The sequence below is a fragment of the Setaria italica genome, chromosome III, assembly GCF_000263155.2.
Source record: "Setaria italica strain Yugu1 chromosome III, Setaria_italica_v2.0, whole genome shotgun sequence".
Lineage (NCBI taxonomy): Eukaryota > Viridiplantae > Streptophyta > Magnoliopsida > Poales > Poaceae > Setaria > Setaria italica.
Window position 1 is genome coordinate 43,288,984 of NC_028452.1, and position 70,611 is coordinate 43,359,594.

Below are 70,611 nucleotides of genomic sequence, written 5' to 3' on the forward strand. Positions count from 1 at the left end.
CCAAATTACTATTACAGTACTGTAGCACACTGTAGCGTTTCGTTTGTATTTCTGAATTATTGTCCAAACATTGACTAATTAGGCTCAAAAGATTCGTCTCGCAAAGTACAACAAAACTGTGCGATTAGTTTTTAATTTCATCTATATTTAGTACTCCATGCATGTACCGCAAGTTTGATGTGATGAGGAATGTTCTTTTTGCATAGTGTCAAAGTTGGGAGTTAAGGGGTGAAGTAAACAAGAGCTTAGTGAGAGACAGGAGAGCAAGAACAGCTAGCTGCTCACCATACCATCCCATGTCACATCTCACCAGCAGGCCCTGCACATGCAAGATTAGGCTGGAGGATGAGGCCGGCGCCAATGCATGTCATATCACAGCGACATCTTGACGTGAACTCCAACATTCCATGCACACACAGAGTAGTCGGAGAAGCAATCTTGTACTGTGGGAGCAGGAAGAAACCGCGTGCCCTTCCCTTCGAGCCGAAGACATGGCATCCTGAAGATTCAACTCGTACAGCACCATTTTCCACCAACCATGAACTACACAAAACGGGCAGCAACTGTCAATCCTACTAAAGTACATGCGTGTCTACTTGCGGCATGAATCTTCCGCTGACATGGACGCCGAAAGTGCGCAAAGAACGTCGCCGACACAAGTTTCAATCTGAACGTTCTGGTTCTTCACCCTTTCTGATTCATCAGAGCATCTTTTTTTCTCTCAACAAGAACGTCTGGATCAGGGCATCAAATTGCAATCTGGTGATCTTTCCGCATCTCTTATCTTGAGAAGAATAGCATCTTTCCCTTCTGGCCTTGCCAGATTCCTGATGACTTTATTGACACCAGAACAATACAGTAGCTCAACAGGCCAGTCAAACAGAGGTTGTTGCCGTGACAACATCCGAAGGTACCTTATCAGCAGGCGGCGAGCCGGCGGCTACCTTTCTCTGCACTTGTATGGTCGCCACCGCTCCTCTGAATTTTGATCCTTCACCTAGTCCATCTTCTAGAATCAGAATCTTCAGGGGCCATGCGTAGTAAACTCGGAATTCCTACAACCTCCCTCTAAGCAGTTAAAATCAGATAAAGGTGCAGTTTTTTAACGTCGATGATAACCCAAAAAAAAAAGATCAACAAGAAAGACTTTGGTGTAGGACACAGTTAACAGTACGTGCAGCGGTGTTCTTGCTCATGCTGCCATGATGATCACGGCGTTCCCATCTCTTCACGCATGAGAAAGAACGCGGCCAGCCAGCATGTGGTCAAATCGCGCAGGGGCGCCAACACCAAGAAGAGGAGGAAGAGAACGAAGGCGTTGTGGTCAGCACGCGGCAGCCGATGGAGACGATCGGTCGGTCCATCCACCGACACCGGCCGGTCAGCACCAGCGTCATCATCACTGGATTCCCTCGAGGATGGTCATGTTTAGTTCCTAAAACTCCCAATTTAACACTACGCAAAAAGAAGATTCCCTATCACATCAAACTTGCAGTACATGTATGGAGTACTAAATGTAGACGAAATCAAAAACTAATTGCACAGTTTTGTTGTACTTTGCGAGACGAATCTTTTGAACCTAATTAGTCAATATTTGGACAATAATTCACAAATACAAACGAAACGCTACAGTGTGCTGCAGTGCTATAATAATAATTTTGCACCTCCAAACTTTGGGCAACTAAACAAGGCGGAAATAGGCTGCTTCTTCGCTCTCTGCACGCCTGCGGCTGCTCACCTCGGCATTACCAAGTTTCTGATCCTCTGGTTATTTCTTATTCATGTCAAACATGTACTTGATACTTTTGGTTAACTTGATCAAACCATGAGCTGGTACCGAATATCAAAGAAATATATAGCTACATGCAGCATGTATTCCAAAGAGAAGTCTTGAAGAAAGTAGCAATTTGAATTTATTATACTATAAAATTTGTATTCCTATAATAATCACTAATACAAAGCTCATAGGAGCGCGGTCTCCAGCGTAGCGGATCCAGGACCGGCTGCAGCCGGTAGCCCTGATCCATGGTCAAAAAATCAATAAAGATCCTTTTGTGAGGACTTGTACTGGATTTGACTTTATCTATTTTCGAGCATAAAGCTATATTTTGTAATACCGATACCCAAATGAATTAGAAATTGGGTGTACGACCATGAATTGCAGTAGGTCACCTATTGTTTTTTTGTTTTCATAAGAAATATTGGGTGTATGATAAGGAATCTAAAGATGAGCAGTTCCACCAGCTATGCTCCCACATATTGTACTGGTACGACTACTTTGTTCAAAGCGCGCCATGAATGAAGCAGCGAAGGTTGTACTGCAAGCCATCATTCGGACGGGTGCAGATGTACGATGGTCGGGGGAGCATATCACTCCAACAGCTTCAGACGCTGGTCATTCTTCAGTAGTGTTCATCAACATTGTGTACCAGGGGTGTTTGGATATCACCCGCTAAAGTTTAGCACATGTTACATCGGATGTTTGATACTAATTAAGAGCATTAAATATAGGCTAATTACAAAACTAATTGCACAGATGAAGGCTAATTACCAAACTAATTGTACAGATGGAGTCTAATTTGCGAGACGAATCTATTAAGCCTAATTAGTTCATGATTTGACAATGTGGTGCTATAGTAACCATTTGCTAATGATGGATTAATTAGGCTTAATAGATTCGTCTCGCGAATTAGCTCAGGAGTTCTGCAATTAGTTTTATAATTAACTCATATTTAGTCCTCCTAATTAGCATCTGAACATCCGATATGATACTGCTAAAGTTTAACCCCCACAAATATGAATATGGTTGCCCCCCATATAAGTGCGGTGGTTTGGCTCATGTGCTTGCAACGGTAATCTCCCGAGAGTCCCAGTAGGCCAGTACTACCTCGACTTCATGCATGGCACAAGGAAAGAATTTGCATAATAAAAAATACACTACTGGGAGGTGATCTTTAGTACCGGTCCGCAACCCTTTTAGTACCGGGTCAAATAATCGGTACTAAAGAGTTACCAACCGGTACTAATACGTTTTTATCAAAAAATAAAGAAAAAAATCTATTGACTACCGGGAGGTCCCCGCACACACACATCGTCACAAGTCACACGATTTTCACTGCACGTGCATGGTTCGTGACATTCGAATCCACGACCTCCATACTCATACGAGCTTTCCTTACCATCTCACCTACATTACACATGTGATAGAGTTAGATATGCTTTCCTTTTGAAGTAATCCGTGGAGAGGCCTTTAGTATCTGATCCTTTAGTACCGGGTAGTGTTATGACCCGGTACTAAAGCCACGAGAACTTTTAGTACTAGGCGGTGTTATGACCCGGTACTAAAAGGCCTCTAGGTTTCCAAATTAGGACCCAGTACTAATGCTAATATTAATACTGGATTAAAAAATAACCGGTACTAAGACTGAGGACGAATGCTCATATTTAATATATATGAGCTAATCAATGGGTACTACACTAGTGCTCTGCTGTGAGAGGACGTTCACATAGTATATATACTTACACTCACCCTGTATACTCACATACACCTTCGAGAAACTGAACCGGCGTATCTTAATTAACAAAGTCACTAAATGTTTCTCCGCTGGTTAATTTTTTAAAATAAATCTAGAAAAATATGAACTCTAAATCTAGAAAAATATGAACACTCTCGAGTTGAGAGTCAGAACCCGAGTGAATAGATTCCAACCCAAGTAACCTCTCTGCGCTCTTGGCTTACACATTTGCACGATCTTTTTTCTGAAGGAAAAAAATACACGTTTGGTCCATTACAAAACAGAGGCCAAGTCAGGGACTCAGAGTGCCCAACGGTCGGTCCCCGAGGCGGACCGGCAGATGGTCGCCGGCGTCACTCCATAGGCCGGCCAGCCGGTGCTGGCACGTACGGCGGCGCAGGAGTTTGGCTTGAGCCCGACGGCCGACCGGGATTCCAGGTCCCGAGCAGAGAGCCACCGGCTGCAGGGAATCGATGGGCCGGAGGGGAAGAATATGTGCGCCGTACGTGCTGGCAGGACAGGCCGGGGGCCGGCCACCGGCGTCCCTTTCCACGACACGAGCACGGAGCACCGGCCGGCGGGCGTGCGGGTGCGCCGTTGCGAGCGAGCGTACGTGCGCGCACTCGATCGAGAACGACATACTGGACTACCGCGCTGCCGTGCACTGCCGCATCGGTCTCATCGCTAGCATAGCTCCGTCTCCACTCCGCAGGCTCCGATCCTCCAACGGTTGGAAGCCCTGCAATCTTCCCTGCAAAAATGGAAGTATCGTTAGCTTAGGGTCCGTTTGTAAATGGAGCGGCTTTTATACTGTTTTCGGCTTCACCATATTTTCATAAATGGATCGGAGATGTCAAATGTCCCATATGCCCTGATATATGATTTGGTTGTTAAGCTTAATTGCATGTTTCCCTTCAGTTTATAATTTTAGTTCATGTAAAATAACAAATAAATAGAAATATTTCTTACTAGTGATCAAGTTTTAGAAGTAGAGTGGTTTTTTAAAAAAAAGAGTCATATGATCCTCACACAGTGAACATATAGGAGTAATCAAGATAGAATAGCGTATTTTATTTCTTACACATGGGACCCCACACAACGTTTTTTTTTCAACAAACACACGGCGTGGACAGTGGACCTCATCTCTTTGCTCTCCAGCATCTTCATCTTCATCCCCATCCGCATGCTGTTCATTTGTGCTATGCTCTCTCTCTCGGTCAAAAGCAATGGATGGTAGATCGGTGGTGTGAGCAGAGCGGAGCGGGCTTGCAGGGTCAGGCTAGCCAGTCAACTGCCGTGGAAGGCGACGGCGATGGCTGACGGGCGGCCGTTCGAGAGGTGCCGACGGCCGCTGCTCTCCAACCGCCACTGCTCCCCTCACCCTGCTTTGTGCCCACGGCCCACCGCTCCCCCACCGGTCTAGGTCCCGCGTGGCTCCCCCACTGGTCTTGGCGCCCGCAGCCACGACTGAATGGCGCGCTCGCGCAGAGGCAAAGGCAGTGAGCGCTACGCCCGCGCCATCTTGAGGGGTAGTTTGGTAGTAGCATGTGCAGGGACGGTGAAGGAGCCGAAGGAGGAGCCACTATTTTGGCTCCTTCCACCCAGTGCAAAAACGGCTCTGGCTCCATAAGTGCTTCTTGCTTGAAGCCATTTTGAAATTGGGTATTTGGTAGAGCTCCTAGTGAAGCTGCTTGCGAAGCCGTTTTTGAAGCCTTACCAAGAGGCCCTTAAGGCCCCTTTGCCTAGACTGCCGAAGCAACACTATAGCAAGGAGCTAGAATGACAAACCGAGATCCAAAATGAACTACAAAAGTGAAGGAGTTGGAGGAGCCAGAAAAAGTAGCTCCACCGGTTCCGGCTCCGCCTTGCTACAGTAGCACTACAGCAAGAGCTCCTTAGCTTGTAGTGTTACAAATGGTTGAAAGATGTCACGGCTTTAGCGGACCCTAAGGCGGGAGGGGGGGAGTGATCAGGGAGGGCCGAACGATGGAATGAGGTGCTAGCCGTGGTGCTAGAGCGATGGCGGGCTGTGAACCATGTGGCCTTGACACACTTCGTGAGAACCATTCCAACCACCCGATCATAATCACACGTGCGAGAAATAGGAGCGACGTGGCCGAATGAGCGTCCGATTTTGGGCCCGATTTCAAAATCAACTTTCGTCTTATAGAGATTCGCACACACCTTTTTCAGAATTAAAGGACCCATAGTTTCCGATTTATTTAAGAATCCTTGAAACCTTAGGAGGCGGCCCTAGCCAGATGCTTGTGGTGGTCGTGGGCGGTTGGGCAGGTAAAGGAGGGGACGAGAGTATCATGACGATGAGGTTAGCATTTAGAGCGGTTACGGTACATGATACATTATTTGTAAAATTTCCAAATGCTAATTATTGTTCCCACCACGGTCCATAGACCACAGAGCACCAAGAATAACCTAGCTGGCAGATAAACGCCCCCGGCCCTCCACACGAGAGAGAGAGAAAAAAAAACAGAGCAGACACGACGGTGACTCTCATAGTACCAAGCATACCAACGGGAGCTCACAATTGGCCGGCGCAAGGAATCAATCATCATCATCATCGTCATGGCCATCGCCGTCGCCAGCTTCATCTAAACATTCCAAGACGTGATGTCATGTCACGCCAGGCCAGTAGGCGTGCACGCTCGCACGCCTTCGTGTCTGCTAACGTCTGTCCCCGGCTTTGCTTTAACTTTGCATTGCATTATTAGTTAGCCAGATAAAAAAGATGATCACACAAATGATTATTTGGGGTACGATTCGATTAAAGAGGGGATGAAGGCATTATTGCCACCACTGCAGCTGCCACCGGTATACTGGTACGTGGGCCCTCACGCCCCCTGTGTCCGTTCCCCCACTCGTGCGCAGCAGGCAGGCAGGCCTGCGAACGTTGACCTGGCAGGGCCCGCGAACCGGCAGCGGCGGGGCCCACTGGTCAGTTGGCACGGCACGAGCACGGCTGGCTGGCTGCTTGAGGGGGCCTGGATGATACTTTGTGCGCCCAACGGTGGGGCTGGAATAGATTGTCCGGTATCTCAATTTTCATGCCTATTATCCAAAAAAAGAAAGAAAAAACCATGCCGGGATCTTCTGCGGTCTTTCACCCGTCAAGCTATTTTTATGTCGTGTTTATCCCCGGCCATAGCGTTATCCAATTCGTAAGCTAAGTCACGCTTGAACCCACGTACCATGTTGCGGTCATCGGATTGTGGAGGAATTAAAGGGGATTTTATCGAACACGCGCTGAAGAACCATATTCTACTTGAACATAGAATGTTTCTTTTAGTTAATAAGAGTCTTTTGCACACAAGGCACGTAGTGATGGCGACGCGAAGAACTCAGCATTGGGGAGGGTACTATGCTAATCACGGACTCTGAACCAGCTTGACTGGTCCATGCAAAATGCTTTTTTTTTGGCGCGAAACCGAATGATTGTGGGAGCTCAAAATCAGAGCATACAAGCATGGAATATCCAGGCATAAAAGCGCGAAGGTACTTGAAGAATAAACATGATTCCTTCGAGTTATTCCTCTCCATCTCCATCTTGGATGAAGAAGCTGCATGCAGCAACCGTTTCTTTCACACAATCTCAGTTTTGAATTTTTTTTTATCCCACCTGGTTTGCTCGCTTGGAGTAGGAGAGTTTCTTACGTTTAAATAAAAAAAAAACAGGCCTTCCCGGGATGTGGGGCCCACGATGGTGAGGGGAGCTTTCATGCATATGCCCTCCCATATTCTCCCTCACCAATGGCAGATTCCAGCTTCACAGAGGCAGCTGCTGCTCCGTCCTGCCATTTGGAGTTGGGATTGACCAGAATAGCCTCGCCCAAATATTTAAAACGGAATTAAAAAACAAGGTAACATTGTGTTTGGTGGGCATTTGGAAGGGGGACGACTAAGTCCAAGGTCCAAATAGTCCAACTAAACCTAGAAGGCAGCTAAGGAAGGCTATAATTTTCTTTGCTTAGAGCTAATGTATATAAATGGGTCATAAATCATACATTATTAATCATCAAAGTAAAAAAAACCCAAAAAAATGAATATAAGTAATATACATGGGAATTGAGTCGTAGCTATTAATGTATATAAATATCTACAGAAAATAATAATATGTCTATGAATATAAATAATATAAATCTAGGTTGAAATCACTTTAATAAAAAAAATCAATTTAGTTTTAAATATGAGTTCGTGCTTTTGACCTAACAATGACGTGCTTCTCAGAACTGTGGGATCGCATCATCACAACCATTGTTTAACTGGCATCATGCACGACCGCATGATTGTCTTTGTGGCGGCTTGCATGATTAGCAATATCATGAGCAAAAGCTTATCCATATCCTGAGTATTTTCCTTCTCCTTCCTCGCAAAAGATCAAAAACCCCTAACAATTGAAGATAAATTCAAGAATCACTGAATTTTTCTCTCGAACGTCCGAGTCGGCACCTACGAAGTACTTAAAATTTAACCGGAAGCCGATCACAATTGACTGACGGTGGGCCCTGAGCGTGGAGAAAAGAGCATGTATGCCGAAGTGTAGGCCATGTTTAGTTCCCTCCAAACTCCCAACTTTAACACTATGCAAAAAAAAGATTCTCATCACATCAAATTTGTGGTACATGCATGGAGTACTAAATGTAGACGAAATCAAAAACTAATTGCACGGTTTTGTTGTACTTTACGAGACGAATCTTTTAAGCCTAATTAGTCAATATTTGGACAATAATTCACAAATACAAACGAAACGCTACAGTTGTGCATTTATGGCAAAATGTCAATTTTGCTACTTCCAGATTAGGAACTAAACAGGGCCGTAGTCAAACATAACGTTAAACCCCCAGGGGCAAACCCGTCTTTTCGTCCCTGATCTCCCTCCAATATAGCCGACCCCCGCAGCCGTCCCGACCCGACGACTCCCCCTCTCCCCCTCCTCTTCGCTTCGACACCTACACACCTACACGCACAAAACCCGCGCGCTCGCGCTCTTGCCGTGCAGCGCCGCGATGGGCGCGACGGGGATGGCGACGGCGGCGGGGACGGCGGTGCTGGTGTACCTCGTCCTGTCGGGTCGGCTCTGCGGGGACGCCGCCGGAGACGGCCGGGAGGACCAGCTGATATCCTCCGCGGTGTCGGCGGCCGCGGCGGCGCGGCGCCGGCGCAAGGAGGAGGCCCGGGAGCGGGCGCGGCGGCAGCGGCGGAGGGAGCGGCGGTGGCCCGAGCGCGCCCCGGACGGGTGGGGCGAGGCCGTCGCCGTGGCGACGCGCACCGTGCGTTTGACCTGGGCGGAGACGCTCGGCAAGTGGGCCCTCGGAGAGGTCGCCTTCGGGATCAAGTACTACATGCGGCAGCAGGTGCGTGCGCCGCCCTCGCCGATCGCCTGCCGGTTTCGTACTAATAGCAGCGGCGGCACCCGCGCTCTCGAGTCCCCATTGCGCCGTGGAATGTTCAATTTGTTCTTGGCGTGTTCTTGCGCGAGTTTGTTTTTTTTTTGAAAAAAAGATTTTCTACCTTTTGGGGTGCTTGGTTACCCTTGGAAGTGATTGGTTGCTTCCTCGGTAGTAGTAGTTTTCTGGGTCAGGCAGGCTTAGCTTGTCGCTTTTTTCCATTTTTCTTTATGCCGTTTGAAAACCGCGAAAAGGGACAACATCTCATTGGAAGGATCTTGCGTGCAAGAAAAGATGGAGAAGAAACGCCCAATCTGTGCCAGGATTCCTTTTCTCCTGCTCCGATTTTTCGTCGCCATTTAACTGTGCCGTAGAGTAGGCTTGTCCTTGTTTATTTGTTTCCCCTTCTTGATTGACAGCTTTTTTTTTATTAAAGGAAATAGCGTAGGTTAGTAATTTGATCCCATATTGCTCTGTTCTGAGAAACTAACAGTCACAGGCCGTTAGCTGCTTGTTGGCTAGTTAGCGATACTTTTTTTATGTTGTTGATGAAACTTTTTTAGGTTCAGTTTCCCGGCAAGTCCGTCCGTTTGGCTAGTTAGCGATACTTTTTTTATGTTGTTGATGAAAATTTTTTAGGTTCAGTTTCGCGGCAAGTCCGTCCGTGTAGCTGCTTCCATTTTTGGACCAAGTCATACCTCGACGCTTATGTGGCAACATGTTATCCTAGCTAGCAACTAGCATATCCAAGGTCTCGTGACTACATGTGCCTAGTTTGCAGTTTGCTACCAATCTGGGAATGGGGTACATGTCTACATGCTGTCTTGGTTTTGGAGAACTCTTGCATGATGCATAATTCAACTAACAATTTAATGGATGATGGATAACTTCAATTATTTTCTCCTACTGACATCTGTTTTGACGGATATACATGTATAGTATTGGTTCATATATTTGGTGCTATGGTTCATCATGAAGTGGGACTACTTTAGCATACCTATTGAATTTGATTCCTTGTGATTTTAAATAAGAAGACTGTTTTATATATAACAGACCCTACTTTCCTTCCCAAAAACTGACTCCACTTTCGTTTATTTAGGCTGCAGAAATGTTAAAGTTAAGCGATCGTTAGATTTGAACCTGATACCTAACTTTAGGATAAGAATATAGGATGCTACTTGGCTTTAGCCTTTAGGTGCTCAAAGTATTGTACAGTCCAGAATCACAAGTGCTGATAGATTTCTTCCAGAATTTGATGACCTCATCACCTTACCTTTTTGTAATTTCTCATTTTTATCAGCCATGATGTCGACAGACTACATTTTGATATGGATATGACATCTCAGTTTACTGTTTCAGGGTAATCTGCAGCATGAGTATGCTGGAAGCGATTCTGTACTACTGGATGGGCCTGAGGTAAGGCAGGAGTTGATTTCGCTACTCAGATACCTGAATCAATGTATGTATTTCTCGAAGAAGCCATACAAGGTGTTTTTGGAGTTTGGTGGATATGACCAGAATGATGTTCTTATAAAGAAATCTAAGGCGAGGGTGCGTAAGTATCAGTCAATTCTTTTGTCAATTATGTGTTGAGACTTGAGACTCAACGTTCCATAACTGTGCTGAGCCAATAATTTTCTGTTCATACCAGTACTGAACTACTGATAACGAATGAAGACTAACCAGCTGAAATTCTCTGCTATCATGCAGCTCTTGAAGCCTGCTTTCACAGTTGTTTGCGATAGAAGTAGCAAATGCTTTCTCCTTTTCATTCGGGGGGCTATCAGTGTTAAGGAGCGGCTGACAGCGGCAACTGGTGCAGAGGTTCCATTTCATCATGTAGTGGTCCAAGAAGGTCGTGTTTCCAACCTAGTGTTGGGGTATGCCCATTGTGGAATGGTTGCAGGAGCTCGATGGATTGCAAAACGAGTCATTCCTTGCCTAAGCAAAGCAGTCGAGCAATTCCCAGACTACGAGGTTAAGGTAATTTCTTTCAGTTCTAGCGAGGTGATCTTTTGATGTTTAACCACTCTGAATTGTCAAATACTCATGCCATTGAATATTGATAGTCTAGCGCTTTTAATTTGTAATGTGGACATATTTCCTCACTATCTACTCCATGGAATTGGTATAGATTGCGAAACTAGTGAACTACAATTCTCTGATTCTGTTTTAATTTCACTTCTTCATAAATTTATAATAGATGTTTACCTGTGCACCAAACAAATTTAACAAAAAAATCAACCTAAGTTGTGAACCTAAAGCAAGTGCAACTGCAAGTTGTAACCAAGTGAAATATTTTCCCTTGAAATCAAAGTAAAAGAACTTTGAGGTGCTCTTGCAGTGTCAATGGATTTTGTATGATTCTCTAGTGCTGAGACAGAATGTTGAGAAAATAGATTGCCAAACTACTAATGTGTGAACTTAAAGTTATGACTACCATGAGTAGAGAGAATAAGAGGCCAGCACTCAGAAATATAAGAATTTTTAGCAAATTTGTATGGAATTAATGCTGAACAGCTTAATAGTGTTGTATCTGTTTTCTTCATTCACTTTTATTTTTGTTTATGTGTGATTTCAGTGTCACTACAATTTTGTTAACTAACCCGGTGCTACTCAAATCTCGTTCATGTAGAGAATCTAAAAAGAATTTATTGATTTTTTTTCTATTAGTTTCTTTCATCCTAATGACTACTTTGCTTCAGAAAGGAATTTCTATCTATTCCTGCATTTCTTTGTATTCAAGTTTTATCACAAACAGTATGTGATGTTGAATATGTGTCTTGCATCCAACCCTTTCTTCGTTTTACTAACTCAATGGCAGCCTTTTTGTTTTATCTAGATCATTGGACATTCAATGGGAGCTGGGATTGCAACAATACTGACATACATCCTACGTGAGAACGAGAAGTTGTCATCATCCACTTGTATTGCATTTGGGCCAGGTACTGCATTTTTAGCTCAACAAACTATAGTTTTAACATTGGACACCATTTATCCTTCACTAAAATTCCATATTGGCATCATCCCGTAACACTTTAATGACTGGTTGCTTAGGTTCACCTGCCAGCATTTGGAATCATGCTTATCATTTTTTAGAAAAAGATCTGGCCGTAGTCATATAAAAACAAAAGGATGGCAAAAAAAAGGAATAATGATGTCATATTTATACTGAACCAATGTTTTAAGATGGCTGAGCTGAGCTGTGCATTAGCGGAGCATATTCCTCTGAATTATATCCAGAAGCCTAGATCATTACTAGAATCTAACATCTGTGAATTACTCTTCAGCTGCTTGCATGACGTGGGACTTGGCTGAGTCGGGTAAAGACTTTGTTACCACCATTGTTAACAGAAATGACCTAGTGCCATCCTTGGGCCTAGTTTCTGCTGCCAAGCTTCGTACAGAGGTACCTGTCAGCCAATTTATTATTTGATATTTGAGTATCTGAGCAAAGCGGAATAAGGAATAATATTGAATAGTTAAGCAGTTGTTTAGAAGGAAGGAAAATTACTTTCCTCAAAAAGTTTCTGCCCTTAAAGGAAAAACATATATTTACCGTTGCTGTCAATGCTGGCAGGTTATGGCATCATCTTGGGCACATGACCTTCGCAAACAAATTCAGCAGACTAGGTTCTTAGGTTTTGTGAACCGTTCTGTGAGTTTCATCAGATCTCATGTGCCCTTCGTCTCTGATCCAAGATCTAAGGTTGTAGATGTTGATATGCTGCAATCTCAGAGTTCTGAGGTATAATAAATATGTTATTCCAAACACTAGTTCTTAAAACAGATGATCAGTTATGCCTAATACTTATGAGTCGATTCCTCATGGCTTCTGGCAGGCTGGGAGCAAGCCTTCAGCAGATACGCTTGCTATGGTAAAGAAACGCCCTGCGCTGGTTTTCTGGTCATGTGTTGCTGCACAGAAACAGACTGTTGAATCTTTTAAACAAACTCAGGACATGGAAAATCAAACTGACACTAATGTCAAAACTGTGAAAGTTACTAACGAAGCTGCTGCTGAGCTAGTCGCAATTGATCTTCGTGAGCTAAACCTTGAAGAATCAGATGAGGATAATGCTGACAGGGAGGAAAAGGGATCAGCACTGAAAGAAACATACGAAGAAGAGGCCAGGGAGCTCCTAGATTCCTTGACCGACGAGAAGCAGGAGCTATTGCCGTCAACCTCTGCTCAAGAGCGACACCAGCTATACCCCCCAGGGAGAATATTACACATGGTTGGATTGCAAGAAGCAGAAGTAACCACAGGTGAGCAAGGAGCCCAGGAGGAGGTTCTCACACTGTACGAGACACCACGACATTTGTACAGTAAGATTCGACTAGCGGGGTCCATGATAAGCGAACATTACATGCCCAAATACATTAAGACAATGGAGCAGTTAATCGAAAAGCTTGCAGAGGAGGACATTGACAACCAGCTGGACTCATTGTAGCATCAAAAGTGTGTACAGGATAGTTATTGTACAGATCATGGAAAGGAAAGCCATTGTTTCAGGTTGCTAGTGCTTCGCTCTGATTGGTTAAAAGGTTTGTGGTAGCAATCTAGAAGCTGTACAGCACTACCAATTTGACTTTGGCCTGTTGATTTGTTGTCATTTCACTTTGATAGACATCTCAGGAGGAGCTCAAAGAGCTGAACCTGGTGACGGTTTCAGTATTTCAGTACTTTCAGCAGCAGCAATTGTTTCTAGCTGTGGATATTATTTTAACTTTTAACCATTGAGTGACGCAGCCATGTGGGGAATTCACCTCAAAAGACACGTTACCACTCTGCTTATCAATTAGGCATTTAGTTTCTAAGTAGTATCAATTCTGGTTTCCGTGATTGGTTTACTCAGATGTGTACAGCTTACGGCAGCTATTTTCTTTGCCATGTTTTAAATTGCTAAGACAGTTTACTCACTGTTTGTAGAATCTGAGCAGCTGTTTCTTTAACTGAATTTATGTGTACAGTATCTGGCACGTTACAGATCAATTTTTACGAATTTTTCTATCAATTTTGTGATGTTTTCACTTGTACGACGTTTTGGTCTAATGCAGAGCTGCTCAGTCATGCTTTCGGAAGGCATCAAATTGGTTTATTGCTGTCAATTCGTGATGCTTTTTTTTGGAAAAAGTTTAAATTACTGCCCTGAAGTATGAGCAACGTCCGGATAACCCCCTAAACTAACAAACTGATTATTTAACCCCTCCGGTTTCCAAAATCAGTGCACAATACACCTTTTACTCCAAATCAAAAATGGTTTTGCTTATGTGGCGGTGGTTTAATTTTTTTTCGAGAATACGCAGGAGAGCTGCGTACCTTTGTATTAAGAAGAATGAGTAGAATTGTTACAACGCGGGCCTATCAGGCTCACGCACACGGTTTTGAAATATAGCTTGAGCTTACATGGCAACTTCTTTACATCCGTTTAAACACAAAGGTCAGGGTAAAAAAAACCACTAAGGTACCGTTGCTTCAACGTCGTCATGCTGTTGTCGCGGCCACTGGAACATTGCTAAGTATTTGGCTCTTGCTGCGCACCAATCAGCAGCTTGTTCTCGGATTAGCTCAGTCAGTTGCAGAGGATTTCTTTTTGGGGCTCTATCAAAGGTTCTGTCGTTGCGCTGTTTTCAAATTGTCCAGGAGATCAACATAAACAAGGAGTCCATCCCTTTTCTTAGTGATCTGCTCATGGCTCGCCGAGTGGCGGTGGTTTAATGCCAAATGGACTGATCAATGGGTCCACGTCAATGGTCGGCTCACTCTTTAGACGGGGCGAGATCGCGGCCAGAGGCTCTCACGGCGGCGGGAACGCGAATCGGGGTATCAGGCAAGCGGATCAAGCGGCAACAGCACGATTTTGGCGGACAGGACCGTGCGCTCACGACGCTTGTGATGCTGGGCAGCAAGCTGCAGCTGGTGATCGCGTTGCTGGTGCTGCTGGGCGGGAGATATGCATCCGGCCAGGAATGCCTCGACAATGACGATAATGGCATTCAACCTCCTAGTCCCTTGATAGCAAGCGTGGCCAGTGATCCTCCGGGTGCTGATTCTCAGCCTGTAGAGAGATGCATCATTGAGACATTGACAGACCAAAGTGGCTGAGCTTGGATGCCGTTTCGAGCTACTTGAAGTTCCTTTTCCATTGCGCCAGCTCGAAGACTTCCTACTTGTTCTGCAGGATGAGCAAACGGCACTAAGGGTCTACGGTGGGGGCAAGAGGAGGGAGGAACTTGGAGAAGCAGAACCACTGACATGGACCCATTAATCAGTCCATGTGGCATTAAACAGCTGCCACATAAGCAAAACCGGTTTTGATTAGGCGCAAAAGGTATATTGCGCACTGGTTTTGGAAATTGGAGGGGTTAAAGAAACAGTTTCTTAATTTAGAGGTTATCTGAACTTTGCTCATACTTTAGGGTAGTAATTCGGATTTTTTTCTTTTTTTGAATAAAGCTGAGCTTTATATTGCACACTTGTACAGCGTATAGCTCTGTTTGGAACAGGTTAAGTACTGCTTATGGCCAAAATAAGCTGAGAAGTAGCTGGACTAGATCTGAAGCTGGACTAGATCTGCTTCTTAGAGAAGCGTTTTTTGCATATTAGTGCAGTTTATTTAAGAAACACTTCCCCCACTCCCCACCTCTTGGCCATAGTAGTTGGTAGCCCATACCTTCCACGGTGCAACGCTGGTGACTGACCGGTATTGTTAGTTGTTATCGTGCATATCAATAGGCGACAGGGGTGTGACTAAGGTTGTCATATAATGTTGCATTAATGTCCAATGTGCTGTCTATCCCAGAGTGTCAAAATACACAAGCTCGGTGTCCACGTGATCATGCCTGACGATCTTTTTACATAACCCAAGGATTCCACGTAACAGAGAAGCTTGTTGCATATGTTTTGTTCGAGATTTATTTCACTGTAGATCAACTAACCGTGTTTCAAATATCGAAGAACGATGTCTGCAACATTAACATTATCATATATGTTTACTGTTCCAGTCATCTAAACCATCAAAGAGCAAATCTTCAACATCGGAGAACAATCGTCTCGAACATCAGGAAACAACATTTGCAGCATTGAAAACAACACTTGCAATAGAAAACTTCAGGCGCCTAAAACATATGAGGTGTTGACAAATAAGGTAAAAGAAAAATCATTGCTCTTCATTAATTGCAAACAAAATGCACTAAGGTTATGTGAGTGGTGAACTGCTGAACTAGATGACCATAAAAACATGGGTGTACTAGACGGAGAAGCAGAACTTCTATAACAAATTGATGCTAGGTAGCAAGAGTTGGATACATTTAAGGGACATACACAAGAATCAGCAATGGCAAAAGAGTCATATGAGATTGAGATTGAATACCCGAAAAAAAAGATTGGGATTGAAGAAGACATCATAAGAAACTAATACCCTCCTTCATCAACTCCTAAGCTTAAGTGTAGCTCTGCTGTGCGACCTGAAGCTATTTTGGTTTACATTGTGGCAGTTGGAGGTGCTCATAGAGGTAGCTGGTAGGATGGCACGCGTGTATTCATAAGGTTGCGTGTGCGTGCATCTATATGAGCGTCTGCACTGTGTTTCGAAAAAAGGGAAAACATGGTGCAGTGGCCAGTGTATTTTGGCCAGTGGGATATATATTTTGCGGCAGTGAACATTATTGTCGGATTTTGGTCTGTGAACATTCTGCCAATTGTATGATATAATATGCATCTGTATGAGATCTGTGAACATTTGAGAACCATAGTATTCACTCCACGTGTATGAAATGGGCTTGATTGTTAGAATGGGCTCCATAGTAAATTGGGCCAAAATTAACATGTGTAGAATGGACTAGACCTACAAACATTGTTCTACAAAATGGGATTAGTAAAAAAAAAGAACGAACTAGGCCTCAAAACGGATTCTGCCATAACTGAATTTCCTCAAAGTGGGCCAAAGCCCACATTACTTGGGCTTAGAACTCAACCTAGACTCAGCAATCACATATGCCATTCGGATGAATTATGACGACAAAATTCATCACAACATCTTGCCTAGTCAGATCCACAATCCGTCACAACCTTTTTGTCACGTCAAATCCATGTCACTAGGTTGCAGAAATTTAAGACGGATCGATTGTGCTCCGATGATGATGTAAAATGAACTTTCGTTCTTCTGAAGTTACAACGTGGAAGAACAATTTTGAGACCTAAACTGAGGATAGGGATCCGCGAGTTTTTTTTAAGGGAGATCCCTGTAGAGACCTTTGATGTTAAAGTAGTGGCCTGATTTACATCTCTTATTATCACGCAGAGGGATCTGAACCGCCTTCCAGATCTTGCAAACAGCACTGCAGCCATCGACTCGTGACATTTTCATGTTTCAAAAGTAACGATGCATAATGTCATAAAAGTAACGACGATACCATATTGTCATACTTTCTAAAAAAAAACTCTCAATCGTCACTGAATTAGATTAGACCCACAAGATAGGAGGCAAACTTATAATAATTGGTGACAAAAGCTTATGGTCACATCATATTTTTTTTTGGTAGTGTATGAGTTGTTTGTACATATGAATTTAATGTTCTACTAGTGACATAATGATACAAAAAGCATTAGGATTGAATTAGTCTTACAAACCAAAGTGGCCAAGAAGGCTCAAAAGGAAAAGAAGCACAACACAAGACAAGAAACCTTTATTTTCTCGACTAGCTTAAAACTCCCTAATCCCATCTCGTGCGCGTATCATTTGTTCAATTGGTCATCCGACGAGTCGTAGGCATCGCTATGTTCTCTTTTGACCACAAGGGTGAGATGGTTGGGATGGGTGCCTGATGTACCCCTGATATCATCCTCCGAACCCTGCACCTCCTCTTCAGCAGCTTTGAAGCAGTTGATACTCGCGTTGACATGTTTGAGAGCTGCAAGATTCTGCAGCCCGACAACTAGGCCACCTTGCCCATACTTGAACTGGCACCGTGCCTGCAGTTCTACTTTCAGGCTTTGGACCTTTGGCATGGCTCCTGGCTCAAACTCCAATGCAGCCTCTTGATCACCACCAAAACTGAACTTAAGCAAGCTCTGGAACCCTTGTTTACGGATGGAATGCCTTGGGTGGAGGTTGTCACCATCGTACCGTAAGCGTACGGTAAGAGAGGCCAACATGGGTAAACTTGCAAGAATCTCTATACCTTTCTTGGTCACCTTACCCTGAACTGAAATGCGGAGGCGGACCAGGTTGACGAATGACCTCATTTGGCTTGGTATGGCACTCAAAGGGTAGGGAAGGTAAAGTCTCTGAAGTGGCGGTGTAGAGCGACAAGATGCCATCAGTGCAGTTGCTACGACAGAATCATGCGCGAGATACAGTGTTCGAAGGCCCATGAGCAGTTTGGAGAGAGTCGAGACTGATGCTTTCTTGTGGCCTTCCACATCACATGCTTCGGTTGTATAATAGGAAAAAACTATAAGGAACCTCAGCTTGGTCAGATCGCCGAGCTCTTGGATAACCTTTGCAGATGATATACCGAGTTCGATCGTTGATAGCTCCTCCAAGGCTTGCATATTTCCAATTCCTTCCGGCAGCTGCACACCCGCTGGGACAAAAAGACGCACCAATTTCTTCAGTTGAACAATACTTGCGGGTAGTTTATTAATGCCACTCCTTTTCACATCTAGCGTCTCCAGATGTTGCAGCTTTCCTATTTGTTCTGGAAGCTCGCTGCACCGACCAGTTATTACAAGGTACTTCAATGGAGTGAAACTTTCAATATGCACATTGCGATCTCCAAAAAGGCATCTTCCTTGGATATTCAGCACACGCAGGGCGTGGCTACTAAAAAACTGAGGGATATAATCACCCAGCTGATCAGAATCATTAAAGATATGAACTGATCGAAGATGAGATGTATTCTTCAGTGCTTTTGCCATCTCTTCTGCTTCGGAAAAATCTGTTTGGATGGATAACCGGCGCATCTTGTTTGAAAAATTCCCAGAAAAACCTTTACCATTCCATATAACAACAAAATTGTCTTCCACAGCTTGTGATACAATAAAGTCGAATATGACATCGTGAACTCTGCAAAACTTCACTGCTCCACCTGCCCTGATCTTTGTAGGCTGGACCATGCTTCTATTGATCAACTCATTCAAGTAACTTTCGCCTACCTGCTCCATACTCTCTCTGTTTTGTCCCGGAATTAGTCCTTCAGCTACCCATGTCCGGATCAAGCGTCGACAATCAATAGAATAATCCTCTGGAAACACACTCAGATACAGCAAACAACTCTTTAGATGGAGAGGAAGATCAAAGTAACTAAGGAACAGAATTCTTTTCATTTTCTGAATCTGAGAAGCTGTCCCAACTGCAGAAGAAATAGAGTTCGATATGTTTTCCCATTCTTCCACCCTGTGGCATCTGTTTGCTAACAAACCAGAAATACTTATTATGGCTAATGGCAAGCCACCACACTTCCTCAAAACTTCAGTGGCTACTGCCCTCAAAACTTGGGGACAATCTTCACTGGAGAGAAATATTCTTCTAAAGAATAGTGTATGAGCGTCGTCTTCACAAAGTGGCTGTGCTTCATACATATACCCATCAATGCCGGTGCAACATGATTGAGCTACTTCTTTACTGCGTGTTGTAGTAATTATTCTACTTCGACTATTGTTGACAGGTAAGGCACATTTCACTTGCTCCCATGCTGATATGCTCCAGATATCGTCAATCACAATGAGGTACCTATATGCATTTGTTGGCACAACAAATTAGGAAAGCAAATATTACTTTTCAATATATAGACTATATATCTTGTTGAAAACTGAGATGTCCCGAGCAATTTCAATATAAATATGGTTTAAAAAAAGAAAAGAAAAAAAAGGAAGACTCGAACTTAGATGGATAAATTTAGTATGGGATAATAAATATCCTAGAGAACCCTAGACTGAAAAGCATCATCATCATCATCATTATTACTTCATTCATCTTGGAACTGAGCTCAGTTCGTAATAACAGCAGCATTTATATGTGTAGAGAATGTGAAACTGTGAAAGAAAAATACTACATCCGTCCTTAAATATATGATGTTTAGAGAGTACTTTAGACCCATAAGCCGAGTCAAAGCTACCTAACAAGTCATGATTCACCCGTGCAGCTCATAGGATTGAATCCTGGGTTTTCTTGCTCCATGCAAGGTTACCTTACTATCTCATCTGACAATGGTCAGTCTCACAAAGGAATTTTTTTTTTCATTTTGACCTTTGTTGTCAGAAAACTCTGATGATGGTTTAGGCACCTGACTTCAAATGCGAAAAACTTTCCAACTACAAATTTATAGATATATTTGGAGCTATAATTTCATATAAATATTTTCCTTCATTGACTCTACATGAATATTTATGAATTACAAATTGGCAAGGTGACATTTAGTTTTTCCAGCTTCACTTTGGAACAACTTAAATATTGTACATATTATAACTTCATTCATCTTGGAACTGAGCTGACGCACGTCAGAGTCAAAAAAGAGGTTCGATGAGTTGATCGTACTTAACCAATCTACATCATCATTTCACCACGTTACAGAGTGATTTATGATCACTGTTAGATAGTAAAATATTTTTAAATCATAAACACAAAATCTTCCTGACCTTTTTATTTCAAAGTGATTTTTATTTCCTAAACAATTCATTGTGAAAAATAATTTTCCCAACGGTTTCATAACAGAACGCTAGGGATACTAAGTTCTGACCATAGTTCTAAATAGGTGCGGCCTGAAAATACAGCTGGGGTTCCTCTTTCAAAGTCTCTTATATAATATTAGCTATCCTAAATGGTTCCAAGCTCCAACCGTGTTGCTTATTTGAAATGGTTCCAGTCTCCCAGCTTAAAGCTGTTAGGAACTGTCAAAGACAACCATGCATGCCGCCGCCCTCTGATATGTGCACTCTTTTTTAATAGTGGTAGGGAATGAAAACAAATTTGATCTTTGATAGCATGGAGTAAAATTCGACTTATTCGATATCCCATTCTTGAATCTGTCAGATTATAATGAATTCGTAGTTATTTGATGGAATAGAATTGATTTCAATAATCCCATTGAAATATCATGCACACATACAGCCAGTTTCTATACATACCAATCACATATCTACTTGCTGCTTGCACGTGACTACAAAAAACTACCTGAACGACTTGACCAATGTGACACATAACCCCTATCATGGTTGATGGGGTCCAGATGACATATGTTTTTTGTTTTTTTTGCGAGGAGATGACATGGAATTTGACTATATAGCAATACAGATATGTGTCAGCTATGGGAGTTCTACTTATTGGCCCTTATCAATTTTGAAACATTTGTTATGATTTATATAGAAAAATATCACTCAGAGCATTTGCATTAGATGAATTTTACGAGATAAAAATATATTCCATGACAGGACCTGATATGATGAACTGGATATATTTGAACAAGGAAATCATGGTATTACCTCTTGTCGATCAAGTATTCTCTCAAAGTGCGTATCAGCTGCTCCGTCTCCCATCTTTCTGACCGATCGTACTCGCTCTTATTGATTTGAGAGAGTACATCTCTTAGAAGCTTCTTGATATCAAGGGTTCGAGATATTGATACTGAAGCACGGCAGTCAAACGGTTCTTCAGCTTTGCGGTATACCTCCATGGCAAGAGTCGTCTTTCCCTGACCTCCGATTCCAAAGATGGACACCACCTTCAGCTGCTTCTCTTCACTCTTGAGCCACCCAATGATCTCCTCACGAGGTCCATCGATGCCAACCAGATCTCTTGCCTCCTCATAGAGTGTAGGTGCACGAGGGTCAAGACTCACAGGCTGCAGGTGGGTCATGGTAAGGTGCTCACCAATATCATATCGATCGCGCCTCTCTTTCTCCTCGACGACACGATCCTTTAGTTCTTTGATCTCTTTTGAGATCTTGCGGTCCTCCCACAGCTCCTTTATTTTGCACACCATGCTTTGCACCAAGTTTAGCTTTGCCTTTTTGGAGCTGTCAAGAAGCATGAAACGGTCAACACAATCTTCGATATCGTAAGATAGCTCACGCACCTTGCTCCTCCAATCCTTGGTCTGCACGTCGATCTGGTCATCGTCCACTTCAGCCAGCCTCTGCAGCGCGGCGTGCATGCTGCTCAGCTCATCTCGCATGAAGCGGATCCTGTGCCTGACGTTGCTGACCAGCTTGTATTCCTCGCCGAGAATGGCCGTCAGCTTGTTGACAGCGGAGTTCATCACGCCCGTGGCGGCACTCACCATCGCTCCGGACATCTTGGCGGGGGCGGGGGCGCGGCCGCGCGGGGCCGCGGGTGGCGGCGCGCGGGTGGCCGGCGGGGGCGCGGGGCGCGGCCGACGGCGAGCTGGGGCGGCCGCTGGTCCTGGCGCCTGGGCGCCTGGCGGCGAGTCGGGGGAGGGCGCACGCGCACAGGGCCCGGCCGGACGGGTGAGTGGTGACGGGTCACGGGAGGCTCGAGCAGAGGCAGTGCTAGCCTGCTGGGCAACGGGAGTTGCTGGGCCGCCTGGGCGCCTGGGCTGACTTCTCTTCGGGATAGGCTAATGGGCCAAAAAAACCTTTTTATACTATTTTTATGAAGAACTTTTCCACTGCTCTTGGGCCTCGCCCCGGGCTGCAGCCCGGGGCCCAGATCCGCCCCTGGGTCTGAGCTCTTCGTCTCTTTTTTTTCAAGGAACCCCTCTTCGTCTCTTACTTGAAACTTGAAAGATGACTCCGTTTCTCTGCTGTACTAATGAGTTGTGAATGATTTTGCCAGATTTTTAGTGTGCTGAAGTGTGGTGCAGAGAGAGCCAAGAAGTAGCTACTATCCCATGGACTGCAGAATCAATACTCCTCTACTAAACAACAGAATTGTCCCGGTCCTGAACCTCCGTATTGAATTGTATAACGAAGGTGAGAGCTCGGCAGCAGCTGCCATTCCGTGGGCTGCAGAGTCAAGTCTCCAATACTACACAATAGAAAATATCCTGGTTCTGGACCCGTATTAGGTTGTACTCCCTCCATCCCAAATTATGTCATTTTGACTTTTCTAGATTCATAGGTGTTTGTGCATATATACATGTGATGCATACAAACACCTATGAACCTAGAAAAATTAAAATGATATATAATTTGGAACAGAGGGAGTAGGACGAAAGTGAGAGCTCGGCAGTATTTGCCATCCTAAGTCTACTCGATCTACTATAGCCTGAACAACAGGAAATGTCTTTGTCCTGGACCCCATATTAATGAATGGTCCGAACCGTCCAATCTTATGCAAACGGATTTATATGGCATGTCTAGTGTTCATTGGTTATGTATAGGACCAAAGTGACCGATGTAGGGGTGACCGATCCGAGAGGATTAGGTCAGGAAAAAGTTGATGCTTTGATTTCTTACATTTGCTAGAAACTAAATGCTGGTCCACCACTTAGGACTTTGCGACTCCATTTAGTCCAATGTTAGTTATGGAATGGAGACCTTGGTACACTATCTTTAGCAGTTTGGAGTTGTTGCTTCCCAGATGACATCACACTGAAAGCAAATCTGTAGCAGTTCAAGTGTTAATTGTCAATATTTGTGTGAGCTTGTCGACTCAGAGTTAGTGTTTTTATGCCTTTTTAGGTTATACTGCGTTCTGAAGTGAAGGCCACTCTGTATGTAAAAGGATGTAAAGTTAGATCTTCAATCTGGATTTGAGTACCTGGGCAAGGGAGATGGGCGACCAGCTTGAAGTTTACTCCCATTTCCCTCTGGTTATTGCTCCTCCTTCCAGAGCTGGAATGCTATTCATAATACGGTTAAGTGGCACAAACGGTAATAAGTCTATTATAAACTTGCAGGAAAGATGAAGCCCCTTAGGAGAATCAATTTTCTGTGTGCTGACTTTTTGGACTACATGTTTTTCGTGTCTGGATGAGGTTGAAAATGCAGACATCATGCAGAAAGTATGGAATATCTGGTGACAGAACAAAGCACATTCCCCAGTTCCTGCCCAACCCGGTGATTCTGAAGAGCTCCTGTTCAAGATTGCACTCAGACTGAAGTGACCTGTCCTGGATCCATGTCTAGCAGTTGAATTTCGTCCGTTTTCTACCGATCACCTCAGGGGTTGGGCAGTTGCCAGTTGGTGTGTTGAAAGGCTCAAAAACCAGAGGATGCATCCATATCTGGCATAAGTCTGCAGAACAATCTTTGCCAAACTTTGCACCTCTGATGTACTATACTCCTAAGGGAGCGTTAAATGACTTCAGCTGTTCAGCATGTTGGGCAGACATGAGGAAATCAGCCGAGCTGGCTCCTGCAGCTACAGCCTCACCTGAGTGGTTTCTTATGACGAAACCACACCCAGACAGATTTTTGTGAACCCGGAATGTAATCTTATATACATCTTCAGGTGGTGGCCTCCATTTTGGCTTGCAAGCTGAAAGTGGAGCTTGTATTTCAGTCCTACTTACATTCCTCCAAGCCTGCAAATGAAAAAGAACATCACTGATTATTTGTTGTGCCAACTTAGGCCTTTCCCCTGCATTAATTTTATTGCGCGCATTCCACCAACACCACATAAGAAGAATATTTTTTGCTTTGACACTCATTACCAGAACTCCAGATACGTTCCAAGTTCCAACACAGCCTTAGGAGAGGTTTCTGCCATCAGTTCAAATCCTTCCATATTTATCAGCCTCTAACAGTGTCTTGCCTCTTTACATTTGAAGAAGAGATGCCTGGATCTTGATTAAACCTCCAAACAGACTGGGCATCGAGTTTCATTCCCCTTCTAGCAACGTTCATTTTGAACTGTAGAGAATTATGAGCCATGCACCATACAAACATTTTTTTATGGAAAGGAACGCAATTTAACAGGTGAAAGCAAATCACCACAGACAACAACTACACCTAACATCATCTACAAGAACCTGATGAAAGCAACTTGTTCCCCTGCCTGCGATTTCTCCAACTTTGTCTGCAAAAATCGTGCCCCGCTGGCCGCTGCGGGTGCAGTTCTTCGGATGGCTTGCAGCAACAAGTCCAGTGCCATTCCCATAATCCAATCTACTCCAGAGTACAGACTCGCAGCGGTACTGTAAAACCCCCGCCCTCCAGTAGTCCAGTGTGCGCATCTTATCTGAAGTCACATCACAGCAGACTTTCTTTTTATAACGTATCTGAAGTAGATGGTAATTGATAGAGCAATCCCTGTTCATAAGCTCCAATATGCCATCATTTTCATGTCCATTCGACAGGCGAAGCTAATCCAGCAATGCCGTTTGTTTTAATTCATGACTGACTCTATTTTCACACCAATTACGAGTGCTTTATTTTTGTATTGAGCATGGACATGTTAATATTAGAAAAGCTTAGGAATTAAATCATGATCATTATCAGCTCAGTCCTTAGCAGTCAATGTGAAAGTAGCTCAGATCTGAAATGTTAGGAGTGTTCTGCATAATCATGTTCTTCCTGAGTTAGCGTTCAATTGGTAGTAGTTGGTAAATTTGTCTACAGCAAATTCAATTGAAGATTCAAAAAGAGGGAAAAAGCAAAAATCAATTTTTGCGTTCTGGGTTGTGCCAGGAGACAGGTAACACGGATGCAGAGAAATAAGCATCATGCTGTTTAATTCTGGCTTGTTCAATCTATGCTTCCCTCTACAGAATGACCAGACAATAGAAAATCAGGCCATCCTTCCAGTCGTGAAGCAACAAAACAAAGCAAAAAACAAAATCATTCTTTAAATTTCTTGTTAAGCTAAGCTGTCCTAGTGCCTAGGATTCAAGATGCAGTGTTCTTTAGTCTCTTCAGTTCAGGTCTCGAGAGTTCCCCACCGCGCCATGAGAAAAGCGCATCAGAAGAACGAAAGTATGCATTTTGATCATCACCAGAGACTAAAACTAATCAACAGATTGAATTTTTTTAATAAAACTAGAAAAAACAATCATAGGCACCCTCAGAACATGGATGTGAAGAGTATCAACAGATTGATAGTTTTTCAGACAAGGCTGAAACTTAAATCATGTACATTCATCGGGTGACAAGCGAGAAAAAGATTTTTTTAAAAAAAACAAAAAGGCCATGGGGCAAGATCTGGAAGGCTGTTCAGATCCCTCTGCGTGATAATAATACGGCTCATCAACGATGTAAATCAGGCCACTACTTTAACATCACAGGTCTTCACAGGGACCTCCCAAAAAAACTCGAATTCTTCCATATCAATCCGAAGAAAAAGATGAACAAAAATAGATCGAGAAGAATCCCCTCAGTTCAGGTCTCCAAATTGTTCTTCCACATTGCAACTTCAGAAGAACGAAAGTAATTTTTACATCATCATCGGAGAACAGTCAGTCGATCCGTCAGCAAACAAATCGAGAAGCAGAAGCGAGCGAGAGAATCGAATCAGAAGAGACCAGAGCAGAAGAGAGAGACAAAAATCGAATCGGGAGAACCAGGTATGCAGAGGGCGCGGGGAGAAAACCATCACGAAGAGCATCCACCCGGCGGCGGCTAGGCGTCTGACCACACGGCGGCGTTGAGGGTTTGAGGTGGCTGCTTTGGTATTTGTATAGAGTGACGGTCTAGGGTTTGTGGTAAGGCTGGGCGGCTGGGCCTGGGGCGCCGTATGACTCAAGCACGGACCGAAAGGCCGTAAAAAGCAAGCTGGGCCACGAATAAGCAACAGGCCCAAGAAGGCCGACAATGCTCAAGATTATGGGCCTGATGGGTCAATTTGCTTGCACCGCCCTGGCGGCCTTGTAACAAACGACCAATTCGCAACGGATAAAGCCAAGGTTTTGGCCCATCAAAAATTTCAGGCCTGACCATGAACGGTTGGTTACTCTGGGCCATGCTCCTCGCCGTCCCACCGGCAGGGTTCCGCTCCGCCGCCGCCGCCGGTGAGTCACACTACACTGCGCTCGCTGTTCAGATACGTCGTGTGCTCGCATTTGCCGGGAAACCCGAGCTGTTTCTCCGATGTGTGCCCATAGTGTTGGAATACATGGCTTAGTCCATTTATTTAATTTAACTAAAAGAATTAAAAGCCCACTAATAAATGCTAGGAAGTTATGTGTTTAGTTCCACATGGTCATTTGAGGATGATCTCAATCGACTTAAAAGGTGAACTCTTTGTACACAATTTGTGAAGGTAATAAATGAAATTGGCGTGCCACACGCACATGATCTCGCTCGTCCGGCTGTGGGTGTGGCGATGCGGGGTGCGTTGAATCTTTTGTCGTTGAATGCGTCCATCGATTGGACGATTTCATTCCAGTAACTGCTGAAGAATAAACTCATTGATTGCCATTAAGTTCGTTAGTTGCTTCTGAACTTGAACCTGCTCATCTATATAAGACATCCCTCCTACTCCTCCCATACACACACCAAAAAGGTATTCTTTTTAGGAGACCTCTCTTTTCTCCTTCTGTTTTCTACTGCTTTATGCATCTCCATCGCTAGCGCTGCGCGCACGGTACTAGCGAGAGCAGAGCCTCAGGAACCTCGACTGCTGCTGGAGATCCTGCTCAGGATAGGCAGGTGATAAGGTTTTTGGGGAGTGTTGAACGCAACTGCTCGCTATCGACTACTTCGTCTACGTCTCGGTGGCCGTTCGCTGTTCGACTACTTTGTCTACGACGTCTTGTTGGCCGTTCACTGTTCGACTACTTCATCTACTTCCCGAAGATCGTTCATGGGACTGCACTGCATTAACTTAGTACGGCTACATCTACTAAGGCCATCCAATTGGCATGACTAATCCAGATGGTAACGGCGCAACCGGTGCCTCCAGTACAGGTCCCGCCATATGATACACTATGAAACCTTTCATTCTATCATGCTTAAAATTATGTTAAACATGAACACTCCCACATGCTTCAATTCACTTACCATAGTCATAGAAATATTGTCGTTTTACACAATTAGTTTCGAAATTAAAATATACTGAATAATGCCTAAATGTCTCACTGATTACGCAGACTAGGTTATATGTTTGAACTTTGAAGTGTCCGTAAGCTTTGCGGCATCAGCTTTTCGGACTTGCTTGATTTGTCCGACATGGCGATGAGTTAGGTGCTGTTTTTTTTTTGGTTTTCCGATTTCTTAAATTATTGTTTTGTTAAGAAGCCATAACAAACTAACAAATTGAAGCAAAGCCCCCGCTGGAAAAATGTGATTTCCTTTTTTTTTTTTGAAACGAACCTGGCAGGAGAGTTGCCGATTATATTAAAAAGGAGGAATCCAGACTGGAGAAATACAATGGATCAAAAATGAAATGACATGAGGCAAAATTGAGCCAGAAGAATAAAATAAAATAAAGCACCACTATGAACTCAGTTGCAATCAGCATCGCACCATTAGAGTGGAGAGATGTTTCGCTCCCGCCATAATCCACACGGTGGCCTCGTCTTTGATCCTCTCAAAAATCATATTAACAGAAGACTCCTTGCTGTTAAATATTCTCATATTCCTTTCCCTCCAGATTGTCCATGTAACTAGCATAATCAAAGTTCGCATGCCTCTCTTGGAGCAGGAATTTGCTCCTGCTCTCATCGACCACTAGTGATGCAGCGTATCAGCCTGTTGCCAAGCCCTCGGGTGGATTGCTGGCGCCGATAACCAGTCCGCCACCATGGTCCAGATTCTTGTTGTAACCCGGCATTCGGCGAAAAGGTGTAGCGCCGATTCTTGTGATCTCCGATATAGTGGGCAGGTAGCTGGATTCGGCCATCCCCTTTTCTGAAGTCTGTCAGCAGTCCAAAGGTGATTTTGGATTGCGAGCCAGGAGAAGGTTTTGCAGCTTCTAGGGGCCCATATTTTCCAAATCAAGCCGTCAAAGTTGGTGGATGCCGAACCAACGAACTGTGCGGCGTAAGCGGATTTTGCGGAGTAGTTACCATCTGCAGTAAGCTTCCAAGTGATTTCATCTTGGACACCCAGGCGTAGGGCTACCTATTGTACGACTTGCCACAGAAGGACGTATTCGCGGAAGTGTTGCACCGAGAAACTACTGTGGTGTATATTGATGTCCCGGATCCAAGTTCGATTGTGACACGCATCACGTAAACTCCTGTTCTTTCTTTTTGAAATGGAGAAAATACTTGGCGCTATGTCCTTTGGCCTTTGGCCTTGAACCCAGGCACTATTCCAGAAGGAAGTCTTTGCTCCATCGCCTACGACGATGTGTGTACATGCCGCAAATAATTTCCTATCCGTGTTATTACACGGAACCTCGGAGCCTACCCAAAGCTTATCTTCTACTTTCCACTCGTGCCACAGCCACCTGAGCCTCAGTCCTCTTGCAAACTTGTAGATGTTTAAAATACCTACTCCCCCCAATCTTGTCGGTCGGGCGGACCTTTGCCAATTCACTTTGCATTTTCCCCCTGTTAATGTCGCCGCCCCTGCCCAAAAGAACTTCTTGCGCTTTGCATCAATTTCCTTCATCACCTCTTTGGGGGCCTCCATTGTCGACAGGAGGTATACCGCCTGTGATGTTAATACTGATTTCGTGAGTGCTAGGCGGCCCGCCATAGTCATGTTCCTAGCATTCCACGCAGTGAGTTTGCAGGTCGCCTTGTCTATGACGTATTGGAAGTGTACTCTCTTGAGCCTTGACGTCGTTAGTGGAAGTCCAAGATATCGCACCGGAAAGGAAGACCGTGTGACTGGAATGTCTCCAAATATGTCGTCCATATTAAGCCCTTCGCATCTTATAGGCACCACACTAGATTTCTCGAAATTTGTTCTCAACCCCGACACTTCACCAAATCTAGTGAGTAGGTCAGCTAAAGCAATGACATCCTACCTAGTCGGGTTTAGGAAAATAGCTGTGTCGTCGGCGTACATGGATGTTCGGAAATTGAGGGACCTGCCTCGCAGCTTGGATATGAATCCTCTGTCAGTGGCCTGTTCCAGCAAAGCTCGTAGTGGTTCAATTGCAATCACAAAAAGTAAAGGAGATAAAGGATCTCCTTGCTGTAGGCCTCTGTTGTGCTTGATGGGGCTGTTTGGGACCCCATTGAGAAGGATCCTAGATGAAGATGTGTAGAATAGAGAGGCGATCCAATCCCGCCAACGAATGGGGAAGCCCAAGCGTTGAAGTAAATCTAGCATATAGTCCCATCGCCCCGAATCAAACGCTTTGGCGATGTCAAGCTTAAAGAATAGTGCTGGAATTCGTTGTCGATGGTAGCGACGCGCCATGTTCCTGACTGTCATAAAATTATTGTGGATGCTCTCTTTGCTTGATGAAAGCCGATTGAGAATGTGATACAATGTTTTTCATGTGCGGGGCCAGTCGCATGGCGAGCACCTTTGTAATAATCTTGATGAATGAGTGTATCAAACTTATCGGTCGGAAGTCAGGGACTGCCTTGGCCCCTTCCTTTTTTGGCAACAACACTACGTTGGCTGTGTTGATTAATGGCAGGCTCGTGCAATGCAAGTTATGAAAAGCGTTGGCTGCGTTTATGACGTCGCGCTTTATAATCTCCCAACAGGCCTTGTAAAATGCTCCAGTGAAGCCATCTGGTCCGGGCGCCTTGTCCGATGGTATGTCAAGTATTGCACGTTTAATTTCCTCCTCCGTGAAAGGTTCAGCGAGGGAGCTGAGGTCCAGACTGGGGAGATTTATGTTGTCCCAGTTAACGTCCTGTGATCGTTGTCCCGGCGGTCCCATCATCGTATCGAAGTGGTGTTGAATTATGTTGGCTTTTTCTTCGTGATTGAAAGCCCAACTGGACCCTTGCTTTAGTCGCTGAATGTAGTTTTTCTTCTTCCTTCCGTTAACCCTCCGATGGAAGTATTTGGTATTAGCATCACCTAATTTGATATTCGTAATGCGTGATGCTTGTTTCCGTCTGACCCTTTCAACCACCGCCAGGCCGAGGATTCTTCGCTTAAGTTTTCGCCGCAGGTTCAATTCATCCCTGGTGAGGGCTCTATGTTCTTGTGCCATATCCAATCTAAGGACGACATCAGACGCCATGAGAATCTGCATCTTGGCATCCGGGTAAAAGTTGTGGCTCCAGGCTCTAAGCATTTGGGAAGTTTCCCGTAACTTGTAGTACAGGTGGTGAAAAGGCTCGTGATGAGCGCAGGGCTTACTCCAAGCTTCAGTTACTACCTCCTTAAGCGTGGCAATCTTGGCCAAAACTCTTCGAAACGGAATGTCTTTGGCCGTCGTGGTCCACTTTGATTGGAGAGGAGTAGTGGGCAGTGATCCGAGTGCGATGTTGAAAGTGCATGTAGAGTATGGGAGGCAAATAAGGCGTCACCTTCCATATTACAGAACACTCGGTCGAGTCGGACAAGCGTCGGATTTTGTTGCTCATTGCTCCATGTGAAGCGGCGGTTCTGCAGTGGAATTTCCTTGAGCTCGCAATCGCTAATCGCCTCTCTAAATAGACTCATCAGTCTAGTATTTAGCCTAGAATTGTTCTTATCCGCGGCTCTGTATATGAGATTAAAATCGCCCATTATAATCCACGATGTCCCACTGGGAGGCTTAAGTGTTAGCATTTCTTGTAAGAAGGCTCTCTTTTGCCCCTGACTGGATGGTCCGTAGACATTTGACAGTCTGAATGTTTCGCCCTCATGTAGTGAAATAGAGGCTGATAAGTGAAACATCCCCACAGTAATCTGTGAGACCTGCACTACCCTCTCATCCCACAATATCAGCAGTCCTCCTCTTGTACCTGAAGCTCCTGTGGCCGGCGCGAAAGCGTTTTTGTTTAACCTGTACCCACCTAAGTAAGACGAAGTGAAGTCATCTATCTGTGCAAGCTTGGTTTCCTGGAAGCATGCAATGGCGCATGTTGTGTGGCCACAATCTGGTGAACTACATCCCTACGGGCTTGCTGATTAAGACCCCGTACATTCCAACATAATATATCAACGTCGGGGCCGATCATTTGGAACAGCACGTCGCGTCTCAGTGCTCTTCAGGCCGAGGCATTCTAACCCCTGCTGACGGCCGTAGGACGTACAGAGGGTGTCACAGAGCAACGAAGATGATTTGCAAGATGTCAGATGCAACATGTTTTGCAGCTTGCAATTACAACCATAGTGAATAAGTCTTGCAACATATTGAAAGCATACAAGAAGTCTTGCAACACACAGCCGCCATCTTGTCGTGGACGCACATAGGGTAGCACACAGGGACGTTATCAACATCCTCATGGTCGCACACAAGGGTACTGGGAGAGGAGACAGAAACATGTAAAATGTAGAGTGCAGTAGGGTGGCCATCCTGATTAAGCCACAGGAACCGTGGATGCCTCCTCCAGCTCACCGGCACCCTTACCGAGGATTGCCGCCATGGCATTGTCGGCGTCCTCCAACTCTTCATCTTCCAGGTTGAACATTGCCGTCATTGCCGCGATGATGTCCGCCGGCAGCGCTCCACTGTACATATCCAGATATTCCTGCAAAGCACGTTCCACCGGCAGAAGATCGTCAGAGAGGAGGCCAAGTTTGCAGCAGAGATTCTGCTGCGCTCTCTGGACGGCATTCATCGGGCGTGCATTCGCCAGACGCGAGCTGTGCCGCACCGCAGACATATCAAAAGTGCGACGTTTGCGCCTACGGGGGGCCGGGCTTGGTGAACTTGCCTGCTGTGGTGGTGGCGAAGGCAAAGGCAGCACCGGGCGGGGCGGTGTCACGAACAGACTTGCAATGCCGGGGGAGGCTTGAGTGGTCGGCGCTGTTGGAGTAGTTGCAACCTGTGCGGCATCAGTTGGAGTAGCAGCAGCCTCCCAAAGCACCTCTTGGGATACAACAGCCCCTCCCAGGACCGGCGACGGTGGTGAGTGGCCGGAGACAGGAACGTCCTGATCAGCCTGAAGCTCCAACTGGCGAAGGGCGAGCTCCACCTCATCATGGGAGATGCTTCTGTCGTTGTTGTGTGAGCCAACATTTTGAGTCACCTGCACATTAGAGGGTACAATAGAAATCGCTGCACGAATCCTGTCAAAAGCAACAGAGACAGGAACAAGAGGAGGCGGGTGCCGGTTTGTGGTTGCCGCTGCTGGTGACAGGCTGTTGGTGAACCAGGCTTCATTCCTTCCGTCACCAGGAGAGCCAAGTCTGCACTCACTTGACTGTGGTCCTACGCTGCTTGCAGAAGCTGGCGCAAGGAGAGCTGCAGCGCTTCAGCCTGATGGCTGAACAGGGAGTGCAGGTCCTGTTCCTGGTGGAGGTGGCGGGAGAGCAGGTTGGCCGGAGGCACCAGCTCGTCCGCTCCATGACGCCGGTTGCCACCTCCCTGACGGGCCCCCCCGGACCAGTCCCGCCGCCGCGGGGAGCGCTCACGCTCCCGAGGAGGCGCCAGATGGCCCAGGGTGCACCTGTCCTGGCCGCGCCAGGAGCGTTTGTCGCGCCCATCAGCGACATCGTCCTCGTCATCATCGTGGCCACCCCGCTGTCCCCTGGCGAAGTCGTCAGGGTGGTCATCGTTGTAGAGCGGCCGATTGCAGCCGCGTCGATGACGGTCCTCGTCCTCCTTATCACGCCTGCCGGCGCGGTCCTTGTTGCGGCGGAAGCTGTAGGATTGTGTCGGCGGAGGTGGGTGGTGCGGAAAGGACTCAAAGATGCGAGGTGGCACCTCCGCCCCGTCGGCCACGCCCAAGTGCCAGGCAGGAAGCCGACGCTTGGCAAGAGTCAGCGCACCATTGTGGTCGATTGTCGCCCTCGTGTAGTCATGGACTTCCTCGAGGTGCACATAGACGCAGTATTTGTGCCCGTGCTGCCAGTGCTCCGGCGGCGTCTCAGTCACCAGGACGGACGCCAGTTGCCTGTCCCTGGCCCTGCTGGTGAAGGTTAGCTAGACCCGCTTGGGGATGAGGCTCGAGTCTGCCGTCCACGCCCAGAGATCGATCGTCTTGGTTTCGTCCAGGTACAGGAGGTTGGTCTCCACCTGCTCGAGGCCGCACGTCTTGCTGATGAGCTTCTCCGCAATGTCCTCAGCCCAAGCATGCCTGGGAACACCGTCCAGGCACAACTTGACCCTGTACAACAGCATAACTCCAAGAGCATGGTTCAAACTGCGCCATTTGATAAAATGTACCTCGATACCATGCCTCTTGACGAACCCCTTCTTGACGGCCTCCTGGCAATGGCGACGGTGTTGAAACTTGATGAGGAAGGCCTCCGGGTGATGTCTGGTCACCACCACTTCCTCCTGTCGCAGCCGAAACTCTTCACGGACCGCGGCCGCCACGTCGCTCACGCCGATGTTCGGTGGGGCGCGCATGGCCCAAGAGACAACCGCCGTGTCCTCCCAGTCATGGAGGTCGGCGTCGATGGCGAACGAGGTGGGGACAAAACAATTTTCTTCCTCTGGGCGCAGCGCCGCATCACCCACCTGCAGCATGATGTCACCCTTCCCGCGCGGCGGCGGCGGCGGGAGCACTTCGCCCCTGGAGACAGACGATGACGCACTGTTGGGGGTAGACGGTGGCGCACTCGGAGTTGTGGTGGGAGTAGGTGGCAGCGGAGTTGAAGGTGTGGACGGAGAAGGTGGGGCACGCTGTCGTCGTGGGCAGGCACGCTCCCGGTGTCCCGACCGCCGACAGCAGAAACAGCGGATGGGGGCAACGCAAACTGCTGCTCTGTGGGAAGTACTGAGGCAGGTGAAGCACCTCCCCTGTGTCTTCTGCTGGAACGCTCTCAAGGCGGAGGAGGCCCTGGCAGGGGAAGTGGGGCGACGGGCCCGAGTTGAATGCCCTGTACCGCGTGCAGACTCCGGTTGGTGGCGCGCAGACGGACGGCTCCGGCGCCGGACACGGGTCCAGCCTGGCTCCTCCTCCTGTTCCTTGCGGTCGAAGGAGTAAAGGCGCCGTGTCTCCCGAGCAGAGGAGTGATGGCGCCGTGTCTCCCGAGCAGAGGAGTGATGGCGCCGCGCGCCGTCCCATCGGCGGCCCTCTGACCGCGGAGGTGACCTTGCAGACGTCTGGTCACGCGCGCCGGAGTTACTACTCCTGTCTCGCTTCGGCGCAGAGACGCGGCGGGAAAAGCTTCGGGGCGTTGGGGGCGACAGCCTGGCGGCCGGAGCCGGCGCCTTGACGGCCTCTGCGTAGGTGCGTTGCACCTCTTGCGGCGTGTCAGGCACCACGGAGACACCCCTGTGCACCGGTCGACCGAACTCCGGTGGCGGAGGCGGAGAAATGGCGAACCACTTGTTTAGATCCAGATCTACGAAGGGGTGGCGCGCGTTGACGAACGAGGCGGGTGGGGGTGACCAGTGGGTCACTGGGATGCGTGGGGAGGCAGCAGGCCTACGAAGGAGCGTGGGCGGCGCTGGCTGGGGCACCGGCACCGGCGGATCTGGGGGAAGCGGCGGCGGGGCGGAAGCGGGCGAGCACATGGCTTCGTTCCTCTGCGTCGCGGAATATTGCTCTAAATGTGATTTCCTTGAGCATGAGCTGATCGATAGGAAATTTCCCAAGTCAAATTTTTTTCAGTCTACCCTGTTGCTGCCTGAACAACGATATGTGCTTTTCATCCAGGAAGTTGGTTCGTCGGTAGCTCATTTTCAGGGTTCTTTATGCTTGGACTCCAGAATTCTGTTTTTGCAATCTGATCTCTTGAATGGGGAAGGTTCAGTTTCATCAAGAGAAAGAAAATGGAGTTCTTTGGGATGTACTACTTTGTACCCATATTAGAGGTAATACGAGCAGCTAACCGATCCAATTCTGGTATTTTCTATCAATCAATCTGACGAATTCATTTTTCTTTGGATACATATTTTCATGCCATTCGTCAAAACTTTGTCTGTGATGCATTATGAAACTGCACTGCCCTGGTTTGCAGTACATGCATGCTAGGGACACGGTCACATGGAGGTATGGAAAATTGCTAATGACTATCTGTTGATGCCAACACCACTATCTGCGGGTCTCATCGTGGGGTGGGACCAACGCTACTTGTTGATGCCATGACTGTCTGTTCCAAATAAATGGGGGCATGCTGTCTCGGATGATCGGTTCCTTGATCTGCAGTATGCAAATCAACACTTGTTGCACTGATATTTGCAGTAGTACTTTGGACTGATGAGCTACAGTAATCAGTCAATGCATGAGATACCTCCAGCTCCAAACACTCTTTCAGCTCCAACACAAGATCAGTCATTGTCGGTCTTTTCCGCGATGGCTCCTCCTTGCACTGCAATGCCAACTCGGCAACCTTCCAAACAGAGTTGACATTGTACATCCCTCCCATCCTTGGATCAGCAATGCTTGCGATGTCACCCTCCGAGAGTTTCTGGCGCACCCACTGTGCAATGTGGACGCTCTCGGTGTCGCTTATGGCGACAGCCGGTGATTGGCCTGTGATAAGCTCCAATAGCACAACTCCAAAGCTATATACGTCGCTCTTCTCACTGAGCTGGTGTGTATTATAGTATTCAGGGTCAAGATACCCCAGGGTACCTACCGGCTTAGTGGTAACATGGGTCCTGAACTGGTCGGCGAACACCTTCATGAGCCCAAAGTCAGCTATCTTCGCCTCAAGATCAGCAGACAGCAGAATATTCCCTGTTTTCACGTCCCTATGTATCAGTGGCGGGTGGCATGATTTATGTAGATATTCCAATCCTGCAACCGCATCATGGAGCCAAGAAATTAGTTGGTGTGAAACATTCTAGTGACTAGTGAGTGTAGTTTTACTCAAAATTAATCTGTATAAGCAAAAAGTAAACCATGGTACAGGATGCTGTAACTGTAATACTATAATACAGTTTGAGTACGAACCATGGGCAGAGTCGAGAGCAATCTTGAGACGCTGGGGCCAAGTGAGGGGTGTAACAGTAGTGGACTCCCCTGTGATGTATTGATGATAACAAGGTAAGAGCAGAAGAACAGAAAGAGAGAAAGAGACGTCACGTGGTTAGTTTTTTGAAAATTGGCCTTTAAGCTCAGTAATAAGCAAATGAATATATCCAATTAACCACACACACATGTATGAAGGTGAGTTTAGTCTTTTTCCCTTTATGAGAAGAGGAAGAGGGCCTTACCTCTTAGACGGTCCTCTAGGTTTCCTCCACGCATGTATTCATATACAAGGGCCAAATGTTTCTTGTCCTTGCAATATCCAATCAAGGAAACTAGGTTTTTGTGATGAACTCTACCCAAGTGTTGAGCCTGCAATATGTAATAACTAATAAGATATTTGTTTCAATCTCAAATCCCCATAAAGATGAAAAGGAACTACTCAGCTTACCTCAGCTAAAAACTCTTTATCCCCTTGGGAGGATGTTTTTGAACGCATTTTGACAGCTACTGGATTTCCATTCTCCAAGTAGCCCAGGAACACATCACCAAATCCTCCTCTCCCTATTGCTTGTACGAAGTTAGCTGTTATGAGCTTCAACTCCTTGTAGGAAAATTGCCTATTCTCGAATATATTTGGCCGATCCCGAGGGCTACTGAGCCTTGAGTTGTTTGCCATCCATCTATCTATAATCAAACCAGATATTGTATGATCAAGCTTAGCAAATGCAGATTACTTTATTGGTTTCCTTGGTGAAATGTTACCTCGTTTGTTTCTCATATTACGAATGATAAGAAATGCTGCCAAAAACAGTAGAGTTGCTAATGCTATTGGAACAACTGTTGCAATGACAATTGTTTTGTTGCGTTTCTTGTCCCCCGACTTGCATGTGGAAGCACCATTGTTGCAAAGATTTGGGTTGTTTTCAGCCCTATCATTAGAGCAAAATGATCTGAATTAATTAAATTTTAAAGAGAAAACATGGAACTGCACTTTTTTTATTCAAGTGGTAGGAGTTATTAAATTATTGTCCACTGATTAACAATTGTTTTTGCATTACAGTTCTTCTCAAAAGAACTTTGGGTACGATGATCTCTTGAACCCTAAGGTAGCTTACATGATGCAAACCTGAACACAAGAGATCTGTTTTGGCTCTTTTCTAGTAGAGCAGCAGGAACCCATCCACTGAGATTGTTGCTTGACAGATCACTGCAGAAACACATGTTAGATATATCAATGCAATTTTTTTTAGCATAAAGTGATATCAGCTAAGCAGAAGTACTTACAGGAATGTGAGGGATGGCATTTGCGCTAGGAAATCAGGAATTGAACCAGATAGGCTGTTGTTGGACAAGTCCCTGGAATTGCAGTTCTCATTAAAATACTAAAGTTGACATGGGGAACCGATACAAAGAAGTTATATGTTTGTTGTTACTTTAAGTTTCTGTAGGTAATAGGATCACGGGCAGTGAATGATCTAGTTTGTTAATAAATTTTGTAAACTTGTAATGATTTTTTTTGGAATTTGGATGCTTTTAATGAACTTTATTATAATTTGGATGCTTTTAAACCTTGAGCTTGTAATGAAGTTGGCCAAACATTCTTCTTAGAAAGTACTGTCATGTAAGCTGGTAATCCCAGGGAGATAATTATGCATTCAGCAAAAGGAAGGGCCAAAACCTTTAAAAGCAAAATTGTTATCTGAATGTTAGGGGGTTAAGCAAAAAGAAGGGTCAAAACCTGTAAGCTGGGAAGTGAGAACTTTAGGGGCGTTATAACATTCACAATGTAGAATTTCAAATATTTGTGCGATGGTGGTATTTGGTTCTTACAGGTATTTTAGGGATTTCAGATCACCAAAAGAAACATGAACTTCACCAGCCAACCTGCTAGATGATAAGAGCCTGCACATCCAATAGTAAATTAATACCAGGGAACAGAAAACAGGCACTATATTTAGTAATTTCAGATCAAGCATTCAAGTTAGTATAGTAATGCCTTTTGAATTCGTGGTAGAATTCTTCGAAGGGTACTTACAGCTTTCGTAAAATAAAAGGGGTACTTACAGGTCTGTTACTGATGCAGGACCAGATGAAGGATAACTACAGTTCAGGCCATCCCAAGCAAATGATTTTGGTGCACAAGGATCACCCATCCAATTTTTCTTTAATGCATACGCTGTGCGAATTGTCATCATGGCCTTGGCTGTTCATAGGGTAAAAAACAGAAGGTAACTCTGAAGTCATGCTGTGGAATTGAGATCAACTATCAGGCAAACTTTACTTTTTAAATTATAACAAACACTAAAAGCTTTGACCAAGGGGCTGTTTGGATACGAGGTGCTAAACTTTAACAGTGTCACATCGGATGTTCGGATGCTAATTAGGAGGACTAAATATGATCTAATTATAAAACTAATTGCAAAACCTTGTGCTAATTCGCGAGACGAATCTATTAAGCCTAATTAATCCATCATTAGCAATGGTTACTGTAGCACCACATTGTCAAATCATGGACTAATAGATTCGTTTCGCGAATTATACTCCATCTATGCAATTAGTTTTGTAATTAACTTATGTTTAGTACTTCTAATTAGCATCCAAACATCCGATGTGACAGGTGTTAAACTTTAATAGGGTGTTCCAAACACCCCCTAAATAAGAGTAATCTAATACACTGGTCAAAGCAAGGAACCCTGCATCCTATTTGCTTGCAACCAAAATTTATCCAGCGCTATGAAAGCAACATAATGCTGATGGATGAAACTGACTGACAGAACTTTGACAAGTCGAAAGTGTTCAGCAGATACCGTCAGCATCATTTGTTGCAAACTCAGTCATTGGTTTTACTGAATATATCTCAAATGCATTCAGGATGGGTGGGAGAGTGGCGTCCGGCGTGCCAGCAAGTGAGACAGCATGTTGGCTCGATCCCTGCACCATTGTTTTCACAACCTCTGCAGAGAGGTACTTCGGGGTGTAGCTTTGGCTGCCTTTCCATGTAGCGTTGTCGACAAGGATATCAAACTTCCTTAGGGCATTGCTTGGCAATCTCTTTAATTCCGCGAAGTAGAGGAACAGAAGGTAAGTTGCATTGTCATCATTCAGGTCGGGATCTGAGCTCCATGTGAAGTTGATCCAGGTTCCGTTCTCTGGAGTGGCACAGCTCTGCAGTATCTTGTTTGGCTCGTCGAAGTTAATGGTGTTTGTGATGTCTACAGTGTCTGTGGTATTTATGTTGGTCCATGTAGGATCTTTGTATCTTTGCCAGGAACGGTCATCCGGATCATCTGGGTACCTATTGTTTAGAAAATGAATGGTGTGAGGCAATCTTCAGAAATTAACCATGAATGCGGATTACAAATAAAGCTTCTTTGCAAGAGAGTAAGTAGCAACATATTGTTTACATCAGATATCATCAGATGGACTGGGAATCCCAATGATCATACTCACCTGATGAAACTGCCTTTCCCGAAATGAAATCGGTTGTTACTGTAATCGGCTAACCATGATGGCCGGGCAAGCCTGAGGAGAAGCAGCGACTGGTCGACCGTGGCCTCCGGGTACATGGTCTCCCCGAGCGGCCTCAGCTCAAGCCCAGAGATGAATGGTGTACCCCACCCTGTATCCACCAAGCACACCTGTACATGCACATGCCAATTTTGGTGAAGTGATTAAGAAAATGAGTCTTTTTTTCCTGAATATACAACTGGAATCCGGCCCTTAACTTTCGCTGGTGTTCCTAAGTGAAATATTCTAACGCAATAATCATATAGGCATGTACTTGTTTATCCGGTTGTGATAGACTTTAGTTCGCAATTATTCTAAATACCTTTCCATCCATATTTATAGATTTTTCTAGTACTTTACATCATATATCTATATGTGGTTGACATGTGTTTTATTGAACTTTTCAGCGATGTGTTTAACTTGAAAATTGGTATTATCATATATTCTTTTATATATCTTATACGTGGTTTATTATCATGCATGCATACCTTAAGTTGATATCATCTATTTTAGCAATGGTAGAAATAGGTAATTTAGAATCATATTGGGTGCATTTTAGGATTTTTTTAATGATAAATGTAGGTAAATTCGATGCAAATTTAGGGGTTAGTTTTTAATAATGATAGCCGTGGGTAATTTAGATGCAACTTCAGAGGGTTATTTTATATTATCTATATAATGACATAGGTGGTTAATTTAGATGAAGATTAAGAGATTCCTTTAGTTTTTTCATAATGACATATGTGGGTATTTTATATATAGATTTAGGGTTTACTTTAGAAATTTTTTAGAAATTTGATAGATCCAATGGCTATGATGAGCGTAGGCTAGATAATTATGACTTTTAGGAGAATTTCTAGATTTCATCTATTTTTCTAGCATGTCGCTCTAATTAGTAATAATAGTAAGATAGTTAAAATCTTGTCAAAAGTATAGATTATTTTCACACTCGAGAGTTCTATTTGCGTGGAAAGATTTTCACTGCTTTGGGGAATGGGGTTGCAAGGATATATCAATTGACAAAAACTAAATAATAGTATGAGAGGTTGCATCTACATTGCCCTAGCCTGTAAGATGCAGATAGCAGATGTTTGGTTACCCACATGCTACCTAGAGCCAGGATCACTTGATGCCAAAAGGTCCTGTCAGCCTAAATTTTTTTTGACGTTCCTGTAGAGTCAGGCCCATTGGACGCACACTAATATATTTAAATAAATAGCATATTAATGATGTTATTAGTGTATATTATGTGATGTTAATATTTAAATAAATATTAAAAACGAAAAAAATGACACTTATTTATCTACTTTATGTCATGCAACATATTTTAGTGTAGTCAATTAAACAACCTCTCCTCCCAATCTGACAAAATGAATACAAGCAACCAAACAAACTAAAATGCTACTGTATGCACTGAGGCTAATTGAGTTAAGCCAGACCAGGCTAGAAAATACGACAACTAACCGAACAGAACCTTACATGATGAGACACACGCGGCAGCAAGACTAACCTGCAAGAAATCGACCGGCGGCACTGTCACCGCCTCGATGACATGCCTGGACTTGGGAGAGGTGATATTCACGGTGGTCCAACGGTTCACGCCGATGTGGATGTCAAACACGGGGGGCGTTGCTTCCAGCCCGTCGTAGTTCCCATAGTAGAATCTTGCCCGGACGAGGTACCGGCGGCCCGGCGAGACAGGCCCAAGCGTGTAGCAGCTCCGCCGCTTGCTGGCGCCGCCGCCGTCGGGGAAGTAGCGGACGGTCCGGTACAGATCGAACCAGTCCGGCTTGTAGTACGGCGGCCGGACGGGGGCGTTGAACCCTGCGTCGGTGAAGCCGGTGTCGGGGACGTGGCGGAGGCCAAGGGTATTCTTGTCAGGGTAGGCCCCGTCCGCGTCGAGGCCGCAGTCGATGGTGATGAAATCTGTCCATGGAACGCGATCAGAGCGTGGCTTCAGCGGCGATGAAGGGGAAAGTTCATGAATGAAGAAGCTTAAAGTTACCAGGAGAATTGGGCTGCCCATGGACGACAGTGATAAGCTCCCATGATGCCGCTAGCCAAATGAGGCCCAATAGATGCATGGATGGCGCCATCCCTCCCTCCCTCCCTCCCCCCTCTCTCTCTTTGTACGGACTGATACAAGATGACAAATCGATCGACAAGTATTCCTTCCATTCCAAATTACTATTTGTTTTGATTTTCTATGTACATAATTTTCACTATGTATATAGATATAATATATATCTAGGCGCAATATACCTAGAAAAGTCAAAACGAATTTTAATTTGAGATGGAGAAAGTATATCCTGAGTTGAATTCGGGGAGCAGGTAATGACATAACGTGTCAACCTGGCGAGGATCCAGAATGCAATTAACAAAGGAAGACCATCAACTTCCAACGCGCAGGCCAGTAATTAAATTAAGCGACGGCAATGGCTGATTAAAAAGTCTCTGTGTCGAAGCTTCAGGTATTTTCTCAGATGGCTCATGTATGCAACAATGGAGTCAACAATGGAAACATGCTACCTACTCCATGATAGCAACGTTCAGTTTTTGTTATACTCTATATCATAACTAGAATTGACTAATGTATTACACGAACTGGCCTTTGCAATATCTCATGCTGTGTCCAAATACCAGAGCTGTAGATAATATAAAACATCTTGTATAGAAATAAAACATGCATATGAATTGTTCAAATTAAACAGTTTAGCGATATAAGCTGAATTCAGGTTCGGTCAAGCTGACGTTTACATCGGGAAAAACTATGGGACTAAAAAATTTGGTTATAAATTGGTTTCTTATTTAGCCCATTAGATTTGCTGTGTCCAAGAGTGGACTTTTTATTGAAAAAGGCAAGGATTGTGGAGGGATGTCTTGCCTATCTTTTTTTTCTCACACATCTGTAATAAAATTGATCATGAATGCAATGAGAATTGCCAATGGTGTAACATCGGCATAGGGATCTAGCTAGTGACCCCCCTCGTGTGAGTTCGGAATGGGGGTTGAGGATCCGTAATAATCCCTAACTAAGGATTTTTTTTACCCGAGTAATTACCACACAGTCAAGGTGACAAAAGGAGGAAGGCAAGGGGAAGCTGGAAGAAGGGGCGGAAGCACTCAAGGCGACGGTGTTACATTTTCATCCCTAGGAGGCTGCATCGAGTGACGAAGGGGTGGTGCTGCTTAGTAGAAGAATGGGTGTTGACAAAGAAGATGTGAAGAGGGTGCAGATACGATGGAGTCTGCAAAATCTAGGAAATGGAAACGCAAGCTGGTGTTTAGATGTAGTCTTTTGTTAGCTGTTGATTCATGTCGGTGCCTGAAAAAGTTAAACTCTGTAGTCTATCTATGTCGCTTTGCGATATTAGTTTAAATTCCGTCTGCGAGTTGAGAACTAAACTGCATACTCTGTAATTTCATTGCTTGTTAAGTAATGAGATTCAGGCATAGCCCCTGATGGGAAAAAACAAACTACCACACAATCATCATCACCCATCACAAGAGTTTTCACACATGTAGTTTGCGATCTAGGGTTCTACCTATACTAATGATAGCATATTCTTTCTTTTACCCGAGTAACTACCACACAATCGCCGCCACCCATCACAAGATTTTTCACACGAAACAAGTGTGCTTCAAAAGAATTCAAACTCATGATTTCAAGCCTCGTGTGTAGCTTCCTTATTACCGTACCACATAATCACTTGTGACTTGTGTGGGGACGCTATTCTTTTGTATTAACTTTTTTGAATATTACATGTAATATTTGAACATAAAAAATTTTGAATGAAAAAATTGTCAACTACAAAGTTGTAGACCTCGCCATGTACTAATCTCATCCTGTTCTACAACTTTGATCTTGACTTTGTTTCCATCTGAAGTTGTTTGATAGGTGTGAAATAACCTTATATCCAATATTTAGGCTTCTAAACGATTTCAATGAAAAACTTGTCAGCTACCAAGTTTTAGATCTCATCGAGGTATATAATTTTGATATAAAGTTTGTAGTCATCCATTTTGTATAATAAAATATAATTTTTTTTCCGTGGAAATGGTGGTTTTCCCGCCGGATTTAGTTTCATGGTTGGGTCCTGGATAGACCCGTTGGTAAAAACCAACATGACACGAACCGATGGTGAGAAAATCGATTTCATTTTCATTGCCGGTTGGTGATGAGGTGAATAAAGGGGCACTCAACCTGCTTTTCGAACATAGAAATCCAACGTATATCCAAGGCATGGCTTGGATGATGCCTCAACTACAACTAGGATGATGCCTCGTTTGCCGCTAACCAAACGACGCCAAATATCTACATGGATGGCGCCATCCCTCCCTCCCTCCCTCACTCTCTCTCTATGTACGGGCTAGTACAAGATGACGAATGGATCAACAGACGGTACATAAGTTCTTAAAAAGTATTTCCTCCATTCCAAATTACTAGTCGTTTTGACTTTTATATGTACATAATTTTCACTATACATAATATATATCAGGTGCTTAGCAAAAGCTATGTATCTAGAAAAGTCAAAACGAATTTTAATTTGGGACGGAGGAGTATATCCTGAGTTGAATTCGGGGAGCAGGTACTGACATGACGTGTCAACCTGGCGAGGATCCAGAATGCAATTAACAATGGAAGACCATCGACTTCCAACGCGCAGGCCAGTAATTAAATTAAGGGACGGCAATGGCTGATTAAAAAGTCTGTGTCGAAGCTTCAGGTATTTTCTCAGATGGCTCATGTATGCCACAATGGAGTCAACAATGGAAACATGCTACCTACTCCATGATAGCAACGTTCAGTTTTTGCTATACTCTTTATCATAACTAGAATTGACTAATGTATTACACGAACTGGCCTTTGCAATATCTCATGCTATGTCCAAATACCAGAGCTGTAGATAATATAAAACATCTTGTATAGAAATAAAAAATGCATATGAATTGTAGAAATTAAACAGTTAGCGATATAAGCTGAATTCAGGTACGGTCAAGCTGAAGTTTACATCGGGAAAAACTATGGGGCTAAAAATGTGGTTATAAATTGGTTTCTTATTTAGCCCATTAGATTTGCTGTGTCCAAGAGTGGACTTTTTATTGAAAAAGGCAAGGATTGTGGAGGGATGTCTTGCCTATCTTTTAATTCTCACACATTTGTAATAAAATTGATCATGTATGCAATGAGAATTGCCGATGGTGTAACATCGGTGGAGGGATCTAGCTAGTGACCCCCCTCGTGTGAGTTCGGAATGGGGGTTGAGGATTGGTAATAATCCCTAACTAAGGATTTTTTTTACCCGAGTAACTACCACACAGTCAAGGTGACAAAAGGAGGAAGATAAGGGGAAGCTGGAAGAAGGGGCGGAAGCACTCAAGGCGACGGTGTTACATTTTCATCCTTAGGAAGCTCCATCGAGTGACGCATAAGTGGTGCTGCCCTTGTAGAAGAATGGGTGTTGACAAAGAAGATGTGAAGAGGGTGCAAATACGGTGGAGTCTGCAAAATTTGGGAAATCGAAACGCAAGCTGGTGTTTGGATGTAGTCTTTTGTTAGCTGTTGATTCATGTCGGTGCCTAAAAAAAGTTAAACTCTGTAGTCTATCTGTGTTGCTTTTTGATATTAGTTTAAATTCCGTCTGCGAGTTGAGAACTAAACTGCATGCTCTGTAATTTCATTGTTTGTTATGTAATGAAATTCGGGCATAGCCCATGGTGGAAAAAAAACTACCACACAATCATCGTCACCCATCACAAGTGTTTCACACATGTAGTTTGCGATCTAGGGTTCTACTTGTACTAATGATAGCATATTCTTTCTTTTACCCAAGTAACTACCACACAGTCACTGCCACCCATCACAAGATTTTTCACACGAAACAAGTGTGCTTCAAAAGGATTCAAACTCACGACTCAAGTCTCGTATGTAGCTTCCTTATTACCATACCACATAATCACTCGTGACTTGTGTGGGGACGCTATTCTTTTGTATTAACTTTTTTGAATCTTACATGTAATATTTGGATATAAAAAATTTTGAATGAAAAATTGTCAACTACAAAGTTGTAGATCTCGCCATGTACTAATCTCATCCTGTTCTACAACTTTGATCTTGACTTTGTTTCCATCTGAAGTTGTTTGATAGGTGTGAAATAACCTTATATCCAATATTTAGGCTTCTAAACGATTTCAATGAAAAACTTGTCAGCTACAAAGTTTTAGATCTCATCGAGGTATATAATTTTGATATAAAGTTTGTATTCATCCATTTTATATATTAAAATATAATTTATTTCTGGAAATGGTGGTTTTCCCGCCGGATTTATTTTCACCGTCGGGTCCTAGATGGACCCGATGGTAAAAACCAACATGACACTAACCGACGGTGAGGAAATCAATTCCATTTTCATCGCCGGTTGGTGGTGAGGTGAATAAAGGGGCACTCAACCTTCTTTTACAACGTAGAAATCCAACATATATCCAAGGCATGGCTCGGATGATGGCTCAACTATAACTAGGATGATGCCTCGTTTGGAAATTATGAATTGAACAACAGTGCTCGGATCCGATTTTGGGAAGATGTTTGGCTAGGTAACACTCGTTTTAAGTGAGCAATATTCTGTCATCTAAGAGCGCCCATGGTGGTCTTCTTCTGTCTCCTATGCTAGCTAATGGACGGATCATATAAATTTATTTAAATTGGTGTCCCTCCACCTCCACTAGCAAGGCAGGACTAAAAGATTCTATGATCCTGTTTCATACATGTACGGACCTTTAGGAAAATTTGGAAGTTCTAAATATTAAATGGTACTAACCCATATATTCCAACAATAGTGAAAGCAGTGCTCGATCTGAGTGAATTTGCAGGCCTACCTCTTGGAATTCCATTTTTATACCTGAAACAAAAATGTAACGGCCTGCAGTCATGGTAAACTCATTTTCCATACCTGTAATCACATTCAGCATGATAAGTATTCAATTACAAGGATAACAGTTGCACCTTCAAAACAGTTAAATTTAAAACCAGACAGAACCTAATTAACTTTTTAGAATTAACCATGCCAGCCATGTGGTGATCGGTTATATATATGTCATTTCTCAACTTTCAGTTTTAAAAAAATCTATAATCCATCTTGAGTATCAAATTAAACCAACATATATCAGCAAAGCTCTATGCCAAAGAATCAGGTGCATTCCAGCATGATGAACAGATGAAGGCAATCATAAGTTCTTAACCATGTCTGAGCTACAAGGATAAGACAACCAAAGTGTGTAAGAAACTAAGAATACAGTGAAACCATGAGAGATCCTATAGTTTCTTGAGAATTGAATTCAGAGGTTGACATGAGGTCAGAGGTTGATATGCAATCCTTTCGTTCCTTATGATTTTTTTTTCTTATCAGAAACAAAATAATTAGCTGGGGATTAATATCTTTGAATCCTCTCCTTCAAGCTAAATGGAGTCACGTGCCTGTCTAACAAACTCAACTGTGCGGAGTAGCTAGTGAACTCTCATGTGGGATCTCTTTTGGTTGGATATATATCTTATAACATATACATAGCTGATTGGTCCTTTTGCAACATTCAAACTTTGGCTTCTGAATTCGGTCTTAGAGATCAGTATGAACCCGAAAAAGGATGCAGATTCTTCTGAAATTCAGGACCATGACAATAAAACAGCAAACTTTGTTCAACGGCAACAGTATTTTTTCAAGATCGCATAAGATAAATAATGGCACGTAGCATTGATAAATGGTTAGGGTTCAGTTTTTATTTCTGTTTTTGGAGATAAGAAACCACTGCTCATGCTTCAGCTAGCAGCAGGAGTAGTACAGTATATCATATGCATGTTTCAAAAGCGTTTCTGCATTCGATGACTTCATACATCTCCTATTCTCCTCTGAATCTCACAGATTATATTGGATGAAATAATAATACAACATGGTGTAACTGATAAATGAGAACACAACTACTACTAGCAGCTAGCTGCGATCACCAAACACCCGTTGGGCAAAGCAAGTTCATGCCACTATAGAAGTGCCTCTTCCTCTGAAGCCGCCATTTTGCACCTGAATCCGAGATGAAAAAAAAAATCAAACCCTAGTTAAGTAACCCAAGATAATTCTAATCAAAGCATTAGAAAGCATGACATAAATTAACGGAACAGTCACTTTGCATCAGCATGGAGCCCTGGAGGATCCAGGAGGCAATGGGTTGGGGAAGGGTCTTCATTCCCATGGCAGTGACAAGGGAGTTCGAGGGGATCTGTTTGTGGGGCTTGAAAGTATGTTACTCCTACAATACAATGATCAAAATCATTGACCTAGCCTAGACATATCCTAATCCAGTACAAACTGGACTCAAGAAGAGCCAAGACATATATACATACATACATATATATGACATAGAAAGAAAATCCAGGTAATGAGATTGTACACTGAATTGACCATTGCTACCCTCATTGAGTCAAAATAGTTTGATGAAACAGTCTCAATCTCAATTCTTTGAAGTCAGAGGTAGAAAATCACTTCCACTCCCCTTTTCAGCAACAGATGTTGTAAAATGATCACTCCAATTTGAGAAAGCACATGTGCACATGTTTGAAACAAGAACAAGAACTCATATATACAGTATTACACAACTTGTTGATACACATGTGGATACAAGCATGGTATGAACCATATCAAGCACACCAGAATACATGTACAGATAGAGAAAATGTAATTTTTTTAATTTGTGTAGTTCTTGCTTCTCCTTATAATTGCATTAGTGCCCTCAATTCTTCTAGGTGCATCTTTTGCTGGTGCCTGCACTGGATATAATGTCATCTAGCAGATATGGTTCATGGCTGAATCCCTCGAGATCTGACATATTGCTAGCGAGCAGAAGGTCATCATTAGAAGCAGTGTTAGGTAAAGGTCCTGGTTCTTCATCCATGACGATGTCCTTCCCAACCACAGATAGCAAAGAATCATCCAACATGTCAAATTCATCCCAATTGATATCGTTGCCAATGCTAGTAGCAGCAACAGCTTGTGCATTTAAGCTTCCATGCACACCATTCACTTCAAGGGAAGTATTAGCTTCTTCCTCATGTTGGTGTTGATCATCACCAACTCCAATAGCATTAGGATCAATGTCACCATTTCCATTGGTTTTACTGCTAGCATGTATGGTGCTTTTGGTTGCTGCAACCCCCACATGGATATAATTCTCTATAGTGATATTAGTAGTGGTGTGGGCGCTACTGATAGTCGTTTGTAAAGGGGATGGTAATTGCAAAGTGATTTGAGGAATATAAGGGCAATGGAATGCTATGCCACTGTCTTGAGCAGCAACATTACTAGAGCTAGCACTATCAACACCATAAACAGATGCAGAAGCAACCATGTTCATGTAGCAGTATGTATTTGGAATATTGGCTAGTGCTCTTGGAAGTTCTTTCAGATGGTTCATCACACCAGAAGAAGCAGCAATGTTGTTGATGGTGTTTCCAAAGGACCCAAGACCATTGGCCATGTAGTTGGTAGGCGGAATTATTCCACTCACTATGGGTGCGGGTGTGCCTGTGGTTGCAATTACTGAAGAAGCTTCATGAGGTAGAGATGCCAAGGATAAAGGAACACGAGGACCATTTGTTTGTGGCACTACAAGAGGAGGAATATGGACTAAAGGAGGATATCTAGTGAATTTATGACTAAATTGTGGCAATTGGTTCTGATGGGGAGGAAGATGGCAGGATGAGGATGGAAGATTAGTCAACAACCTATCATGGCGTTTCTTAGTAGGCTTAGGATAAGGACAAGAATGGTGCTCATCCTGATGAGCATTCAAGAAATCATTTAGGAAATCATAAGACTGAGTGGAGGCAATAGCCTCAGTAATGTCAGAGTCTAGTATGATGCTTCGCTGGTTGGAATTGGCACACATCCAAGCACGGAATGCAATTTCCTGCACAAAGATCTCGCATGCCTTTGTTAGGAAAGACGGCGTGTCAAATGTCATCATCATTTTACCCTTCTCATCACAAATGACCTTTTTGATGCGGGTCATGGGGATTGCACGATCACCAAAGTCTTGAATTGCCTCGATCTCTATTTGTCTCTTCCTCCAAAAGTCATCTATCATCTCCTGCTGAGATAGTGGCATGGGCGTCCTTGGTGATGAACGGATTTCAATACGATGATCCATTTCTCCCTTCTCCAATTGTGAAAGATATAACTAGATAGAGGATCAATTCACATAGTTAGTGCTTACTTATGACAAAGTATTACAAAAGTTCAAGTTAATCAAATGAAAACATTTTTAGTTTTATATCCTCCATATCGTATATACTAGACAACTATGTAGACAACATGTTTACAGGTAAAAGCAAAATATTTCTTAGTTCTATATCCTCCATATCATAGATAAAAGAAAACTATATAGACAAACATAATTAAATGTACAAAACAAAAGATAACATGTAAACAAATGCCTACAAAATCTATTTTCAATAGTAGTAAGATGGTGTACCTTAAAGTACCGATACTCTGAAAGAACTGAAGAATAAAACACTTGAAGAACTATTGGTGATTGATGATGATGGTGAGCACCATGGATGGTAGTTTATATAGGAAACTGAGGGGCTCAAAAGTTCTAAGGCAACTAACTTTAAAGATCAAAAGAAAATATATAAAAATGAAAAGGCAAGAGGTTGGTGCTTTTTGAAAAAGTTCCAAAACTTTATATCTTATAGCTACAATCATCTGTTTGTCATTTACTATCTTCTCATGCTTATCTATAAAAAAGTTCCTTGGATAAAGACAATGTCCAACAACTTTCTGGTCCTTATGGATATTACTTTTGTACTTCTGAATGACAACTAAGACATAATAAAGTAGGTGAGAGTGTGTTACTAGTTGTATTCATGTTGAATATATAGGAGGGGAGGTGCACACTACGTGCCCGGTTCTAGGTGAATAACTTTATTTGTAAGTTATTAAAACTGTACAAAAGCTACTTTTTCATGAATGGACATATCTATAGTGGATGTACATTTGAGTTGTAAAGCTATAGCATTGAGTCATCTCTTTATCCCTTCCTAGAACAAGCACCTTCTACTTTATATCCTTGATTCATGATTGTAACATTCCTTAACTTCATAAACAAAGATAAGGATGGACATGTGGGTGCTAGTTGGTACTTAGGTCTTTACAACCATGGTTTCCATGTAGATTCTAGGCTAGTCATGTGATAAAATTACTTCCCATTTTGGTTGTTTATGTTGTGGAGGCTAAGTCATGAAAGATCTTCATAAAAAGCATCCATGATTTTTGTGACAACATGTATTTGTGCATTAGAGTCATGATATAATTTTATATGTTCATCAAAAGTGACGCTTAAATAAAGTAACCCAATGTCGTCACGTATTTGCACATGAGAGCGTACTTGATACTATCATTATACTTTCACTTCATATCCGATAGCTACAGTTTGTTCGTCATTTACCATCTCCTTATGTTTATCTATTAAAAGTGCTTGGATAAAGACAATGTCTAACAACTTTCTGGTTCTTATGGATATTACTTTTGTACTTCTAAATGACAACTAAGACATAATAAAGTAGGTGAGAGTATGCTACTAGTTGTATTCACGTTGAATGTGTAGGAGGGGAGGTGCACACTACGTGCCTGGTTCTAGGTGAAATCAACTTTTTTATAATTTATGAAAACTTTACAAAAGCTACTTTTTCATGAATGGGCATATCTATAGTGGATGTACATTTGAGTTGTAAAGCTATATCTTTAAGTCATCTCTTTATCCCTTCCTAGAACAGACATCTTCTACTTTATGTCTTTGATTCATGATTGTAACATTCCTTAACTTCATAAACAAAGATAAGGATGGACATGTGGATGCTAGTTGGTACTTAGGTGGTTTTACAACCATGGTTTCCATGTAGAATCTAGGATAGTCATATGACAAACTTACTTCCTATTGTGGTTGTTTATGTTGTGGAGACTAAGTCATGCACGATCTTCATAAAAGCATCCATGATTTTTTTGACAACCTGTATTTGTGCATATTAGAGTCATGATATAATTCTATATGTTCCTCAAAAGTGACTCTGAAAGTAACTCGGTGTCGTCACGTATTTGCACATTAGAGCGTACCATATACTATCATTATACTTTCACTTTATATCCAATAGCTACAGTTTGTTTGTCATCTACCATTTTCTTATTTTTATCTATTAAAATTTCTTGGATAAAGACATAGTGTCCAACAACTTTTTGGTTCTTATGGATATTACTTTTACACTTTTGTATGAGTAGTAAGATTGTAAATTAGGTGAGAGTACATCACTAGCCCTTTTCGTATTGCAATGTATATGGGAGGTGCACACTTCATGCATGGCTCTAGGTGAAACCAACTTCTGTGCAATCTATAATACTTTACAAAATCTAATTTTCATTTAATTGACTCATCTATACATTTGAGGTGTAAATGAATCATTTCTTTATCCCTTCCTATAACATGCACCTTATACTTTACATCCTTGATTCATGATTGTCACATTTGTTGACTTTATAAATGATGACAAGGCTAGTTATGTCATTTGCAGAAACTAAATCATGCAAGATCTTTACAAAAGCATCCACACCTTATGAACATCTATATATTTGGAATTAGAGAAGATATAATTTGTATGTTCCTCAAAAGTGATGCTGAAAGTGCATGACTTATGGGAATCTAAGAAAAAAAATCTGAACTGTTAAAGCAATCATGTGTGCAAGTTTGTTAAATGATACATATATACTTATGTGAATCTAAGAAAAAAAATCTAGAGATCAAGATAGATGGGAAAAGTAGTTCAAGTACCTGTGATTCACGGCATGATAAATCCATTAGCATGCATAGTTCCCATGAGTCTTTTTGTGGCTCTTATGGTACGAAAAAGAGGTGGGACGCTTCTTGTCCATCTTGGTTGAATCATAGCTTGTACTTCATAGGATGAAAATGGATTCTGCTGTTTGGAAGTATTGTCAAACTGTACAAAAAGGGGACGATTATAAGGATGACACACATACACACCAGTACACATGCACATCATACAACTCTACAATTGTATCCCCTATGACGCACATACAAATAGAACTGCAGAAAGCACTTGCATGTTTGAAAAATCATGAGCATAGACACATGAACCATATGGTAAGGGAGCCATACCTCACACATCTACCACTCCATCAAGACATGCCTCTCCATGCTGTGATTTAATGACACATTGAATCATAGTCAGTGGCACAAATTACAAATTCAAATGTAACAAACAACATATATATAAGAAGAGACACAAACTTACTGAATTTCTCTTATCAATGATAAAATTCCCATCGGCCTCGACTAGTCAATTGTACAGGCGCCATTTGTATCTAGAGCCACCATATTGGTCAATGATGGTGGAGGAGTAAGGAATGATTTGAGAAAGCAAAGGAAGAAAGGATGAGCCTTCTGAGTTGTCCCTCACCAATCACCATGTACTGGATAGAGGGTGTTAAAGTTGCGAAAATAGACTCATTTTTTTCCTAGACCAATGCCTCTTGGGCCGCCTTTTATAGAGTTTTTTTTCACATGATCATTCCTTATCTTTTTGGATAGTCTGCTATGACACGTAAGTAATCATCGGGCACTACAATGTCTGTAGTATAATGCATGATATTTGTGCTTTAACTTTCAATATCCCAAATTAAGTCATGCCAATAACTAGGCTGCATAAATTTTCTGTTGCAACTACGGAGTAGATCACCAGTATGTATGTATATATGTATCATTGAGCCTGACCCCAAATTTATTCTTATTAGTTTCCAATATCATCCCGAAGCTATTGACGTGCCAGGTCCACATGCATACAAAAATAAACTTCCAGAATATCAGAGGAGACTTGGTGACGAAGTTGGGTATGAGGAGATAAAAGGAAGGATCAGCCTAGACCCCCTAGGACGATTGGCCTAGGACTTTCCTTGCTCCCCTCGCCTTCCTATTTTAGCCACGTGTCTTCCAGATATAAGTATGCCCAAAATTCATCGGCACACAAGATCCATCCACCAGAAGTCTACGAATAGAGGGACACACACCAGAGGAAGCTAAGGGCCACTGCAAGTCTTCGAGGTTGACTAGGAGATGGCTTAGACTACAACCTAGCTGCCATGATCGTCCCAGCGTGGCGAAGCCATGATGGAGTTTTGGAGCCAAGCCTTGTGATCATCAAGGCTTATGTACATACGATGGTGATATCAATCTAATCTTGTGGTTACTTTGATCTACTATGATGCATGCTTATTCTCATATGTATAGCTAGCATGTGTTCTTAGTAGGAATAGATGTAATCGTGGTGATTAGGCTATGTCTTGTGGATACATCTTAGTAGTGCGTAGGAAGTCGGTGTGATTACCTTCGTGTGGTGACAGCATGCGGGAAGGGAAAGGCTGAAGGATTGCGTAATGTTGCGTAGGATCAATAGTGAGTATTGTGGGAGTTGTTTGAGGTGAACCTTTGGGAAACTGGAGGCATTAACACGCACCTCGTAGTGGTGAGCACAAGAAAGTAGGCTACTTGCAAACCACCTTTTTGAGAGATGACTCTTTATCAAGGTGCTACATAGATTGGTTACCACTTTGGCTGAAACTACAATAAGAAGACAATAGGCTCATGCTACCTTTGGTTGTGTTATCTCATATATATGGATATGATCTGTTTACCCTGTCTATAATACTTATCTCATGATTGGGTTTACCTTTATATGCGATTCATGCTTCATGATAGGATTAGATCCATTTAGCTAGATAGAGAACCCTAGTTAGTTCACTACCGATTCACAGATTGATAAACCTTGGATGGAATACTCTAAGAAAAAATCTACGATGATCCGTGCGCTTGCAGTTCACAACTTGGCGTGTTAACTACCGTCAACAAGCTTTTCCGGCGCCGTTGCCGGGGATCGACAACTCGAACCCTGGGGCGATCTATCTAACTTTTCGGACTAACCCTAATTTTTCTATTGCATATATCCTGTTTTTCTTGTTTGCGTCCTTAAAAGTAAGTAAATACTAGACGCAAGATGATCAAACATGGACTTCATCAAGTCTCAATTCACTCCGATAAGGTGATAACAACATCAAGCCCAACCCTTTAGCAGTAGGTGCTAACTTTGTTAGTGGCCCAGCATCTACTATCGAGTCCACACCAACGAAGATAATACAAATGCTTATAAGAAAGGTATGCCACTATGTCAATTAATTTTTAATACTAATGTTTCTTGAAGATTTGTTTGTACAAGTAAAAGGTGTTGGAAGCAACCATGTCAAGCAAAGAGAGATGATTGGATGGTCACTCTGCACAGAAGGTGATGATTTGGAGTTGATCAAGACTGGAGGCAACAAGATTAGAAGCACCATGATACTACCAATCTTCTCCAATGGGATGCTCAAGAGCTTCTAATTGAGTGATGCGATCAAGGAAAAAAATTGCTCAGATCGTCGACACAAAGTGCAAGAGCCTCCTCTGATTCCAGCACCTTGTCTAGAGCAAGAATTATGGAGAAGATGCATCATTGACACCATGCTACTCGCTGGTGCGGCAGGTGATAACCTTGAAGCCAAAGTATGTGTGACATAATGCCCCAAAGACTACAAGATCAAGATCATCAACATCTTCAGATCAATTCACAACAAGCTACTGTTGTCATCAAGATTTTACATGAACTCAGAAGAAAAAAATAGAATACTTTTGTATATTCAGAAGTCCCATGAAGTCTACATTCCAACTAATTAAGAATCGAGGCAATCGGAGATTCCTACAAGCGGTTATGGCCAAATCATCGAAGGTCGCGCGTCCTGAAACAGCACGCAGTGCTGAAATAAAACGGGCATAACTCTCTCATTTAAACTCCGTTTTAGATGAATGACCACTTGTTGGAAAGATAATTTCATAAAGTTTTCAATATATCTATATTTTGGTATATTTTCTGTTCTATACGTATAGGAAAATTTACGAAGAAGAGGCAACAGCAAGGCAATGAGAGCAAGATGGAGGAGATGAGGATGACAACAATGAAGAGGAGCTTGGGCAATGCTTTCATAAAGTGTACATGATCAACTTTAGAAGCTTAGAACAAAATAAAAACCTCTGGAGCATTGGCATATGAAGACACAAGCAGGCTACATCCAATACAAAGAGGTGTTAGAAGCGAACCACGAAGGATTACAAAAGATGACACCAAGCTGCATGGATACTTTGGATTCTCGCGCAAAGGACCATAGCTTTGCATGAACATTATCGAGGTGAGAATTCTAGCTATATGACTTTAACTAAAGCACTTTTGGGAGGCAACCCGTCTTTTTATTTATTTTCTTTACTAAGATGACAGTCTATATTATGCTTTTGAATCGAAACCATCAAGTAACATTGTATCGTTGCTCTAACAAATTCTGCAACCACATGTTGTATGCTTTAAATAATATTGAGGGAGCACTTTATTACTTGATCTTGGAAAACTTATACACCCTTTTTTGTGTGTTATTAGGGTTTAGAGTCTTTTTCTCTGTGTCTTTTTAGAGAGAAATATGAAACATGGCACCACTCCTTTGATTCTAAACTTGTGGCTAGTTAATTTAGGCTAACTTATGTTTTGTTTTAGACCACCTTCATATCATGTCATATCATTTTGTTTATCCACCTCATATTACATTGCATTTTCATGTTGCTTTTATCAAAATCTTTTTCCACCTAAGCGTTCCTATCAGCCCAGCCGAAAACCATAGCCAACAGGGGTTTGATTAACTTGTGTTGATCATCTTGCTGCATCATTCAGATCGGAGTGAGTTATTTTTACCTCTATTTTGACTACACCCCTACCTAGAGCCTTCCTAAAACCATAGGTTTTTGATTTTCATCGGGAAAAACAAGCTCTTTCTTTTCTTTTTGTTTTTCAAAACCCCCTTAGTTAGAATTTCTATGCTTGATTTCTCTCTTTAAAATTCTTGTTTCAAGCAAAAAAATATAGGATACCTATAAACCTACCCTTAGCCTTGTTAGTTTGGTTGTTGGGGATGTTCGATGAATGATTTTCTTGTTGACATTGCTTGACTTCTTGTGGCCAGCCTTGCTTTGCCATTCTAAGCAATTCTTTTTGACTCAACAAAATGCGGAACAACATTGATAGTCTTTTCAACTTTGCTAGCTTTTATTTTTGCTAATCCTTTTGCATGTGCATTTGCATTTGTTCCATTATTCATGTGTTAGCTTGGCTTTCTCCTAAAAACTTTTATGATGAATGCTTTCATATCTATGTTAATGCTTCTAGGGCATTTTTCCTTTGCAATCTTGTGTAAACGTGGTCTTTAGACTTGGTTGCAAACCATCATCATTCAGTTTAATAAACCTTGCTAGCTTTTCATATCATCTCTATATTGCATTGGTTGGTTTTTAAGTTTTGCAATGCGCTCTATTTTTCTTGTGTTGGAAAGAGTTATTGATCTTAGGATAAGCATAGTGTTTGACCTTGATTAATAATTTTTTATGGCTATGGAGAATTTCAACAACCTAGTTGTAAGCATGGTGCTTAGAACTTGGTGCAAATGTTATCTTTGTTTATGTTCCTACCTATCATTTGCATTCACACTTGCACTCATGTACACTCATTAGGTTTTTCTTTTTATTTTACTAGATTAGCTATGCCACAAGTTAAAGTCTTAGGGATGTTGTTTATTTGTTGGCGATTGCTTCTACTCTCGACAGTCACCTCAGTGGTAGTTTGAGCACTTGAATTTTTTTGCAGGCATGGTGAAGCGCTTTCACGAAAAGAGATGAAATTGAAGGACAATAAAGGCTACAAAAGTGAAGAAGCATAAAGACAAGCTTCGGATACTGAGAACAAGGATTTTAACAATCACAAAAAGCTTCATCTTCTTCTTCCATGCCTAGCACAATGCTAAGCATGGGGGGACTTGGCGGACGAAGAATACAAGGATCACAGTTGCTAGAAGATGCTCATTTTCTTCTTCCATGCTAAGCACAATGCTTAAGTATGGGGGAGGCCGCGCTGCACTTCATCACAAGCATCGAAAGGATGGTAAATTCTTCCTCAACCTTTTCTTTTGTCTATCTCTTTCTAAAATACACGTGAATATAAGCCTTCAACCATAGACTCGATGCAACCTTTGTGTATCTCTCAATAATAATATGGCTACTAGGAGTACAACCTAGTTTTTATTTTCTTTAAATCATGACACCATCACCTTGTGCTCACCACGATGTTAATAATTTTGGTATAATCTTGCTTATGAAAAAGTGATGAAGGTTGCCGCTTTGTTTTACCTACACAATGTTGTATATAATTTAAATATTTGCTCTTTATTTAATGAACCTAAATTGATTAAATACCGTCTCTTTTAATTGTGGAGGTTAAATGACTAAATTCCAGACCCACAAACTTTATGTTGCTTTTTGATTTAAGTTTCCTAATGACCTGATAACTTGATTTCTTTTTATTAAAAATTAATTTATATGCTATCTACATTTGTGAATCTCTTGCAAAGTTCTACCTACCAGAGCATATATATATATGATCTTTGATGATGAAACCTTTAGATTGCAAACTTATATTTTGATGAGTTGGATTAAGATTGATTTCTGTTGTATGAGACTTAGAAGCTAGCCATCTCCTTTGTGTAAACCTTTTTCTTGCTAGCCTTTCTATCCATGCATTGTGAGTTTCTATACTGAAAATTTCACAAACCTCGCTGGGCATCCAACCTAAACCCAAATTATTATTTTTGTGACTACCTCCTTGACCACAACCTATTATTGAGTATGAAAAATATTTCGACAAAAATTCAGAAGATTAATCTGTGACTTTTCAAGAAAATCAAGACCTGGAGGTGTCCACCAGTACGGAGAATAAAAGCGAAGAAAATAGAGGCCAGAATGGGCCAGGCCGATCGGCCTAGACACCCTCAGGCCGATCGTCCTGATGTGTTTCCCCCTTTGTTCCCTCGGAAATTTGGCGTGGAAGTCCCTCCAGAGGAATAAAATAATTTTTTTGCAGAAGATCGAAGATTTTGGTACTTACATCAGCAATTTATCTTTCTTCCTTTTCATGCTCGGGGACGAACATCGTCTAAGCATGGGGAAGTCATCGCATTATCTCTGACTACTGCTGAGTAAAGTACTGTGTTGCAAAAAGTTCTAACGAGTAAAATAAAAAATGAGGAAAAAGAAAGAAAAATGAGGAAAAAGAAAGAACGAAGAAAGAAGAGAAAAATGAATGAAAAAGAGAAAAAATAAAGGAGAAAAAAGAATAAAATGCTCCTCAGTTCTTTGAGCCTCATTAAAGTTCTCAGTGCTCTCAAGATTAAGGATTGATCCATACTCATCATGTGCAATCCGATAACAAGAACTTCATTTGTGCCTTAGGATCATTCATTTGCCACTTGCACATGTCCACTTATCTAAATGTACATGTTTCATCCCTCTCCCTCTCCAACATTTATTTTCCATGACCTTTTTGACAAGTCTCAGTATTCCCAATAGATCTCTCTCTTAGTTTGATAATATTTCAAGTATAATATTTTGCTAGGATAGTTTTTACCTACCAAGCTTCACATAAGCCTTTCACCTTCATATATGAGTAGATTAGGTTTAAAATAATCAAGTATAAGCTTGAGTGACTTGATGAGATGAGTGTTTCCATGAGCTTTTACAAGAAAGAATCTCACTTGTGTCAGATTTGCATCTTTTTGAAAAACTCTTCATGATGAAACAAGGTAAAGGTCTAAAGATCACTTAATTTCAAGAGCATTGTGTTTATTTTATTATAGCATGTTCTTTATTGCTAGTCTATCTTCCATGATGAAAAATAGCCGGTCACAACTTGAACTTTAAATGCTAAATACTTGAGAGAGCAATGTGTCTTGTTATGTATAACTGAGTGCAGGGATGACATCAAAGGGCAATGCTGATTTCTTGATTAAGCAAGTGTCCTGGACTTGCTCGAGGATAAGCAAGGTTTAAGCTTGGGGGAATTGTTGACGCTCGTTATTGACACACTTTTAATATCATTTAAGTGGTGTTTTCATACATATTCTTATACTAACCCGCCACTTAGCACCTGAAATAACCCCGTTTTTGCATATGCATTGTATTTTGGAGGACATTCTGTTTCTGCGGGAAATTGGACCTAAAAGTATATTTTTGGATAAATCCCTGAACGAGTAACAAACCTGTTAAAGAAGAAGGCTAGCAGGCTCAGAAAGAGCCTAGGTTGATCGACCTAGTGAAGCCCAAGCCGATCGGCCAGGGGTCTTCTGGCCTCCTCCAATGCTCATTTTTTACAAGCACTCCTCCAAGATTACTTAAGGGCTAAGTTTGTGAAGATATGGCAAGGATCACTTTGGGATCAAAGAGGAACCAAAGAGGATCAAGTAGAGATTTGGAAAGTTATCTAAGATCAATCTCATCCTGAAGCTATCAACGTGCCAGGCCCACATGCATACAAAAATATGTTTCCAGAACATCAGAGGAGACTTGGCGATGAAGTTGGGCGCGAGGGGATAAAAGGAAGGATTGGCCTGAGGCCGATCGGCCTGGGGCTTTCCTTGCTCCCCTCGCCTTCCTATTTCAACCACGCATCTTCCAGATATAAGTGTGCCCAAAATTCATCGGCACACAAGATCTATCCACCAGAAGTCTACGAATAGAGGGACACACACTAGAGGAAGCTAAGGGCCACTTCAAGTCTTCAAGGTTGTCTAGGAGATGGCTTAGGCTAGACCCTAGCCGCCATGATTGTCCCTGTGGGGTGAAGCCATGGTGGAGTTATGGAGCCGAGCCTTGTGATCATCAAGGCTTATATACACACGATGGTGATATCAATCTAATCTTGTGCTTACTTTGATCTACTATGATGCCTTCTTATTCTCATATGTATAGCTAGTATGTGTTCTTAGTAGGAATAGATATAATCGTGGTGATTAGGCTATGTCTTGCGGATACATCTTAGTAGTGCGTAGGAAGTCGGTGTGATTACCTTCGTGTGGTGACAGCATGCGGAAGGGAAAGGCCGAACAATTGCATAATGTTGAGTAGGATTGATTGCGAGTATTGTGGGAGTTGTTTGAGGTAAAGCTTTGGGAAACTGGAGGCGTTAACACACACCTCGCAGTGGTGACCATAGCACCTCGCAGTAGGCCGCTTGCGAGCCGCCTTTCTGAGAGATGACTCTTTATCAAGGTGCTACATAGATTGGTTACCATTTTGGCTGACCACTGGAAAGTAGGCCGCTTGCTAGCCGGCTTTCTAATAGATGACTCCTTATCAAGGTGCTACATAGATTGGTTACCATTTTGGCTGGAACTACAACAAGAAGACAATAGGCTCATGCTACCTTTGGTTGTGTTACCTCATATATATGGATATGATCTGTTTACCCTATCTATAATACTTATCTCATGATTGGGTTTACCTTTATATGCAACTCATGCTTCATGATAGGATTAGATCCATTTAGCTAGATAGAGAACCCTAGTCAGTTCGCTGTTAATCCACGGATTGATAAACTTTGGATGGAATACTCTAATGAAAAAGTTACGATGATCCGGACACTTGCGGTTCACAACTTGGCATGTACATCAACAGAGGCACATGGAAATAGGAGGAATATTCAGCGAATTGAGGGCTAATGTGTGTGGTCTCATGAGTGTGCAAAAGAAAGTTTGTTTCGATCTCCTCTTGTCTCTCCCTATGAAACTCATCTATCTTCTCTTGCAGAGACATTGGAATGGGCATTCTTCGTAATATGTTACTGTCACTAGGAAGATTCGATTCTTTCTTCTCCTTCTGTAATAGATGTACCTGGATAGAGGATCCACTCATATACTTAGTGCTTACTCTTGATGTCATAAAGCAAAACTAAACTAATAGTTGGTTGATTTTGACAAATCATTATATCTCTATTCTCCACATCATAGAATAGGATAAAACATTGCAAGCCAACATACTACAAAGAACAAGATAAAAGATATGATGGAAACAATCACCTATAGAAAGTACTTGGGACAATAGTTAGAGAATGTACCTTAAACGATTACTACTATGAAAGCACTAAATAATCAGAAATATTGGTGATAGATGATAATGGGTACCATATGTAGTGGTTTATATAGGAAACCAAGGAGCTCAAAAGTTATAAGGGAACCTACTTTAACGTTCAAAACAAATTATAGAAAATGAAAAAAAGAAGGACCTTGATGATTGTTTATTGATAACTTGTGGGTTTCTTCCTGCCCTTTTTAGCCGTGCATGCATCTTTTCCACCGTTGTCTTGAGATGCATTAGGGGCCTCATCTTTTTGAACCATACATTCTGTATATTTTATGACAAAAACGTTGGAAGTAACCCAATGTTATCACGCGTTCATGCATGAGCATACACTTGATGCTATCCATGCACCTTTGCTTTTATATCCTATTAGTGTGTTTAACATTTACCATTTTTTGTTCTTATCTATAAAAGGTGCTTGGATAAAGATGGATGGAATGTCAAACAACTTTGTGGTTCTTATGGATTTACTTGTGTCCTTCCATATGACAACTAAGACAAAGTTGGTGTACAAGCCATGTGTATGTTTCATGTGGTCCTACGTGAAGCCAACTTTCGTGCAAGCTATAAACACTTTCAAAACTACCTTTAGTTTATTTTTCATTGCTAGAGTGGATGTCCATTTGTGGTGTAAAGGTATATCTCTGATTCATTACTTCATCATTTTATCCTTTCCTAGGACTTGTACCTTCTACTTTGTATACTTGATTTTTCATTGTAATGTTCCTTGACTTGATAAACAATGACATGGCTGGATAAATATGTGGATCTTAGTTTGTACTTAGGTGGTTGCTAACCATGGTTTCTATGTAGAGGCCTAATCCATCTTAGTTTGTACTTAGGTGGTTTGCTAATCATGGTTTCTATACTCCTGATGCTGGTTTTCAGGGCCGTACGTAGTAATTGGAGGCCCCGGTATGAATTATATAATGGGGGCCTTATTTTGAAGACATGATGATTAGACAAAACAAACAAATGAAACACCTCCGTGCTCATACGGGGTTTTGACTTAGCTAGAGAAGAACTAAACCTTGTGTGATTATTGGGGCTTGCATTCTGCTGTTAGTTAAGCAAGACAATTAGTACTAATGTCAGATTTGGAGGCCTCTAATTTTTGGATGCCCTGAACAGTCGCACACCTTGCTCCTGTCACTGTACGGCCCTGCTGGTTGTTTATGTTGTGGAGACTCATTCACGCAAGATAGGCATAAACATACACACTTTTCGTGACCACCTATACTTTGTGAATTAGAGACAACAAATTATAATTTGGCATATCCCTAAAAGGTAACACCGAAAGTACATGACTTCTCCTTTATGCCAAAAAAAGATTTAAGGAAACGGTAAAGGCATGCATCCCTACAAAATAGAACTGTTAAAGGCAATGATGCTTGCAAGTTTTCCTAACAATAAGTACGTATGTGCAATCTAAGGGATAAATATCCCCGAAAGGTGATGCTGAAAGTACATGACTTTTCCTTTAAGCTATGACACAAAAGATTTCGGGAAAAGGTAAAGGCAAGCATCCCTACAAAATTCAACTGTCAAAGACAATCATGCTTGCAAGTTTCCCTAACAATAAATTCTTATATGTGCAATCTAAGGAAAAAGAAGACAGTGATCAAGGTATAAAAAAAAAGAATAGGCTGACCCCAAATTTATTCTTTTTTCCCAACACAGTAACATCCAATGAACTAGTCATTGTGCCCAATAGTCTTATGGGCCGGTCTGGGCTTGCATTCTTTTGGTGGTGGTATTGATTCATGGGATGTCCTAATAAATTCGTCATTAATGCTATAAATAAGTTATGCTCATGTCCGATTGTGTAATTCTAAATTTGATTCAATTTTAACTAATGAATAAATAAGTTATGTACACAATTAAAAATCAACAGACTGGTCACGATTATCGACTTTTATTGACAAAAATAAGAATTATTGATTAGAAGAAAAAACACATGTCCATCTACTTTGCATAATACGTAACATTTGGACTGTCGGTGCACCAATTTACCAAGTTATTGCACTAAATTGAGCATGTTACAAATTGTTCCTGTCAAGTTATTATACCAAATTGAGCATTTTACAAGTTATTGGATCAATTTTGCACCCACCTGATCATTATTGTACTAAATTGAGCATTTTACAAGGTGTTGGATCAATATGCACCCACCATTAAGTATTTTACGAGTTGTTGGATCAATTTGCACCCACTTTACAAGTTATTATATGGTGAGTACAATTTACTCTTTTTATAAATATTTTTAATCTGACTTTAAATAGTTTGCCTAAGACAAATCTAAATGGACTTGGAGCATGGTTGTGTTTGGTTGCCTGCATTGGGTCTTATACGGGTTTATGCAATGCAGGCTCCCTGTGATTGGCCCCCGTAAACTCTACCTCCACCTAGTGCAAAGTTATCATATTACCGTACGCAGCCAAACAAAGTCAAACACCAGCACACTGCTTAATCGCTTGTGCTTAGGCCAAGCAACCAAACACACCCTACGTGGGCTGCAACTAGGGTCAAAACAAATTCAGGAATCGACATGAGTTTGTTTTGGCACCTAAGCCTCATTGTCAGCATTAGTAAGCTGCCACAAAAATGTAAACAGTTTGACCCAATAAGAACAGACATTAAAACAAAAGTAAATTCTAAGTGATAGCACGGAATTCAGGTAACATTAACACCCCAACCTCAAAACAGTTACAGTAGACCATCATTCAGTCGCTAGTTAAGCACCAACAAAACCTTGGTGGCCAAGTGACGAAACAAACCAAACACGAAGCCCTCAAGAGTATCACCTAAAGCACAAGTGAGGAGACATCCGGAAGGGCATTCTGCACTTCCTTCCGCATCACCAGAACCAACAAACTGCTAATCATAACTGGCATTCAGGAACTTCAACAGTTCATTGCGCTTGCTCTCTGCTGCCTTATCTTCCTTAGTCTTCTCAAGCTTCATCATTATCTACAAATGAAGTAGGTCAAATGCAAGGATTCTTTTTTAAGAGAAACTGCACCTTCATCTAATTCTTTTCCTCACCTTTTTACCAGAGATTGCACTCCTTTGTGTCCCTTCTTCCTTTTCTTTGTCGCGTCCAAGAAACTGATCGATGAAATAGAAGGTGTCTAAAAGTGAGAAACACACCAAGTATGAGAATACCAAACCAATCATCTTATAGATTTATACCTTGGAAAGCTGGACAGGACCATCACCACCCTCGCTCTCTTTCTTCTGTATAGAGCTCCCGCGTTGAAGAGAACAGAACCAACCAACCGATAACCAACCAGCAAGCCAATCCACCATATTGTCACCCATTCACGAACCCCAGCTCCAATGCCAAAGAGCCAACCCAGAAACAGGCACAAAGAAATATAAGGACCTCTTGTGTTGAAGTATAAATGGTAAAATATACTTTTATCACCAACCATGTTATGTTATGTTAAGTCATCGTAAAAGGAAACAGTGTCTGAATAAATAGGAAATTTACCTCTTTGTGTTTACTCTTGTCTCGTCTATGGTGTCTATCTTTACTTCGCTCCCTCTCCCTAGACTGTCACATGAAGAAATACAAAGAGAGCCCAAAGACATATTAGATGCCTGCATATGAAAACCTCAATCAAGCACAAATCAAAGGACCAGTACCTTTCTTGACCTGCTGCTCTTCTTATGCTTCCGAGATCTGCCAGACGCCTCGCGGTCACTTTCATAGGAGCTTGTGCTGCTACAATGAGAATGAGATAGTTCAATATGACAATACCAGGGAGAACCTCACAGAAATACAAGTTTTTGCTTGCCAAAGATAATTTTTTCTTCGGTGGAGTCTGAAACACCAAAACAGCTTCTCCCTCCGTACCACTTACAATTTGGAAGCTCATTCAGGAAGCTCAGGCAAAACGTAATATTGATTGGTCACTTATTAATAGATTTGTTCAACAAATTATCCTAGTCGCTCCTAATAAGTGTCCCTAAATCGACTTCATCCATCTAACCATAAAACCGTCATTGGAAACACAGACTGCCACAGCTGCATTATGTAAACTATTTCAAATGTACTACTGCACAGTGCACACACTAAGAATTAGAGATAGGGGGATTTCAAGAGTGCTGACGAACACACCAAAATCCCAGGTTCTTGCCCAACATATCATTCACACCTTACCCTAACACATCTAGTACAATCCCATCCAAAACAACGTGGCCTCCAATTCCAAATCCCACATTCCATCAATCCAAACATGCGCATAAAAAAACGAGTCAGTACACGAACGACCTGCATAATCCAACACCAATACGAATCACCAGCTGCTTCCTCTCGTTCCAATCTCCGGATCAAGAACCCTGCCTTCCAGATCCGATCACGAGACCAACCCTTTGTCCTAACCCTAGGTTTTGAAACCCCGAGAGGGGGGAAAGGGGGGGATCGGATCACCTGTAGCCGTCGTCGTCGGACGGGGACCGCCGCCGGTCCCGCTCGCGGCGGCGCCGCTTGTGGCGGGACCTCCGGTCCTTGCGCGCCTTCAGCGCGGACGAGGACGAGGACGCGCCCTCCTTCCGGCGGCTGCTGCGGTGGCGGTGGCGCCGGCGGCGGTCGCTCCCCGAGGCGGAGGAGGATGAGTCCGAGGAGGAGCCCGTGCTGTCGGTGTAGGACGAGGAGGAGGCGGCCGGGGACCGCGCCATGGCTCCCAACGGCGGCGGCGGCGCTCGTGGGGATTGACGCGACGAGGCGAGACAGGAAGCGGCTCGATCTGCCTCGGTTCGGACTTCGGAGGAGTCCGCGGACGCCTCCACGAGCGCTTCGTGCAGGCTTGCAGCTGCTGGGCCAGGCCGGGTTCTCCCGCGAAAGAAAAAGGAAGGAGAACGAAGATGTCTGGGCCGGTTTGTAGAAAAATTATTTGTTCGTCGAAAAAAAAAGATGTCTGGGCCGGGGCCGGGTTCCCCCGTGAAAGAAGATGGAGACTGAAGATGTCTGGCTGAAATGTCGGCCTGGATCCTCACAATGGTTTCACATCAGTGTAACATAGAAATTCACAAAACTTTATTTAATCCGTACGGATTCAGCTTCTTTGAAAATTCGAAAATGTCCGCATGTGTTCGGATCTACCACTCGATTTGGAGCGTTCGTGTTTTTTTCTAATTTTTTTTGATGATATATGTCTTTCGACAGCGGATCCCTAAGATTTTCAATAAAACTCTCCTCATTCCTCAAGCTAGGAGAATGTTAAACAAACTGGGTCATAGACAAATGAAGCCACGAAGGAGCTATTACAAATCGATTTTTGGTTGATCGCGATCCATCTGGCCATTGGCATCATATGTTCCGGCTTGAACTTTAGGGCAAGTCTGTGAGACCCACCAGCAATTCCTAACGCTAGGTGTGGCATCACCTGCATACAACAAAAATTGAAATATGAAAAAGATCATAGTTTTTAAATCAATAGCTAAATTAAATTCTGATTGTACTATTTTATTTCTCATGATACAATCTTTAAAACATGGCCAAACTTGAGTATATTTGGGTGATATTTTTAAAATATTTTCTCTCAAACATTTTCCTTATGAAATTGATAATGTTCTTGGTTCAAGAGAGACTTATTCTAGGTTCAAGAGACCAATGTTCCAACTTCACAGTAAAATGTTCTAACTTTCAGAGAAAAATATTTGAGATCACAAGAATAATGCTCCTCCTTCATGATAAAAAAAATATTAAATATTTCGAGATAATAAAATAAAAGGTATTTTCAATGGATCTAATTTGCTTGCATTAATGCTAAGCAACACAAATGTTTGAAATAAATAAAAAAGGATATCTACCATTTAGAAGAAAAATAATTTTGAAGTTCCTATTCCCTAAGCGAAAGAACGTTTCCACCTCCCCAACCTGCCATACCTTGACAGTTGATACTAGCATGCAAAGAGGAAGGATGAGAAGATCAGGAGAACGCACGGGCTTCATGCTGGCTTTGGCAGAGTTGTGCGACAAGCCAACTCCTGACAGTCTGACCGATGCATAACATTTCCCAATCTAGATGGAATAGAGCAAAACGTTTTCTGTTTACCTAGTGTACTAATACTCCAGAATACCTAGTGGAAATAACGTTTTCTGGGCAGCATTATTAGCAGTAAGGACAGAGGGTAATAAAGCAAAGACAGACGACATCGAGAAGCCTTATGATAAATATTTTCAGCACTAACATACGCTACAAAATTATTGATAAAAACAAGCACTTCGGGAGAACCCTAGTGTTCTCTGATCTCTCTCTTTCTTTTTCTTTTTCTTCTTTTTTTTTTGCGAAAAGTTCTCTCTGATCTCCTTGGTTGTGCCTTTTGGTAGATGGTGCCACACCTGTAACTATTTCAGTATAGAGACATCGTGCTGGACAATGGCCATTTGAATTCTTTCATTGCTCGCTCGTTTTTCCATCTTGCACATTCCAGCTGAGACGTTGCCATTCATATGCGAGCGCATGAGGCTATGAAACCCCAGTGGAACTTTGCAACCTCGGCATTTTGTGTTGATCACTGGTAGAACTTCATTACGCCCTTGGAAATTTACTACAGATCCATCTGGAGCTTTGTTGCTCGGGTAGGGGCGTATAAGCGCACGATGATTGTTATTCCAATAGTCATCGCGAATATAAGAGCAAGAATGGCCAGAGCAGGGCTCCTGCGATCCATGGTTGCGATAGCTCCTCCCTGCACTCCTCCCTTGCTGATCAGGTCGTGCTCCCTTAGCTCACCATTGGTATAATCTTGCTCTATCTTCATCCCTGTCTCGTTCAGTCCTGGAAACTCGGGCCCTTTCTTCTCTGCTGGCTTAACCAGAGATGCCACTGCAGGTGAGCTGACAAGTTCAATAAGTCCTGCAAGTGCTTTCTTTTCGTCCTGTTCGAGCTCGCTTTCGTCTGTGATTGTTCTTTCACCTTGTTTCACTTCCTCTGTATCTGTAACCATATCATCTAAGAGTTGTTCTTGATGCATCATCAGCTGTGCTGTCGGTGTGTTCTCCATTGATTCGGCCTCTTGAATACCATCACTTTCATCATTATTTTTACTGAAGATGATCCCTGGTCCACTGATACTGAGTTTGCTTTCATCAGAGGCCTTCACATCTTTATTATCCTAAAAATCACAGTTCAGAGGAAATAAGGATCATGATCAGACATGCACGTTCCAAAATTTTGATCAAAGAAAGAAGAAACCCATACTTTTTGGGCTATCTCTTTCTCGATGTTGTTCCTGCTTGAGTCCTCATCAACCTTCTCTACATTTCCAGGGACCTGAAGCCACAATTTAGATGGATATGCAAAAATAGGCTACTAGAGAATGACCGTGCATACAGGCACTAGAGCAGAAAGGATTCAGAATTGCACTTACCAAACAAACAGTGATCACCTCTGGCATGATCTCAACAGGGTTCCTGCTCGAATCATGATCAATTCTTTCAACATGATCAATTTTCTCAACATGTTCATTCGTCTGACACTAAAATTCAGGTGAGCGAAAATTGATTAAAAAAGACATCTATAACAATCACTGCATGTATAGAAAAAGGGCTTCAGTGTTCACAATAGTGCATAGCAAACAAACACTAACCATATCATGTGTAGTGATATCGACATGGTTCCTGCTTGAATTCTGGTCAATTTTTTGAACATGTTCTTTGTCCTGAAACTCAAATTCAGAAGAAATGAACAGAAGGCACCTATGAGGCTATGACAATCACTGCAACATAGCACAAAGGTTTCAGTTCTCACAATTGTGCATAGCAACAAATACTAACCTTATCATCCAAGTTGACCTCGACAGGATTCCTGCCTGAATTCTGATCAGTTCTCTCTTCACGTTTGCTGTCCTGAAACCCAATTTTTTGCACCAATCTGAGCCATCTAAATAATTATGGTGCATGCAAAATACAGTCATGATGTATATTGATGTTATGCAAGTTAATCCAAACGTTTGCAGAGAGAAACAAACCAATTGATCCGCAACGATCTCATTATCCTTGTGAATCTGGTGGCTTTCCTCTGTCGCCTTGCCATCCTGAAACCATTGTTCAGAGAATTTTGCAGAAATATAAGGTCATTACAATGCAACGCGCATGCATTCCCCGATGAACAAAGTTTTCAACAACAATTTTGCATAGAGATCAGAAGGACTAACCAATATACCGGATCCAATCTCGGTGTTGCCAGCGCTCAAGTTCTCATTGGACTGATCAAGACTCGATACCAATGCGCTACCCTGAACCTTCG

General features: G+C 42.8%; 5 protein-coding genes across 7 annotated transcripts in view; 1 reads left to right on the forward strand and 4 right to left on the reverse strand.

The window, feature by feature from the left end:
* The first annotated feature begins 8,447 nt into the window (after nt 1-8,447).
* On the forward strand, nt 8,448-13,878 carry LOC101780107. Its single transcript, XM_004962733.4, has 7 exons — nt 8,448-8,884; nt 10,277-10,468; nt 10,628-10,900; nt 11,760-11,862; nt 12,208-12,326; nt 12,498-12,665; nt 12,760-13,878. The coding sequence occupies exons 1-7, from the start codon at nt 8,537-8,539 to the stop codon at nt 13,369-13,371; spliced, it is 1,815 nt and encodes a 604-aa protein (XP_004962790.1). The 5' UTR covers nt 8,448-8,536; the 3' UTR covers nt 13,372-13,878.
* A 3,635-nt stretch (nt 13,879-17,513) lies between these two features.
* LOC101780508 (putative disease resistance RPP13-like protein 3) lies at nt 17,514-22,239 on the reverse strand. Its single transcript, XM_004962734.3, has 2 exons — nt 21,405-22,239; nt 17,514-19,656 (listed from the first exon to the last, which is right to left on the reverse strand). The coding sequence occupies exons 1-2, from the start codon at nt 22,214-22,216 to the stop codon at nt 17,658-17,660; spliced, it is 2,811 nt and encodes a 936-aa protein (XP_004962791.1). The 5' UTR covers nt 22,217-22,239; the 3' UTR covers nt 17,514-17,657.
* Nucleotides 22,240-35,612: 13,373 nt separating this feature from the next.
* Nucleotides 35,613-42,160, reverse strand: LOC101764858 (receptor-like protein kinase At3g21340). The gene is made up of 12 exons (XM_004964008.2): nt 41,721-42,160; nt 40,154-40,341; nt 39,511-39,998; nt 38,768-38,906; nt 38,534-38,605; nt 37,988-38,059; nt 37,830-37,910; nt 37,466-37,632; nt 37,152-37,387; nt 36,946-37,072; nt 36,683-36,751; nt 35,613-36,526 (listed from the first exon to the last, which is right to left on the reverse strand). Exons 2-12 carry the CDS (start codon nt 40,267-40,269, stop codon nt 35,832-35,834), a joined length of 2,262 nt encoding a protein of 753 aa, XP_004964065.2. The 5' UTR covers nt 40,270-40,341; nt 41,721-42,160; the 3' UTR covers nt 35,613-35,831.
* Nucleotides 42,161-64,984: 22,824 nt separating this feature from the next.
* LOC101780913 (serine/threonine-protein kinase fray2) lies at nt 64,985-67,138 on the reverse strand. 2 transcript variants are annotated; one of them, XM_012844638.3, is made up of 6 exons: nt 66,789-67,138; nt 66,002-66,077; nt 65,847-65,909; nt 65,546-65,590; nt 65,399-65,461; nt 64,985-65,323 (listed from the first exon to the last, which is right to left on the reverse strand). In XM_012844638.3, exons 1-6 carry the CDS (start codon nt 67,034-67,036, stop codon nt 65,231-65,233), a joined length of 588 nt encoding a protein of 195 aa, XP_012700092.1. In that variant the 5' UTR covers nt 67,037-67,138; the 3' UTR covers nt 64,985-65,230. The 2 variants fall into 2 exon arrangements, with proteins under 2 accessions (XP_012700092.1, XP_012700091.1); XM_012844637.2 differs by having other exon boundaries at nt 66,002-66,080.
* Nucleotides 67,139-68,450: 1,312 nt separating this feature from the next.
* Nucleotides 68,451-70,611, reverse strand: part of LOC101781458 — a 2,867-nt gene continuing 706 nt past the window's right edge. Inside the window, exons 3-9 of one of the 2 annotated variants that reach the window (XM_004962737.3) lie at nt 70,520-70,600; nt 70,334-70,399; nt 70,140-70,211; nt 69,953-70,024; nt 69,734-69,841; nt 69,565-69,636; nt 68,451-69,478 (exon numbers count right to left, since the gene is read on the reverse strand). In XM_004962737.3, the coding sequence (XP_004962794.1) occupies nt 68,912-69,478; nt 69,565-69,636; nt 69,734-69,841; nt 69,953-70,024; nt 70,140-70,211; nt 70,334-70,399; nt 70,520-70,600 (1,038 nt within the window). In that variant the 3' untranslated portion in view covers nt 68,451-68,911. Of the gene's footprint in view, nt 69,479-69,564; nt 69,637-69,733; nt 69,842-69,952; nt 70,025-70,139; nt 70,212-70,333; nt 70,400-70,519; nt 70,607-70,611 lie in introns of both variants that reach the window. The other variant, XM_004962736.3, reaches the window with a different exon arrangement.

Excerpts from the sequence above, each read along its gene's own strand:
- LOC101764858 (XM_004964008.2), bottom strand. The coding sequence starts at position 40,269 with ATGTACCCGGAGGCCACGGTCGACCAGTCGCTGCTTCTCCTCAGGCTT. Across the intron at positions 37,388-37,465 it reads TAATATGAGAAACAAACGAG|ATAGATGGATGGCAAACAAC; the intron begins GTAACATTTCAC and ends GTTTGATTATAG. Across the intron at positions 36,527-36,682 it reads TGCTCTCGACTCTGCCCATG|GATTGGAATATCTACATAAA; the intron begins GTTCGTACTCAA and ends ATGCGGTTGCAG.
- LOC101780107 (XM_004962733.4), top strand. The coding sequence starts at position 8,537 with ATGGGCGCGACGGGGATGGCGACGGCGGCGGGGACGGCGGTGCTGGTG. Across the intron at positions 8,885-10,276 it reads AGTACTACATGCGGCAGCAG|GGTAATCTGCAGCATGAGTA; the intron begins GTGCGTGCGCCG and ends TTACTGTTTCAG. Across the intron at positions 11,863-12,207 it reads TTGTATTGCATTTGGGCCAG|CTGCTTGCATGACGTGGGAC; the intron begins GTACTGCATTTT and ends ATTACTCTTCAG.
- LOC101780913 (XM_012844637.2), bottom strand. The coding sequence starts at position 67,036 with ATGGCGCGGTCCCCGGCCGCCTCCTCCTCGTCCTACACCGACAGCACG. Across the intron at positions 66,081-66,788 it reads TCCGACGACGACGGCTACAG|CAGCACAAGCTCCTATGAAA; the intron begins GTGATCCGATCC and ends TTCTCATTGTAG. Across the intron at positions 65,324-65,398 it reads GTGCAATCTCTGGTAAAAAG|ATAATGATGAAGCTTGAGAA; the intron begins GTGAGGAAAAGA and ends CTTCATTTGTAG.
- LOC101780508 (XM_004962734.3), bottom strand. The coding sequence starts at position 22,216 with ATGTCCGGAGCGATGGTGAGTGCCGCCACGGGCGTGATGAACTCCGCT. Across the intron at positions 19,657-21,404 it reads GAATACTTGATCGACAAGAG|GTACCTCATTGTGATTGACG; the intron begins GTAATACCATGA and ends AAATGCATATAG.